The sequence below is a fragment of the Grampus griseus genome, assembly GCF_964374135.1.
Source record: "Grampus griseus genome assembly, chromosome: 9".
Classification (NCBI taxonomy): Eukaryota; Metazoa; Chordata; class Mammalia; order Artiodactyla; family Delphinidae; genus Grampus; species Grampus griseus.
In genome coordinates, this window is record NC_139003.1 from 6,338,107 (window position 1) to 6,407,788 (window position 69,682).

A 69,682-nucleotide genomic window follows, 5' to 3' on the forward strand; every position below is an offset into this window, starting at 1 on the left:
ATTTTATGTTTGGTAGTGTATATATGTCCATGCCACTCTCTCACTTTGTCACAGCTTACCCTTCCCCCTCCCCATATCCTCAAGTCCATTCTCTAGTAGGTCTGTGTCTTTATTCCCGTCTTGCCCCTAGGTTCTTCATGACCTTTTTTTTTCTTAGATTCCATATGTATGTGTTAGCATACGGTATTTGTTTTTCTTTTTCTGACTTACTTCACTCTGTATGACAGACACCTCACTGCAAATAACTCAATTTCGTTTCTTTTTATGGCTGAGTAATATTCCATTGTATATATGTGCCACATCTTCTTTATCCATTCATCTGTTGACGGACACTTAGGTTGTTTCCATCTCCTGGCTATTGTAAATAGAGCTGCAATGAACATTTTGGTACATGACTCTTTTTGAATCATGGTGTTCTCAGGGTATATGCCCAGTAGTGGGATTGCTGGGTTGAATGGTAGTTCTATTTGTAGTTTTTTAAGGAAGCTCCATACTGTTCTCCATAGTGGCTGTACCAATTCACATTCCTACCAGCAGTGCAAGAGTGTTCCCTTTTCTCCACACCCTCTCCAGCATTTATTGTCTCTAGATTTTTTGATGATGGCCATTCTAACCGGTGTGAGGTGATACCTCATTGTAGTTTTGATTTGCATTTCTCTAATGATTAATGATGTTGAGCATTCTTTCATGTGTCTGTTGGCAATCTGTATATCTTCTTTGGAGAAATGTCTATTTAGGTCTTCAGCCCATTTTTGGATTGGGTTGTTTGTTTCTTTGTTATTGAGCTGCATGAGCTGCTTGTAAATTTTGGAGATTAATCCTTTGTCAGTTGCTTCATTTGCAAATATTTTCTCTCATTCTGAGGGCTGTCTTTTGGTCTTGTTTACGGTTTCCTTTGCTGTGCAAAAGCTTTGAAGTTTCATTAGGTCCCATTTGTTTATTTTTATTTCCATTTCTCTAGGAGGTGGGTCAAAAAGGACCTTGCTGTGATTGATGTCATAGAGTGTTCTGCCTATGTTTTCCTCTAAGAGTTTGATAGTGTCTGGCCTTACATTTAGGTCTTCAATCCATTTTGAGTTATTTTTGTGTACGGTGTTAGGGAGTGTTCTAATCTCACACTTGGGGGTGGTTTTTTGAGGCCAGCCTTTGAGGTTTGTTCTAACTTCTGGAGGAGTCTTCGCTGTCTCTCTCTCTTTTTTTTTCTCTGACAAACTAGCTGACCTGCAGTTTAGCTCATTGCTCTTATGGAGCTACCAGTGTTCTCGTCACTGTTTACCACCAAAATCTCCATGGTTTTCAAGAGCACCCTTATGCTAGAACTTCCCCAACATTTTGTTCTAAATAAAGTCAGCTTGCCTTTCTTTCTCTTTCTTTCTTTCTTTCTCTTTCTTTCTCTCTTTTCTTTCTTCTCTCCTTTCTTTTTCTTTCTTTCTCTCTTTCTCTTTCTTTCTTCCTCTCCTTCTTTCTTTCTTTCCCTCCTTCCCTCCCCCTCCCTTTCTTCCTTCCTTCCTTTCTCTCTCTCTCTTTCTTTCCCTCTCTCTCTTTCTTTCCCTCCCTTCCTTCCTCCCTCCCTCCCTCCTCCTTTTCTTACTTCCTTTCTTTCTCTCTCTTTCTTTCTTTTCTTTTCTTTCTTTCTTCTCTCCTTCTCTCTTTCTCTTTCTTTCTTCCTCTCTCTCCTTCTTTCTTTCTTTCCCTCCCTTCCATCCTCCCTCCCCCCTCCCTTTCTCTCTTTCTTTCTTTCACATCAAAGCTCTCTATTCTTATGGCCTTCTCTTTCCATGGCACAATTTGAACCACTGCTTCAGAGCTGGGGGCAGAGACAGTGGCTTCCTTCTCTGAGTGACGCCCCTGCTTTACAAGGTGGGGCTTTGGGTGGAAGCAATAGCTCTGGTCTTCTCAGCTTGCTGCTCCCAGCATGAAATCTCTGACCTACAAGCAAACTGAGGCAAGAGGAACTGAGGTCCCAGAGACTTTAAATGCTTAAAAAATACAATTAAATATATTTTTTACCAGTTATGAGTGTTTTGCTCCGGAGGAGGTTTGCAGAGCTCCTCACACCACCATTTTGAAAGTGGATCTCTTCTTTTTCTTCCTTCCTTCTTTCTTTCTTTCTGTGAGTTTTGTTTTGTTAACTTACGAGTTAATCATAGAATATTCCAGGTGTTAGAGATGATGTTCAGATGTGGGATGCTATTAATAAGTATATCAGCTAATGTTGAAGACACTCCTCTTAACTCAAGGAAACTATGATCAGAAGTTAAAAGAAGTTTTTGTTTGTTTTTTGTTTTTGTTTTGTTTTAAGCACAGTGAACAGCTTCCTCAGGAAGATTGAAGGTTAAAAGTAAAAAGTTTCAAAGCAAATACATTTCCTGGCTCCTCTTTGCAAGAAGTTATTTTCTACTGAACTGTAACCCTTCGTGTTTAAGAAGATTAGATTTTCCCCCAATGCTAAAAGAGTTGTTACCTTCCTTTTCCTTTTACAAACATTCACCATCTTTTGTCTTTTAGTAGTTTCAACGCTTTGAAACAATGTTCAGATAATCTCAAAAATTAAAAAACAATGGCTAGGATAAAAACTGTTGACGTTTTAAATATTGGATCAGTTGTTATAAAAGTGCTTTGTCCAAATCCTATAACAAACTTGCCTTAATGGTGTTAAGATGAAAGGTTTAAAATTTACCTCCTTAAACCTTGAAACATATTTGGCTAATTGGAATAATGGTTTTAAACTATAATTATGAACTTTATTTTTTTCTTCCAGTTTTATTGAGATATAACTGACATAAAGTACTGTGTAAGTTTAAGGTTTGAAGCATGATTCATGATAAGTTTAGTGAACATCTATCGTCTCATATAGATACAAAATTAAAGAAGTTAAAATTTTTTTTCTTGTGATGAGAACTTAGAATTTTCCCTCCTAGCAAATTTCATGTATAATGTAGAGCAGTGTTAATTATATTTTTATCATGTTGTACATTACACCACTAGTACTTATTGCTCTTATAAGTTTGTATCTTGTGACGGCCTTCACACAATCTCCCTTTTTCTCATCCCCTGCCCCTGGTAACCACAAATCTGATCTATTTTTCTATGTCTTTTTTTTTTTTTTTTTTTTTTTGCTGTACGCGGGCCTCTCACTGCTGTGGCCTCTCCCGTTGCGGAGCACAGGCTCCGGACGCGCAGGCTCAGCGGCCATGGCTCACGGGCCCAGCCGCTCCGCGGCATGTGGGATCCTCCCGGACCGGGGCACGAACCCGCGTCCCCTGCATCGGCAGGCGGACTCTCAACCACTGCGCCACCAGGGGAGCCCCGTTTGTCTGTTTGTAATTGACCTACAACATTATGTTAGTTTCTGTTACATAACAGCAATTTGATACTTCTATACATTTCCAACCAATCACCACCATAAGTCTAGTTACGGATATGTCATCCTACAAAGATATCACATAGTTATTAACTATTCCCCATAGGGTGCATTTCTTACCCATGGCTCATTTATTTTGCAAATGGAAGTTTGTATCTCTTAATCTCCCTCACTTCTTTCTTTCTTCTGCCTGCTGCCCTCCCCTCTGGCAAGCACCTGTTTGTTCTCTGTACCTATAACTCTGTTTTGTTATGTTTGTGCATTTGTTTTTTAGATTCCACATATAAATAAAACCATACAGTAAAAAAAAAAAAAAAGATTTACCTCCTTACTGCTGGAAAAATAAAAGGTATTCAGACAGTTTTCTGGAATATTAAGCACAATGTGAAACTTTGTTTGCTTAATTCACATTCCTTCGGCACCAGGGAACCCGGAATGAACCTGCCCTACTGGAGTCCTGGGGTTAGGGGTAGGCAAGCAGGAGCAAAGGCAAGAGAGCTCACACGAATTGTTAACTGGGGGTGGCCCCAATCTCTTTAGGGGAGACTACAGCAGAGAGTGGAGGGCTGTTCCGTGAGTCTCCTCTCACCCCAAACTGTCTCAGATTTTCCCACCAGCTGGATGCAGGTGTGGAAGGGAGGAGAGAAAGATGACAAGTGTGCCGGTCTGCTGTCCACCCCCTCCCGCCCCAGTTTCCATAGATGATCAGGTAGAACAGGAATGGGCAGCGTTGGCCCATCTCCCAGGTGGAAACGGCACTAGCCCTTCATTCCGAGGCATGGGGGGAGGGAAGGGAGAACCAACCACACCCATGGGCTTATTTTTTCCCATGTCTCCTTGAAAACAGAATAGAAAGTTGGGGAAGGTGGCGGCCCAGGAGGAAGCAGGCTTCTCCTCTAGCTTGCACTCTCTACATTTCTTTGTCCCTTGTTAACCTACTCAGCTTGATGGCCAAGTCTGGTCGGCCAGGAGCCTGGCTGCACACCTTGGAAGGCTGCCAAAGAGTGGAGCCTGTCACTTCTTAAAGCCACTGCTGTGATCCCTGCCTGCCCCTGGTTATCCTCCCTGGACCGGGAGGTGGATAATGCGCATGTGGTACCAAGATTCCAGAATTAGTTCATGGCCAGCCCAAATGCCCTCTCTATTATGGCCAGTTACGTAGAGACAGCCCTGCGTGCCGACAGTACGTTCTCCATTCGCGCTTTCGCGAGTTGGAGATGGTTCTGTTACTTCAACTACATACAAGGTGAGACTAATCTACAGAATTAAAGTAACCCACTAATGCAACAACCCGGTGCTTCTTTCCTTGATAATAAGAGGCCTGTTGTAGTTTTTGGCGGTGCTCTTTCTGGCAAACATGTTGCTTGCTCTCCCGACTCAGAATGGAGCCAGTAGGCGGCCTGAGACAACCCAGGAGGTTTGGAAACATAAGCTGAAGGCACATTCTTAGAGGTCCTGGAGGAGAAACGGGCCCCGAGGAGGGGGCAGGAAGGAGTAAGGGAAGTGAATAATATGCAATAAGACGTGAATACTGGGCTTTGGAGAAGACACTCCCTGCAGGAAGGCAGGCGTCTGGCCACTCTGTAGCCTGCCATCACTCCCAGGCCTCCCCAGGTGCACCTGTCTGGACGCTGAATTTGGACCCAGTGGTGCATACAGCAGGACTGCGGAGGAGCCTCGGGTCTGGAGGGGATCTCGGGCTCGGGGCGGCGTCGTGGCGGGAATGGGAGGGAGGGTGTGGGTGGGCGCAGAAGCGCAGCGGCGCCACCTAGCGCCCAACCGGCGGCGGCGCCGCGAAATCTCAGCTCTTTCTCCCCAAAGGAGCAAAGATGCGGAGTCCAGAAGGAACCGGTCTTCAGCGCCTGGGAAGCCTTGGCGAAAGGAGGGCATGAAGATGGTGAGGAGAAGAAGCGTAGGGACAGCCTGAGCCCCCTTTATTTTTAAATTTGACATATACCCTTGATTTCGTATGTATTCTTATAAAATATGGTGATGCGGCGCCGCAGATTTCAAAATAATGCTTTTCTCTCTTTCCTGGGTCGGGTATTCCTTATTTTTAGTAAAATAGTAATTGCTGAATTACACAGATGCAGTGTTTTGTTCTTATGATCCAGCTTTTGCGTGTAGGAAGTTGAGACTTGGTGAAATATCGCCATCACATATTTGCTCATGCCATATCCTTTTATTTTTTTATTTTAAATTTTCACCAGTTTTATTGAGATATAATTGACATATAACATTGTATGAGTTTTAGCTGTACCACATAATGATTTGATACATGTACGTATTGCAAAATGTCACCACAACAAGCCCAGTTAACTTCCATCACCTCACATAGTTACATTTTCTTTTCTCGTGATGAGAGCTTTTAAGAATTACCCTCAGGGCTTCCCTGGTGGTGCAGTGGTTGAGAATCTGCCTGCCAATGCAGGGGACATGGGTTCGAGCCCTGGTCTGGGAAGATCCCACATGCCACGGAACAACTAGGCCCGTGAGCCGCAACTACTGAGCCTGCGCGTCCGGAGCCTGTGCTCCGCAACAGGAGAGGCCGCGACAGTGAGAGGTAAGCGCACTGCGATGAAGAGTGGCCCCTGCTCGCCACAACTAGAGAAAGCCCTTGCACAGAAACGAAGACCCAACACAGCCAAAAATAAATAAATAAATTAATTAATTAAAAAAAAAAAAGAATTACCCTCCTAGCAACTTTCAAGTAGAGTGTAGAGGTTTATATCAATATATAAGTTTGAACTTATTAAATGTATTATTCAGATAATCTATATCTCTGCTTAGTTTTCATCTGCTTGACCTGTCAGTTTCTGAGTTATGTACTAAGTATGTTTTCTTCGTGCACTTGAGATAATCTTGTTAGGTGCACACGTGTTGTACCTCCTTCATCTCTTGTTTCTTTTATCAAGGTGTATCATCCTCTTTCAAGCATACACGGAAGTAGAGAAAAGAATAAAACAAACCCTCCTGAATCCAGGTTCAACAACGCGTGGTTAATCTCATTTCATTTATACCCCACGGACTCTTCCACAGCACTTCTACTTGATTATTTTGAAGTAAGTGACAGACATCATATCATTTTATTAGTAAATACGTTAGCACCTATCTATAAAAGGTAAGGAATTCTTATTAAAACATAACCACAATACCATCATCACTCCTAAACAATTTATAAAAATTTCTTAGTAGCGTTAAATATCCAATGAGTGTTCAAATTTCCCAATTGTCTCATGAATATTTTGATTCTCTTTGCTCAGATTAGGATCCTAATAAGATTCATACATTATGATTAGTTGATATGCATCCAGTGTCCTTTTTTAAAAAAAATGTTTTTTTGGCCGCTCTGCAAGGCTTGTGGAATCTTAGCTCCCCACCAGTGATTGAACCCAGGTCACGGCAGTGCAAGAGCTGAGTCCTAACCACTGGACCACCAGGGGATTCCCTCCAGTATCCTTTTTTATATATAGGTATGACATATCTCTTTGTCCCTTTTGATATTTCCCGGTCTTGAGTTTTATTTTGTCATATATTAGAATTTCTAGTTTTGGATAATTAAAGATTTTTCAAGATTACAAAAATTATATACGAATAAATGCTCCTCTCATTGAGATGTGGGGTCTGTGTTTTCTTCCCTTCAATTTGGGGGAGTTGGTGACTTCACCGACCAGTAGAGTATGGCAGAAGTGAAGTCATGTGACGTCTGAAGCTCGGTCATAAGAAGCATGCAGTTTCCTTCTTGTTTGCTAGAACACCCACTCTTGAAGCCCTGTCTCCACCTAAGAAGTTTGGTTACTCTGAGACCACCATGCTGTGAGGAAGCCCAAGCCACGTGGAGAGGCCATGCATAAGTGCTCCGTCTATAGTCCCTCCTGAGCATAGCCTTCGAGTCATCTCAGCCCAGGTGCCAGACACATAAGGGAAGAAGATTCCAGATGTTCCTCCTCATTTTCTGAGATACTCTCAGCTTTTGAGCCCTCCCTGCTGAGGCCCCAGACATCATGGAGCAGAGACAAGCCGTCCCTGGTGTGTCCTGTCTGAATCCCTGTTCCACAGAGTTTGGGAGCATAATAAAATACTTGTTATTTTATGCCACTAAATTGGGGCAGTTTGTTACGTGGCAGTGGGTAACTGTAACACGGAATCAATTCTCAGGCATTGATGGGGATACTGTGACTTTTGCAAACCAACCCTTGAATGCCCTAGCCTGTGGGTTTGGTAGGTGTCTTTTTTTTTTTTTTTTTTTGGCTGCACTGCACAGCTTGTGGGATCTTAGTTCCCTGAACGGGGGTCAAACCTGTGACCTCAGCGATGAAAGTGCAGAGTCTTAACCACTGGACCACCGGGGAGTTCCCTGGTAGGCGTCCTTTTAACTTTCTAGCCAAATCCTTGGATCCAACATCTACACTTGGTATGTTTTCATTTTTATCAGATTTACCCTGGTTTCATCCATTAGAAATTCCAGATTATGGGATGTGGAGCTCAAAGTGGTCCCAGGACAGGGAATCGTGCAATTCAAAAGAGCAGGCCAGTTATCACACAGGTGGTATTATCACACAAAGCAAGGAGGTTGAAAAGTGGTTGCCTGCAAGGACCACCAGGGGTCTGGAGCCTGCACGAGGGGGAGGTGAAGACTCTGGGGTGCTTGGGCTGCCTTTTTAGGTGTGACACTCAGGTTTTCTTGCCGTCTCATTAGGTGGGGAGGCGGTGCTGTAGCCAGGGAAATGGCCCAAATTATTAGGGCCAGGGAACAAGAACAGGGTGGGGGGAAGAGGACACGAGGAGTAGGTGTATCTGGAGTTTGCATTTCTTAGGCTGTTGGTGACTCAGCCACTCAACAAGCACCACTGGGGGCCACTGAATGCAGAACACCATCAGACCTGCTATGAAGAGACACAGAGGTAAGTGAGGGATGGGTTTTGGTCTTCAAGCTGCCCCCAGTGTGGGTGGGGATGCAACAGTCCCACACACACAACAAAACGCATGTGAAGGAGCCCCTTGTCCTCTGGTTTCTAACCTGCTCTCATCTGGGTCCCCTTAAACCAATTACGGTCTTCTGTCTTGGGGGAAAGGTTGGAATCTGTATAATTAACATCCAGTCAAAAAGCCAGGACTCGGCCCCCTCCCCCTGGGTGCCCTGGTTCCCAGTCGGCAGATCCTGGTCCTGGGCTCGCTTGGGTGACTGAGCTCCAAGCAGAGATGGGGACACATAGGTGGTGGTGAGGGGGCAGCAGAGGATTCGCTTGTTCTGCTTCCTTCCAGCCACAGTCGTCCGGGTGGAAATCCACACCTGTTGTATTGGTTCCTATCGCTGCCATACATAAGCTGCCATAGGCTTAGTGGCTTCAAGCAACACGTTTATTCTCTTACCGTCTAGAGTCTGCAGGGCTGTGTTGCTAATAAAGGCTCTTGGGGACAATCCACGTCCTTGCCTTTTCCGCCGACACCCCTGGCTTGTTGCGCCTTCCCCGACTTCAGAGCCAGCAGTGTGGCAGCTTCTCTCCTCTCTGACCCCCTGTCTCTCTCTTACCGGGAAGGACCCTCAGAAGGAAAAAACCCACCCCAGACCCAAGAACAATATAGAAGATTTACGCTGAGAAATCCTTGTGATGATATCGAGCCACCTGGAGAATTTCCCATCTCAGGATCCTTACCTTAATCACACCTGCAGAACGCCTTCCTTTTGCCGTGTAAGGTGACGTATTCCCAGGTCCCAGGGACGTTAGAATGTGGAAATCTTTGTGGGGGGTTGAGTCTGTCTCTCCGTCCATCCTGGCCAGCTGCTTTATCCCGTTAATCAGCAATAAGAGTTCCTTCCTTCCTCCCTCCTTCTCTTTTTCTTTTAAAACTTAGATTTTATTATTTTGAGTAGGTAATATGTTCCCATGATTAAAAGATAAAAACAACATAGCACTGGGGTGGGGGGTGATGGCACCTGGGGACCCACCGACCTGGGACTGCGCTGTGGCCGGGACACTTGGAGGCTCCCTCGACCTCCAGAGGGAGGGAGGAGACCCCGCCCCTCCCCACCACCCTGCCCGCCCCACTGTGGGTCCCTTCAGGCTCTCTTCACTCAAAAAAAAAAAGCCCACAAAGAAACCCAGCCAAATGGAGCATCTCTTCTCCCTTCCCTGCCTCAGCCATCCCGTTTCTCCCTGTGTCTTCAGTGCTGTGGTTTCAACGCCTGTGTCCCCGCTAATGTCCAATGTGATGGTGTTAGGAGGTGGGGCCTTTGGGAGGTGCTTAAGTCATGAAGGCGGAGCCCTCACGAATCGATTAATCTTCTTATAAAAGAGACCCCGGAAGACCCCTCACCCCTCTGCCATGGGAGGATGTACCGAAAAGTCACAGGTCTTTGACCCAGAAGAAGCCCCTCACGTGACCTTGCTGGTACCCTGATCCTGGACTTGCAGCCTCCAGAACTGTGAGCAATAAACTTTTGCTGTTTAAAAGCCCCCCAGACTACGGTATTTTGTTACAGCAGCTTGAATGGACGAAGACAATGGGTAACCATTTATATTAGAATCATGTGTATTTTTCTTGGGTTTTTATGAATACATATATTGCTCTCTTACACGAAGATTAGCATGCTAGCTATATATTGTTCTATACCTATTTTCTTACTTAGTATATCCTGAAGATCTTTCCCCATCAGTCTAGAGAATGCCCCTGTTCATTCGTTTCTTTTACAATCACCTAAACTGGCACTGTGTGGACACTCCGTAGTTTATTCAGATCTACAGGCTCTCTCCTGTAGAAGGACGTTTGGGTCGTTTCCAGGCTCTGCCAGTACCAACAGTACTGCAGTGGATTACTGTGTACATCTATTCTTCTCTGTTTGTAGGTAGAGCTCCAGGTTAACTCTGAGAAGTTGGATCAGTGTGTCAAAGTGTAAAGGTGTTGGCAATTTTGCTCGATTTTTCCATAGTGTCTTCCTGTGGTTGCACTATTGCATGCCTGTCAGCCACCCAGAAGTGTCCCCCACAGCCCCCCGAGAGGGAGCCGTCAGCCTCAGATTCTCCAAACTGATCTGATAGGTCAACTAGTATTTCAGTGAGTGTCCTCGCCTTAGTGATGGAGGTCTTCTCTGGGGTGGAGGCCAAGGCCTGTGTTTCTCATCGGTGTGTGTGCCGCACGCCCGGCCTGGTGTATGGCCTCATCTGCTACGCCTTCTGCAGGAGGCAGCATAGGAGCTGAGGCCTGAGGGGGTTTACTGTCTGTGCTTGGGGTAGGGGGGGCACTCGGGCTTCAGGTGGGAGTTAGTGGGGGGAGGGGGCCTTCACACAGGCCTGTAGGTTCCATTGTAGCTAAAAGGGGGAGGCATCAAGCAGCCCCCGTCCTCCTCAGGGATCCAGCGCTGGACATAGGTGGAGCCATTTTCCAGAGGCCTCACGACCACGAGGTCTCTGGACGCCAGGGACGGGTCCTCTGGGAAGAAGTTGAAGGGCCGGAGCAGGAAGCCCACGGAGTTCCCGGGCGTGGCCGTGTTGGGGATGTCCTCGGAGTGGGGGATGTGCAGGAAGCCCACTGTGACCCAGGCCACCAGGTCCTACAGGAGAGAGGGGTGGGCGGTGCTGAGGATGTTCAGAGGGGAAGGGGTGGGCAACCCCCCTAAGCCCCATGTTTAAGGAAGGGGCAAATCCAGTGACCACCGAGCTTGCTCCCCAAGCAGCAGGCTGGCCCTCACCATCCTGGGACCGGGCACAGATCTTGGGACTGAGCGGGGATCTGGTCTCAGGGTGGGGCTGGAAAGGGCAGAGCTGGTACCTCATCTTCAATGTTCTCATTGTTGTGAAGAAACTCCTCAAAGACCACAGGCGGGTCCCAGGGGTCGTTCTGGTTGTAGACGCTGCTGCTGCGTAGCTCCGACTCCCGGTATTTGGTCACTGCCAGGGGATACCTGTCCGGGCAGAGAGAGGAAGGTAGCCTCCAGCCGCTCCCAGGGAACATCTTCAGGGCCAATGATGGGGGAAAGTTACCGCCTTCGCTCAGCTGCGGGATCATCCCCTGGGAGTCAGCCGGACGCACTGTCAACAGAGGCTCCGGGGCTCCGCAGGGCTCTGTACTTCCCCTCCCGAAACACAGAGCCACGTGACCAAGATCGTACACACGTGCACACGTACACACACACGCCCGGATACACCACAGCATAGACTCAGAGTCTCCTGGACAGAAACACAGACGCACACGGACACAGGGAAACACAGGGACGCTGAGAAGAACCTCCCGCCCTCCCGGCCTCCTGGGCCTCCCTCACCTGGCCCAGGTGACAGCCCGTTCCTCCTGCCAGCCCGGGGGCAGCACTTGGTCGGCCATGGAGTGGATCTGCAGTCGGTAGCTGCGCTTGTGGCCCCAGGGGTTCTTCTCGGGGCTGGTAAAGAGCAGGTACTTGGGCAGAGTCTGTCTGAAGAGGAAGGCCGCCTGACGCTCCCGGGAGAACTTCGTCTCCTGGAGAGCCGGCTGGACCAGGCGGTGTCTCGGGCTCCAGGGGTTGGTAATGTTTTCTAGCTTCATGTGCAGGGTCTGGAAGCTATTCCTGGTGCCTGCGTGTGTGCAGGGAAGGAGGAGAGTCAAGCGCTCCGCCCTGGGCCCTCCTTCCCGACCACACCCAGCAACAAACCACGGGAGTGGAGAGGGTATCCGGGGCGTGCACTGAGCCAGACGGTGGTGGAGGGAAGGGACCGAGGAGCTAGCAGACAGCTCAGAGTCGGGCACGGCAGCTGCGGTGATTCCGCCGCGACTCTGCACAGTTCCCCTTGAGAGCAGAGCTCTGTGTCTGTTTGCTGAGGCCTTGGCCCCAGCAAAGGGCAGCTGACCTTTCCCCAGGGGAAGAGACTATGCCTTGGTCCCAGCAAAGGGCAGCTGGCCTTTCCCCAGGGGAAGAGACTATGTCAGTGCCCTCTGGGCCCAGGGGCAAGAGGGGCGGAGTGAGAAGAAGCTGCCTACCTGGTCACGGGGGGCTCTTCTAACATGTGATTTGATGTCAGGCCAAATCCTGTCATTACACCCATGACATCTTTTAAGGTGACACCACTAACTCAGGAGACACGAGGAGTATTCCCGACGTCACCTCATCCACTCAAAGCACCACTGGGCATTGTCACCTCCCCCGCCCTGTGCACGCCTTTCTCTCCGGTCCGTCCCCCTAGGGGGTCAATGCAGCACCAGGGGAACAGCTGGCACTATTCACGTTCACCATTTTGCAGGGGCACACGGGTTTCTAGCACTGCAGGTTCCACGCATGCAGGCTGGGTAAACTCTCCTGGTACCGCGCTTCCAGGGGGGGTCTAAGCACTGTCTCCCACGAGTGTAAGTTATTGCTCTGATGTGGACATTTGGCCCGGAGGGTGGTTCCGAGCCCGAGTCCTACCTGCCACGTCCAGGTCAACGCGGTAATGCACTAGGTGGGTGTGCAGGTTGCCAAGCAGGTGTGTGTGCAGGCGGGTCCCGTGGCGCAGCCCCTCGGGGGTGTAGAAGGTGGCGTGGACATAGCCGGTGGCGTGCATCTTGGCCTCCATCACCCCATTGGGGTAGAAGATGAAGTCCCAGATATAGTCATAATTGTAGACCGTCGAAGTGGTCCTCAGCACGAGCACCTGGCCCTTGAGGCCCGCGTAGAAGTTGAAGCCGTCGCTGAAGTTGGAGTTGAAATGCCGCCGGATGGGCACCCCCGTAGGCATCTCGAAGAGACAGAGGGCTCGAGGGTAGAGGACAGGATCGTCGGCGTCGTAGTAGTGGAGGGCATCCAGGAAGGTGGCCGTCTCCGGGCAGTCGATGCCAGGGGCCAGCTCATGAGTGACGCTACCCAAGCCCCAGCCGACGTCTATGTACTTGGTCTGCATGCCCGCGGGCGTGTGTCCTCCGTACAGCGCCACGGCCTCCTGCACGCTCACCTCGTAGGCTATACGCTCACCTCCGAAGTGCACGTCCAGGACCTGCAGCCCCGAGGACGAGCGCAGCCGGAAGGCGAAGCTCCAGCCCCCGTAGAGCACGGTGTTGTCCTCCAGGCTGTAGCGGGGGCCCTCGGGCTGCACCAGGCGGGGGCCGTTCTTGGTGATGGCGAAGTCCCCACGTGGCTGGTAGAAGGAGAAGAGGGCTGCCTCTGGTAGGTTCTCTCCATCCTTGTCCTTGGCGAGCGGGTCTTCCAGGACTACCGCATCCACCTCTCCGTCGTCATACTTCTGAGCCAGCTCTGCGGGGCTGCGGTAGAACTTCCCGTTGTACCAGACCTGCTCCACCGTCCAGTCTTGGGGGTTCGTGCTTGCGTGATCCACCAGGAGCTCCAGCCCCGTGGGGTGCAGGAAGTAGCCTTCCATATGGCGCTGCAGGATGAACCAAGAGCGGCGCTGGCCGGAGGCCAGGCCACGGGGCGCCACGTCTGTGAACGTCAGGCACCGCTCGTGGCAGTTTCCAAAAGTGAAGCCCGTGGTGTGATGGAAAAACTGGTGCAGGGGTTTGCTGGCCTCCTCCAGGGTGTGGCTCAGGAGGCTATACTCTGCCGTGGACATGGGCCTGGAGGCCCAGGAGGCCTGGTGCCCGGGCTTGTGGGGCAGGTGTCGCATGTAATGGGGCCTGGGCAGTGGTCCCACAGCAAACTCGGTGATGTTGGGATGCTCCTGGGCTCCGAAGAAGATGACAGCGCGCGCTTCCCGAACGGGAGCCCGGCGGCCTTTATCCAGAAATTTCAGCACGTGTTGCTTCTTGGGCAGCAGCATCTCAATGAGGAACACGGAGTTCTTGGCCATGGTCAACGTGCTGGCTGGCTGCAGCCTCAGCTCCTTCTGGGACCAAAGGAAGCCGTGCACGGCCTTCAGCTCTTGGGCGCTCAGGTCCGCAAACACCCTGCCCTTGTTGCCCGGGGTCCGTGGGGAGCCCTCTGCCACGGCCAATGTCTGTAGCACCAGGATGACAGCACCCGCCCAGCCGAGGGCCAGGGTCTTCCGCCCCATGGTCTGGAATGCAGTGGAATAGATGAACTTAGTTTTATGGGAGGAAATGGGTTTCCACCAGGTCGGGTCTTGGACTACGATATCCCTTGGCCTCATGTTTTTCCCACAGACTCACTTCCTGGCTCGTCCCCGCCCAGCTCGAGGCAGCCCTCAGTGGCAGCAGGGGACGCACGCAGCTCCCAACACTGCTCTGGTCTCTGCTGTCCATCGACTTTAATTCTGCTGTCTCCTCCCTGGTCCATAAACCTCTTTTAGTCCCGTAGATTTTCTTACTTGTGCAAACTCCTTTTCCCCTTCTCTGTGCGTTATCTGCGGGACAGCTCTTATCTCTCCAGCTTTAGGTCACTCGGAGATTCACAGTGCCCCTCAAATCCCACAAAATGCCTGTTGTGCCATGGGTATTGACGGCAAAACTGCATTTTTGATACAACACGATATTTTTTATGTAGATAAAATCTGAAATTTAGTGTAGAAGTTCAAAGATGTGGCTCTGGAGCCAGGCTGCCAGGTTTCGAGTCTAGTACATCTCACCATTGGGAACAGCTGTGTGGCCTTAGGCTCCTTGCTTAAACTCTCTGGGCCTCCATTCACCCAACGGTGAAATGGAAATAAATGGAAAAATCGGTTGGACAATAAGGATAAAGTGTTTAGAACAAAGCCTGCCTCCTGGGAAGCACTCAAGAAGTGCGAGCTTTTTATTTTATTTATTTATTTATTTTTATTTCGCGGTACGCGGGCCTCTCACTGTTGTGGCCTCTCCCGTTGCGGAGCACAGGCTCCGGATGCGCAGGCTCAGTGACCATGGCTCACGGGCCCAGCCGCTCCGCGGCATGTGGGATCTTCCCGGACTGGGGCACGAACCCGTGTCCCCTGCATCAGCAGGCGACTCTCAACCACTGCGCCACCAGGGAAGCCCAGGTAACAAATATTTATACCGACAGTTGCTATGCTTTTGGAGTGGCATACAACTTTGGAATGCTATGAAAACAGTGAGGTTTTAAACCTCTTCAGGACAACTTAAAAAGAATAGAAAACAGGTTGAAGAGTTATTAATCATTATACAACTGCCCAAACAGTCAGCAATTAGGAAAACAACACGGCATTCCAAATCTGACGCTGCAGAAGCTAAAGGAAACCAGCTTGCGGATGCTGCCGCCAGATGGGCAGCTTTAATATTCGTCCTGTCCAGCCTCCGGAATGTCCACTGCTGTCCGCTAACCCTGCTAACTCAATAAAAGATTTCTTTCTACAGGCTCAAGAAATCACCTCTAAAGGAGAGAAACAGATATGGCAACAAAAAGGGGGAATTTTGACCCCTCCACACAAATATGGTTTAGACCTGATAAAACAAAATGAAACCTATAGTGTCTTTTGAAGCCCAATGGCTATTACTCCAACATGTACATTCTTTAACCCGCTGGGTGTCTGAAAAAAGGTTTTTCTGGGGAAAACAATATTTTGGAAAACTTCACCCATAGTGGTGCAGAGGAAATATATTGTATTATTGACAGGGACTTACTGAGACAATTAAAAAAATCGGTAACTACTTTTACAGCAAGCTCCCAGGAGGTGCAAAGGATCGTGGATTACAACCTAGAGATTTTGTTTGTTGGAAAGGACATCAGATAAAAGATTCTTTGCAGCCATGATGGAAAGAACCTTATCAAGTATCAGTATTATTAACTAATCCATGCACAGCCAAACTGAAAGACACTAATTCATGGACTCACACCTCTCGTCTTAAAAAGACCCCTCCACTTGAATGGACTTGGATCCCTGTTTTTGGTTTCAACTAAGGCGAGCATCACCAAGCTAGGATGAGAAGAAGACGGCAACAGTAGCAAGCGTCGAAACCAGTCCTCTGAGACCCATCCTCCCGGTTCAATTGTACTATTTACCAAAAGTCTGTCTCTCTATCAAAAAGTTATTGTTTTATTTCTAGCTATGTTTTTGCCCCAAAGTTTAGGACAGGAAGAGAACTCTTTAGTGACACTGTCACAGAATATAGTTACTAGGGGCAATTTAGCTGCTGTTGGATTTGTCATCCAATTCCTAAGTCCACACAAGGCCGAGATAACCCCACATAACTTGCTGTCACTGACTTTTCAGATGTTTCTATCATCTATAAAAAGTCTCCCCATCGGCCTATACCTCCATATTGGTTTACTACATTCCATTAGTTTACTCAGTTCTTAAGTTTCTATGATGAGAAAGTGCTGTTGAAAAATCAAACGACGCTCGATTTTTAAAACTGCTTTGCAGGGGAAAACTTACGCTATTACCCAGACAGTGTTGTGCTCTCATACCAGATGAGTCCTCTGATATAACCTTCTAATGACTCGCGTAAGAAATCAGATTTCTGCCCTGGGGAATTCCCTTTCTAGTCTAAATGAAATCTTGAATAAATGGTTCAGTTCTGGGGACTCATAGCTTAGATCTCTGCTTCTGACTTTGCTATTGTTGCTGGCCATGTTGATTGTGTTCTATGTCATTTAGAGAGTAATAATCTCTTGTGCCTCTCGATGTATATTCAAAACTCCACCTAAAATACCGATGTCTAAATGACTTGAAACTACCGATCATATCTATAGCTCTATATAAAACAGTGGGCACGCACAGTTCACATACAGGGTAAAATTGGCATAAGTCTTATCGGACAACCTAGAGCTGCCTATCAGTCCATGCCAAGCATTCTACTAGCCTAATCCCCTTAAAGGAAAGAAAGAACTGGGCTGTTAAGACAGGGCACTGGGGGACATGGTGGATCCAGAGCAGATAAGCAACCATCCTGGCCTTGGGGGACCAAATATTTGCTCATCAAATGCTTTCTACTGAAAGATTAATGATCTTAAAGGGGGGAAATAATGAAATAAAATTTACATTTTAAGGTAGGGCAAGAAAAACTTAAACATAGAATTCTCTCTCTGTGTTTGTTTGGGCCTCCCTCCTTCCCTCCTTAAAATGCAAGGTGCATCTGCGTTACACATTAACCAGAGGTCCTCAAAGATGGGAGTGCCTGCTGGACCGTAAAGATCAATTTTTTCCCCTTCTTCTGATGCTAGCAATGTAACCGCTTATAAGAAGAGTGTATTTTCCCGGCTCTGCAGGGGGTCATGGTGACTTGCTGCTTTGCTCCGTGTGTGTTTACCTGGACTGTGCATCCTTGGTGAACTTTATGTAAAATGTCAATATGGCATTTTGATGTATGATCCTTTTGTCTTGAAAATGTAAGTGACTGTGCCTTCCACTTCTAACTGGCAGAGTAGCTCTCAGAGCTTCCTGAGAATCTGCTCCCTGAGTTCTAATCCTCAGTTTGACTTGCATCAAATTCTCCTTTTTCCTTCTTAACTTGGTAGTTAACTGAATTTTCATCAACACTTCTTATCCCCAGATTGCTTTCTGCTCCGCTAAGGAGGGAGATGAGGAAGAGACCTGCGGTCCTTTAAGCCGAACTTGGCGATTCCTTTAACCTTTCCCTTTCCCAGGACCATCCTCTTGTCCAATGTCCAAATGGGCAGTGGGTGAGGTGGACAATGAAGCCATGGGAGAAGGGAGAACTTAGTGGCCAGTGAGACCTCCATGCTGGGAGATGTGAAACGCACCCTCTCCTCCCCACTGCTCGTCTCCAGCACCCGAAGGACAGAAGCCGCCTCCTCGCGGCACATTTCCCATCTTGCCCCCGGGTGGCTTGTGCCCTGGAGTGACACCTTCTGGGCTGTGTCTGTGTACTTGTTTCTCTTGACCCTTCACTCCATGTCCATCTTCCCTTGCTTCCCTCCTTCCCAGTCAACCCCTGCTTGACTCTCCCCGGATACCCCATCAGTACGTACCTGTGTGCTCTGCTCTGGACTCACCTCTGCTGCCAGACTTTGTCTCTGACTCCTTGAGCTTTATGGCTCTACTGGTCCCGCCCTGGAGGGAGGGACAGGGTGAGGCATGTGCTGACCAAGGTGGTGACCTACAGCTCAGGAGCTCCACAATGGGCAAGGGCAGTGGTACAAGGAAGTGCACGGGGCTCTGGTGGCTGCAGCCCAAAAGGTGCCTGTTACCCCAAGTACCCAAGTTTGGAAACTGCCCAATCCTTCACCACTTTAGCAGCTGGGTTCACTTCTGTTCTCCCCAACAACACCTGTGCCCTAGATCTGCTTCCCTATCATCCTCCTTCTGCAGGGACACCTTTCGCAGGCGTTGTCTGTGTTTCCTCTGTTATGATCTGTGCTGTGCCAAGGTCCGTTAAAGTAGGTGGTGAGTTTCAGAGGCTGGAGATAAGGAAAAGGAGAAATTTACCAGCAAGTAGTCTCACCTGAAGCAGATATACGGACGGAGGCAGAAGCTGGTAGAGACGGACACCAAAGCAAAAACCAGAGAATTTAACCCATGTGTAAATGGAGAATCAGAGACAGAGTAGTTTGGGAGAGAGAAGCCACTGAGCTGAGACTCCAGAAGAAGTCATATTAGCCATCTCTGAGACCCTGACAGGATTCAGGAAGGAGGGAGGAGTTGGCTGGGAAGAAAGTCTATCGGGAGGGCTGAGGCTGCGGCCCAGAGAAGGGAAAAGGGAAAGGGAAGTGCGGGTGGGATGGGGCAGGTACCCGTGCCAGGAGGGGAGATGGTACTAGAGTGGCTTAGTTAGATGGCAAGGGAAAAACTGGGCAGAGAGGATGCTCTTGGTCAAAGGGAAAGAACAGTCAGGAACATTGTGTGGCTTGGGAGAACCAAGCTACACAATTCCCTTGCTCACCGATTCCTGACGGCTTATTCTTTTATTATTACATGCCTTTTGTCTTTCTCATCATTATCTTCCTGCTTCTTGCAAGTCATTTCAGTATTTACTGACAGCTAGATGAAGGAAGGAGAAAACTGTTAATCAACCCGATACTTGTTTGCAATTTCAGAAATCAGAACGTCAGATAACAAGTGCTGGTTAAGGATGTGGAGAAATCAGAACCCTCTACAGAGTCCTCAGGAATGTGAACGGTGCAGCCACTTCGGAAAACAGGCTGGCAGCTCCTCAAATGATTAAACATAGACTTACCGTATGTCCGGAAATTCCACTCTTCAGTGAATGAGAAATGAAAACATATGCTCACACAGAAACTTGTATATGGATGTTCATAGCAGCGTTATTCATAACAGCCAAAAGGTGGGAACAGCCCAATGTCCATCAACTGATGAATGGATAAACAAAATGTGCCGTATCCACACGATGGAATGCTATTCTGCATTCAAAAGAACCGAAGTACTGATACATGCTACAGTATGAATGAATCTTAAAGCATGTGAAATGGGGCTTCCCTGGTGGCGCAGTGGTTGAGAGTCTGCCTGCCGAAGCAGTTGACGCGGGTTCGTGCCCCGGTCCGGGAAGATCCCCCATGCCGCGGAGCGGCTGGGCCCGTGAGCCATGGCCGCTGAGCCTGCGCGTCCGGAGCCTGTGCTCCGCAACGGGAGAGGCCACAACAGTGAGAAGCCCGCGTACCTCAAAAAACAAAAACCCAAAAACAACAAACATGTGAAATGAAAGAAGTCAGTTAAGAAAGACCACCTATTATATGATTCCATTTAAATGAAGAATTCAGAACAGGCAGATCTATAGAGACAGAAAGTAGATTAGTGGTTGCTTCAGGCTGAGGAGGGGAGGTTGTGCAGGTGGTGATACCAAATGGATGTGGGGTTTCTTTTTGAACTGATGAAAATGTTCTCAAATTGACTGTGGTGAGGGTTGTATATATCTGTGAATATACTAAAATCCATCCGATTATTTACTTGATGGGTGAATTGTGTAGTAAGAGGATGCTATCTCAAGAAAGCTGTTTTTAAAAAAATATTGAGAGGGACTAATATCTAGAAACACACACAAAACTCCTAAAAAATCAACCAGAATGAGGAAGTCATCCCAATGGAAACACGAGTGAAGAATCTCAGGGTAACTTACAGAAGGGGAAGCCTAAAGGGCGCAAGCGCACGTGAAAAGGTGCCCAAATGTAGTGGTTTTCGAACAGTGCAAATTCTTCAACAATGAGAGATAATTTTATACCCATTTCTGGCAGAAATGAGAAAGCTGGATGACGCCAAGTGTTGGCAGAGACGTAGGGAAATATGCTTGAGGGAGGGGATGCGATGACACAGTCGTTCTGGAGCGCCATCCCCAGGACGTGGGCACAAGGTAGTTGCATCTCAGGGTAGAAACAGCCTCGGGAGCAGGTACCCCTGCAGGGCTCACTCCTGGAGGTTGAAGGATGGTGAGACCACCGCTTACTTTTGTGCAGGCAGGGAGGGAGGGCGTACAAGTGCGCATTTCAGTGTTTTTTTTGAAGGAGTACAAAAAATGTTCATAGAAAGATAAAAATGTTACAGGGTAGCACAGAATAAGTGCCGCAGGAGTTGTGCCCGACTGGGATCCTGCAGGATTCAGAAGGAGCTGGCCCTCAGGACTGCCGGCTTCTCAAGGCCTGCGGCTCTGTTTAGATTCCCCTGCGTTAGACGCCCAGGGCTGCTGTAACAAGTGCCACACACTGTGTGGTTTTAAACAACAGGAGTTTATTCTTTCCCGGTTCTGGAGGCTGGAAGGCTGACATCAAGGTGCTGGCAGGGCCAGGCTCCCTCTGAAACCTCTAGGGGAGGGCCCTCGCTTGCCTCTTCCAGCTTCAGGTGTTGCCGGAAATCCCCAGTGTCCCAGGGTTCCTTGGCTTGTAGACACCTCTCTCCAGTCCCTGCCCCCGTGGTCACATGACATTCCCCCCTCCCCCGCCCCCCCACCCCGTGACTATGTCTCTCCTCCTCTTACAGGGATACCTAGTCATTGGATTAAGGGCCCACCCTACTCCAGTATAATTTCATTTTATCTAATTAAATCTGCAATGACCTTATTTCTTTGTACTATTTTTTTTTTTTTTTTTTTTTTTGCGGAACACGGGACTCTCACTGCTGTGGCCTCTCCCGTTGCGGAGCACAGGCTCCGGACGCGCAGGCTCAGCGGCCATGGCTCACGGGCCCAGCCGCTCTGCGGCATGTGGGATCTTCCCGGACCGGGGCACGAACCCGCGTCCCCTGCATCGACAGGCAGACTCTCAACCACTGCGCCACCGGGGAAGCCCGCAATGACCTTATTTCTAAATAAAGGCGCATTCTGTGGTTCCAGGAAGGACAAGAATCTGGGGGGACGCTATCCAACCCAGCACACCCTCTTCACATCCCCCCACCCCCTGCCCTAGCAGGTGTGTGGCTCAGGGCAGGTGAGCTGCTCCACCCTGAGGGCTCCACAAAGCCGAGGCGAGTGTTGTCCTGGGGGGCCAGGTAGGAGCAGAGCTGCAGAGCTGAGATGGGTGGTGTGTTCCCAGGAGCCCGGCTGGGGTGTGAGTCCTGGGCAGAATCTGCTACTGTGCCGAGGAGGGCGGAGGTGGGGTGTCTGGGAGGAGGTGGTTAGAGCCATGAGCCCCTTGTGCACGTCTGTGGAAAAGTGGGACGAAGAGGGGGACTTGAGGGAATGCCATGGAGACCGTGGAGAGAAACGTCTTTAAGAACCACCCCAAGGAAAGAGAAAAGAATGGGGCCGGCAGAGGTGTCGGGTGAAGCTATGGCTGTTCACGTGGGGCCAAGGGTGGTGAGGTGTGGAATTCTGGGATTTGGGCTCTGCTACCTGGCTTCCTGCTCTGTTTTCCCAGCTCACCACAGTCTCTGTCTGGCTGCTGGTCCCTCCTGTACGTGACCTTGATTTCTGAGGTGTGGTTCCTCCCCTCTTGGTGTTAATGATTGGTGAGAGTTACAGATAACACTTGGGCAAAGATTGTGTCCTTGAAGTTCTGGGCTGCCTGCCTCCCTTAAAGGGGCAGAAATGATGGCCTTGCGGACGACCGTGTTGTAGGGGACAGATTATCCAGTCTTGGGGAGGGGCAGCGTGACAGGTGAGGATGGATCCAGTGTCTGTGGTTAGTGGGCCAGAGGTCACAGCTCACAGCTTCCCCATTGCTAACTCTTGATATTTTGTTTCTGGAAAAGTCACAACACATCAGAGATAATTTGCGATAGTCTAGAGAGCGTGAGTGTTTCTGTAGAACCGGGAGAAAGAAATAGTTCCGCAGGTGCCGCACCACCGAAGTCGCCTGATGAGCTCTCTAGGCTACTGAAGCCACCGTCATGGGTTGCATCCCTGATTAGGGAAGACTGGTTCACAAGGAGAAAATTCTACCGTTTTCATCAGGGGCCCTGGCACCACTGATATTTCGAGCCTGGTCGCTCTTTGTTATGTGGCTGTCCTGTGCATCGTAGGGTGTTTAGCAGAATCCCTGGCCTTTACTCACTCACTAGATGCCAGTAGCACCCACCCCGCTCCCGTTGTGACAAATAAAAATGTCTTCTGACATTGACAAGTCTTTCCTGAGGGGCAAAATTGCCCTCCTGTTGAGAACCATTGGTCTATATTTAAACCCTCATGATTTGTACCTGGAAATTATTATTATTGCTATTGGATGCTATTATACAATAGCATCCAAACTCCCTGACTCTCCGCTGGGGTCTCTCCCATCTGGCCTTCATGCTTTTGCAAGAATAAATCTGACCACGGGCCTTCCCCGCGTTGGTGGGATACTGTTGCCTATTGGATAACACTCATACTATTGAGTTGGCATTAAACACCCTTTCCAGCCCAGCCCTGACCTTCCTTTTGTTCTTGGAATATCCCTTTCCCTCTAATTTGCCATCACCTGGCCCCGTGCTCCAGCCATTCCCAACCAGGCCAGGCCCACGGGGCCTCCTGGGCTTGGTCCACATCGTTCCCTTGTCTGAAAGCTCTCTCTCACTCTCCTTGTTCACTCACCGAGCTCCTTCCTTCAAGGCTCAATGCCAAGGCCCCTCTTTCAACCCCTTTTCCATTCCCCCATGGCCTTCCTTCACTGCTCGTAACTCTCTGTTCACAGGTCTGTCTCTTCTTATCTGCTTCCTTGAGCTCAGGGACTGTGTCTTAATTTCTTCAAATATACAGAGACCAACACAGGGCCTGGCATACGGCAGGGGCTCGAGGTTTGTTTTCAGAGCGCATGAATGAACAGATCATGCGGACACAAGGGGCACAGAAGAGATGTTAGAACCCAGAGGTTAGAAAAGTCTTGACGGATTGCTGTGTGGCATTCTAAGGAAAAGACATGGTGAAGTTGCGACTAGATTACGCTTCTAGCTTTATTGAGATATAATTGACCTACAACAGCGGGTAAGTTTAAGGCATAGAATGTGTTGATCTGATACACTTACGTATTGCAGTATGACAACTGACCAGCTGTAGTGTCAGCTGATGCCCCCATCATGTCACATAATGACCATTTCTCTTTCCTGGTGAGAACATTTAAGATCTGCTCTCTTACCAACCTTCACGTATACAGCACGGTATCAGTAACCACCATGCTGTGCACTAGATGCCCAGAACTTTTTCATTTTCTAACTGGAGGTTTGTATTCTTTGACCAACATCTCCTCATTTCCCTCATGCCCCAGCCCCTGATAGCCACCATTCTACTCTATATTTCTACACGTTTGGCTTTTTTTTAAAGATTCTACATAAAAGTGGGATCACATAGTATCTGTCTTTCTCTGTCAGACTTATTTCACACAACATAATGCCCTCAAGGTCCACCCCTGTTGTCACGAGTGGCAGGATTTCCTCCTTTCTCATGGCTGAATAATATTCCAGTGTGTAAACATACACCGCATCTTCTGCATCCATTCATCTGTCAGTGGACCCCTAGGTTGTTTCCATTCCTTGGCTATTGTGAATAATGCTGCAGTGAACCTGGGAGTGCACATCCTGTTTTCATTTCCTTTGAAAATATACTCAGAAGTGGGATTGCTGGGTCATATGGGAGTTCTATTTTTAATTTTTTGAGGAAACTCCGTACTGTTCTCCATAGTGGCTGCACCAACTCACATCCCCGCCCACAGTGTAGGAGGGTTCCCTTCTCTCCACACCCTCCCTAACACTTCTTACCACTTGTCTGTTTTTTTGTTTTTGTTTGTTTTTGTTTTTTTTTTGCGGTACGCGGGCCTCTCAGTGTTGTGGCCTCTCCCGTTGCGGAGCAACAGGCTCCGGACGCGCAGGCTCAGCGGCCATGGCTCACGGGCCCAGCCGCTCCGCGGCATGCGGGATCTTCCCGGACCGGGGCACGAGCCCGTGTCCCCTGCGTCGGCAGGCGGACTCTCAACCACTGCGCCACCAGGGAAGCCCCCACTTGTCTTTTTGACGACGCCATTCTAAGAGGTGTGAGGTGATACCTCATTTTGCCTTTGATTTGCATTTCCCTGATGATTAGTGATGCTGAGCGCGTTTTCATGCACCTGTTGGCCACCTCTATGTCTTCTTTGGAAAAAATGCCTATTCAGTTTCTCTGCCCATTTTTCAGTCCGAGTGTTAATTTTGTTGTTGTTATTCAGTTGTATGAGTTCTTTTTTTAAAAGTTTATTTATTTATTTTTGGCTGCGTTGGGTCTTCGTTGCTGCACGTGGGCTTTCTCTAGTTGCGGCGAGCAGGGGCTACTCTTCGTTGTGGTGCACGGGCTTCTCATCGCAGTGGCTTCTCCTGTTGAGGAGCATGGGCTGTAAGCACGCAGGCTTCAGTAGTTGTGGGACGCGGGCTCAGTAGTTGTGGCTCACGGGCTTAGTTGCTCCGCAGCATGTGGGATCTTCCCGGACCAGGGCTCGAACCCATGTCCCTTGCATTGGCAGGTGGATTCTTAACCACTGCGCCACCAGGGAAGCCTGTATGAGTTCTTTATATATTTTGGATATTGACCCCTTCTCAGATATATGATTTGTAGATATTTTCTCCCATTCTGTAAGTTGCCTTTTCATTTGGTTGATTACTTCTTTTGCTGAGCAGAAACATTTTCCTTTGATGTAGTCCCTCAACCAGGTTACTATTAATATGGCCACATGGCCGGGGTCTGGGGTGGGCCCCTTGGGGCAAGGACAGCTGAGGATGGTGTGAGTCAGCTCGGGCTTCGAGGACGTGCAACCTGTGGGGTCTGCCAGGCTCCACACTAGGAAGGGCCCTGCCCGCAGTTTAATGCTCTACTACTGCTGTCTTGAAGTTCTTAACTTTTGCAAAAGGGGTCCCACATTTTCACTTTATGCTGGACTCTGCAATTCATGTTCCTGCTGCTGGCTTCATAAGGACAAGATTTAGACCTGCCTTTAGAAGGCCAAGGAAGGGCAGGTCACGGGGACAGGGCGGAGGGCAATCAGGCTAGCCCACTGAAGGTAGATGACCAGGGTTGATAAGATAAAGGGGCGAGGCTGAATGGCAGAGGGATCCAGGTCAGGGATCAGGAAAAGAAGCTCTGGGAAGACGGGTGACAGCAGCAAATATGTAACATCAATTGGGGCCAAAGTCTCAGGTGCCTGGTTCTGGGCGTAACCCTTGCCGACTCCTATTTCTTACTCTTAAGGATGCTGTCTAACCCCATTGTTCTCATACAACTCCCCGTTTGCTGGAGTGCTGGACAAAGCCTTATTTCCCTCAAAGCAGATGCCCACTTTCAATGTTACAGCCCCTGGGTCTGGAGGCAGGTTGGGGACTGATCGAAGGGAGCAGGATTGAAGAAGCTGCTCTGAGCCGGTTGATGTTTGCTGTAGAAGAAAGGCAGTGGCCACAGGAAGCCGCCGGGGCCAAATCAAAGGCATGACGAGGATGAACCTGGCCCAGGGAGCTGGGTTGTGTCCCCCTCAGAGCCAGGGCTGGCGAAGCCTGTCTCACTCTGTACCCTCAGGGCCCAGCTCCAACCCCACCCTGAGAGCTTGATACTCTGTTAATCTGAGCTGGAATATTACTCAGCCATGAAAAGGAACAAACCCACATTCCAGTCTGCAGCCTGCGGGAGCCCTTGACAGGCTCCTCGGCCACTGAAGTTGCGGCCGGGCATGTCTTCTCCGCTCCCTCTCCGCCTTCCTGCTGGAAGCTGTAGGATTTAGTAAACAGCAAGAAAAGGAAAACATCTATTATCATACATTATCCACATCAGTGGAGGCATGAATGAGGCCCAGGCCTGTAGCTCAGGTTTTTTATTTTTTTATTATTAATTTTTTATTGCAGTATAGTCGCTCTACAATGTTGTGTTAGTTTCTTGCTGTACAACAAATTGAATCAGTAATACGTATACATATATCCGCTCTCTTTTAGATTTCCTTCCCATTTAGGTCACCCCAGAGCACTGAGTAGAGTTCCCTCTACGCAATGTAGAGAACCTTCTGTGCTATACAGTAGGTTCTCGTTAGTTATCTGTTTCATACATAGTAGTGTATATGTGTCAATCCCAATCTCCCAATTCAACCCTCCCCCGCTTCTCCCCTTGGTAACCATAAGTTTGGTCTCTACATCTGTGACTCTTTCTCTAATTTGCAAGTAAGTTCATCTCTACCATTTTTCTAGGTTCCTCATACAAGCAATATTATACGGTATTTGTTTTTCTCTTTCTGACTTACTTCACTCTGTACGACAATGTCTAGGTCCATCCACATCTCTGCAAATGGCACTAGTTTGTTCCTTTTCATGGCTGAGTAATATTCCAGCTCAGATTAACAGAGAGAGTATCAAGCTCTCAGGGTGGGGTTGGAGTTGGGCCCTGAGGGTACAGAGTGAGACAGGCTTCGCCAGCCCTGGCTATGAGGGAGCCACAACCCAGCTCCCCGGGCCAGGCTCATCCTTGTCATCCCTTTGATTTGTTCCCCACTAGGACCCGGTAGAATCTTGTTTTACAGATTTTGAGGGTTAGGCTGGGCGTGCTTGTTAAAGGGAGGTGCAGGCAGGGGACCCAGAGGAGGTGACATTCAGGGGGTAAACTGAGGCCACCAGCCAGCTTGTCTCTTCAGTGAGGAGGGTCCCTTCCACATTAACGTGGGAGGTTCTGGGTTTCACTGAGGAGTGAACACCCCCCACCACGCCCACCACTCACGCAGGCCCAGGTGCCACTGTGCCAGGGGCGCTGTGCATGGCCTCGAGGAACCCTAGAGGTGGCCCTGCAAACAGGCATCATCCCTGAGGCTGCGCTGCTGGTCAGTGGCAGGACTGGGATTTGCACCTGGGTCTCTCTGGCCCCCAAACTTGCAGCCATCCCTGTTCCCTGCGACAGGGTGGTATTCAGTCCTGTAAGGGGCAGGTGAGCACCTCCCTTACAAGAGGCATCTGCTGAGCCCCCTTCATCTGTGTAGGTAGCCCTTCCGTGTCTCTTTCAGGAAAGGAACTTTTGTGTCTATGCCAGGATGGGTGTGTGGGAGAAAAAGGCCTACTGCTAGTAAGCAGATACCTTTGCTCACACCTACCTAAAAAAAATCTTCAGACAAATATTATACCTAGAGGATATCTTTCGCCACCTCAATGGCATTATAACTTAACCTAGAAGGTAGGGCATAAGCTGGAAATTTTTGCTTTTTCTGGTAAAGATTTTTGCACCTAAACAGGTGCTTAATCTCTGATTGTAAGCTATCGGAATCTGTCCAGGATAAACCCAGATTCCACGCACTGGAGGCTTCCTCTGACAGTTCTGGGTCCCGTCTGGAAGAGGAAGGGACCCTCTCCAGCGGGGGCTGCGTGGGGCACCGGAAGGACGGCTTGGTGGTGCCACACGTGACAAGGCTCCTCACGGGGGCAGGAGTGAGCTGGTCCCCGCCCCCCCGCCCCAGGGATGGCGCCGACTTCACGCATGAGCAGAGTGGCCTCTGCCCTGCGTGGGCGGTCAGGCCCGTTAGCAGGCTGCCTTCGCTTTGCACACAATCCAAGGCTTCTCTAGAACTGTAGGAGCCGACGAGCCGGTGTTTTTCGTAGGCTCCGAGACATGGGAGATCTGTGAGCACCCAGGGTAGAAAAGGCTTCTCAGCTGTGGGGCTCTGACACTTGCTCGAAGAAGCAAGGTCTGGGCTCTTCTACCTCAAAGCGGGGAAAAAAGAACTGAAAACAAATATGGAACTCTAGTTAATGATATGTGTGCTGAAGTATTTAAGGGGACGGGTACAGATGTCTGCAACTTCCCTTAAAATGCATAAAAGACAAAATGCAAAAAGGAATGGAGAGGTGGACGGGTATGTGACAAAGCAAACATAGCAAAATATTAATCGTAGAGTCTGAGTCATGGGTACATGTAAATTTTCCCCCCAACTTTTCTGTGTGTTTGAAAATTTTCCTAGTAAGATGCCAGGGGGAAAGGCAGAGGCTCCCTTGGTGGTGTTTAGGAGTGGGCAGCTGCCCAGCGATGTTGTCTGTATTGCTGAGGGAGCAGTTGGTACAGCCAGTAAAAATGCCAGAGAGGTAGGCAAGGGCCGGACGTGCAGGGAATGTGGACTTTATCTCGGAGACCATGAGAAGCCAATAAAATGTTTGAAACGGGGAAAACAGACATGTTTTTGCATTTTCACCTCTCACTGCGCAAGTCACACCCCCAGACTGAATTTTCCGAACGGCTGGTTACTTGATTTGAAATGCAAATCATCTGGAATGGAGTTAGGAGACGATTCTGCATTAGTCAAAGCATTACTTCCCTCGGTTTTCTTTCTCACTCGTGGGTATGGGGGCAAAGTCCCAGGCTCTTTCAGGAACACGTACAGATTGGAAAACTCAGAGTCTGCAGGCATAGAGCAGTTAATTCTAGTGTTATCTTTCAGACCTACCAGTCCTTGGGGGTAAACAACATGAAGAAAAAAATATAAAACTCTAGTATAGATTGAGCAACCGAGGAGCTCATTCAGTGAAATGATTAACAAAAAGCCCAGGATCAGGAGTCAGACTCTCTGGATTCAACTCTCCGTGATGACATTTCCTAGCGGTGTGACCTTCGGCAAGCTACTTGACTTCTCTGAGCCTTAGTTTCCTGTTTGTAAAATGAGGATCACACTAGTCAGTGCCTCACAAGGGTTGCTGTGAGGATTATAATAAATGAGGCAAAGGCATTCAATCACCGTAAAATACTTGGTTTAGTGCCTGGCGTGCAGCCAGTGCTGAAGAAATGTTCAGCAAATAATTATTGCTCACTGGTCTACTTCCCCACATGCAGTTTATCTGTACTCATGGCTTATGCCATTCCACCAATGTCTTTAAAATGGTTATTAAGCGCCTATCTTTAGTTTCTACTATTTGGAGTTTCAGACCTATAGCTCCCTTATCATGGGAATGCCCCTTCCTTGCACCCTCCAGCTGGGCATCTGACAGTCCTGCCAGACCTGGACTTCTTGGCCTCCCAGCCCCTCCAGCATACCAGCCAGTTCTATGCCCAAGCAGCTCCTTCATCTATTGCCTGCTCTCCACTCCTCCTGGTATTGATGCCGAGAACTTGGCCTCTGTGCACCGGGGCTGAATCGAATCTTGGAGACAGAGTTCTGGGTGAAGTAGAAAACGATAGCTTTATTGTTCTGCCAGGCAAAGGGGAACACAGAGGGTTCCTGCCCCTCAAAACTGTGTGTCCCAACCCAGGAGGATTTGGTGAGGAGTTTTATAACAATGGTTCAAGGATGGGGTTGTTGATAGGGTTAGGGTGTGTGCAGTGCCTGCACTCCTTTAATCTGGTCTCAGGTAATCTCTTTTTTATTTATTTTATTTTATTTTTTTGCGGTACATGGGCCTCTCACTGTTGTGGCCTCTCCCGCCGCGGAGCACAGGCTCCGGACGCGCAGGCTCAGCGGCCATGGCTCACGGGGCCAGCCGCTCCGCGGCATGTGGGATCTTCCCGGACCGGGGCACGAACCCGTGTCCCCTGCATCGGCAGGCGGACTCTCAACCACTGCGCCACCAGGGAAGCCCCCTCAGGTAATCTCTTGATGAGCTTCTCTGGTTCCTTTAATCTGGCATGTTCCTAGAACAAGCTGAGACTTGTAGGACAGAGCCACCTGACAAGAGCTGTGGCCCTTGGTAGGACGCTGCCATGCCAAACTGGGGTCTGGCACAGAGGAAGCCAGGGGACCAAATACTTTGATCACCTTCGCCTGCCAGGGCCACCTATAGGCTGAAGCCAACCCGCGCTATGGCACAAGGGAGCCTCCAAATGTGGCCCATGGAGGCCAGGCTGCCAGGCGAGCAGGGTGGAGAGGACACCTGGAGGGGCAAGAAGAACGTCAGCATTCTTAGGAATCCTGGTTTCTTGTCCACTGACCAGGTCTAGGTCTGTGACTCTGAGCACGGAGGAAGGAAAGTGTTCACATCCGTAAGAACATCACCTCCTTTCTTCCGGTTTCATCTTTTTCAACCAGAAAAGTCATACTGGCAACCAAGGCAGTCCAGACCCACTCCTGGGCCGGGCACGGCAAAGTCACTGGGCCACGAGAGACACCCGATATCCACTCTCTCCTGGCTGTTCTCAGCTTATGCCACGGAGGCCTTTCCATGGAGAGCCACGGTTCTCTTCTGAAACCACCGGAAAGCTGGGATAGTTTCTGTCACTCATAGTGGTCAGGAGTGAGGATATCTTGTGCAAACTCAAGAGTAAACTTTAAATATCTCTCACTTATTTTTTATTTTTATTTTTTTTGCGGTATGCGGGCCTCTCACTGCTGTGGCCTCTCCCGTTGCGGAGCAAAGGCTCCGGACGCGCAGGCTCAGCAGCCATGGCTCACGGGCCCAGCCGCCCCGCGGCATGTGGGATCCTCCCAGACCGGGGCACGAACCCGTGTCCCCTGCATTGACAGGCGGACTCTCAACCATTGCGCCACCAGGGAAGCCCAGAAGTCTCTAATTTTAATGCATTTAAATGTATCAGTCTTTTCTTATGGCTGGAGCTTTTGGTGTCTGTTTAAGAAATCCTTCTTGTCTATTGTGCTGAAGGTGACCAGATTGTGCTGGAGGCTTGGAGCTGTGCTTCAGGGCATCTTCTTTGGGCCCTGGGTCACACTGCTTCCGCTGTGGGGCAGGCAGGTTCTTCTGGGACCCCAGGCTTGGCCGGGTAGGGGAGGGAGAGGCCACTTCCGGGGTCCTTCTACCATGGAGCCCAAGTTTCCAAGAAGAGATTTTCCGTGGACCGTGTCCCCACCATTCTTGTGAGGGTGGAAGGTCTTCCCAGTGGATGGGCAGGCCTGTGTCCCAGTGGGCCAGGACCGAGCTACCACCTGTATGGACACTCAGGCAGGGTGGGCTGTAACAGGGGCTGACTCCAGCTCAGAACTGGGATATCTGGTTCCTGAACTGTGGGTCCCTGGAGCAGATGAGGTGGGACAGGGAGAAAACTGGAGGTGGTGGAGCAGTAGGAAACCTCCCATCTGCCCTCTAATTCTGGATTCGAGGGCATGTAATGGCACGATTCTAACCAACTGCCTCAAGCAGAACAGGTGGCAGGTTTATGCCTGTTGGGGGACGGGGAAGATGTCCTGCCTCCTTGGCCCTCACTCCTCAAGGTCACCTGGGTTAGGCAAGGATGTCGCACTGTTCACAGTTCCCTTCCCAGGACCCACAGTGCCTGCCACATGGGAGGCATTAGTAGATATTTGTTCAGTAATACATTGACAATTTTCAAAGAATTGTGTAAAAAAATTAATTTTCTGGTTTCTCCTGAAGAACACTTTTTGTAGCCACTAGGTGGCGGAGTTAATTACATCAAGCTGGCTTGTGCGGGGGTGGGGGGGTGGGGGGAGGGGTGGAATTCAGATAGGGAAGCAGGCATTTGAATTTAAATTCAATCTTGTTTTAATTCTGTTTTGGAGCCTGTTAATTACTAAGTTTAAAAAACATATTGTCCTAAGAAATATTTGCAGGATAAATCTGAGATAAAGACCGTGGTGGATGACTTTCTTTCTCAAGCTAAAGATGGTATGAATTTCTCTTCTACATTGTTTCCAAATTCAGTCATTTTAGGGCTTTGACTAGATGTAAATTCTTTCCATTCTTTATTCAGTTAAATGAATGTCAACTCAGTTTGCCCTTTTGCTCAGAAGTGATCTTTTACTGTCAGAATGTGGCAACCTCCTTTGTTTATTGCATCTGGCAGATTTGAGTCTCTGGGACTGACCCCTTCCCAAGTCCCCCCCCCCCCCCAGAGCTCTTCCTCAGCTTCCATCCCCGTTGATTACCCTCCCTCATTCCGAACAGCTTCAGAGAGTCCTGGATCTTCGGTTTTCTCTTCTGTAGGAAATCAGGTATCTTGCCAGCCCTGCCTTTTGTTTAAAAAAATTTTTTCAAAAGCAATTTGTTTATTTGAAAATACAGGGCTTCCCTGGTGGTGCAGTGGTTAAGAATCTGCCTGCCAATGCAGGGGACATGGGTTCGAGCCCTGGTCTGGGAGGATCCCACATGCCACGGAGCAACTAAGCCCGTGCGCCACAACTACTGAGCCTGTGACACAACTACTGAAGCCCACACTCCTAGAGCCTGTGCTCTGCAACAAGAGAAGCCACTGCAATGAGAAGCCCTCGCACCACAACAAAGAGTAGCCCCTGCTCACCGCAACTAGAGAAAATCCATGCACAGCAACAAAGACCCAACGCAACCAAAACAAAACAAAACAGAACAAAACAACAACAACAGCAACAACAACAAAAAATATATATATAAAGTACAGCTACAATCACAGGCTTGCATCAAAGAGGCTCTTATTTTGAGGGGGAAAATGAATGTACACATCTGGAAATGACTTGGAGGTGTTGAGATAGGGATGGACAAATAATCCTAAATTTATCTCCGTATCATTATGAGTTATTATGATAGTAAAACTGTCCTTTGTTTTTCTGTGTACAGGTCTGTGAGTTTTAATACATGTATAGATTCTTGTAACCAGTACCATGATCAGGATAAAGAACAGACCATCACCCCCCAGACTCCCTTGTGCCAGCTCTGTTTTTAGTCACACTAAAATGTTGCTGTACAATATTGTGCTTATATTTAATGATTTAAAAAAGCGTGGTGCCACTTTCTCTGGCCATCACAGTTTCTGATGAGAAACCACAGTCATTGGATTACCCTTCTCTATAGGTAATGGGTCATTTTTGTTTGGCTATTTTCAAGGCTTTGTCTTTAGTTTTTAGCAGTTTGATTATGATATATCTAGGCTTGTACTTCTTTGAGCTGGTTCTGTTAAGGGTTCATTGAGCTTCTTGAGTCTGTCTGTTTGTGTCTTTCAGCAAATTTGGGAAGTCTTCAACCATATTTTTTCACACACAAACAAAAGTAATTGTTTCAGATACCATTTGTTTGCCTCTCCAGATGTCCTTTCCATATTTCTCTGTGCCCCAGAGGGGTGTCGTATACGGATCATATCATTGCCCAATGTCCCATGACTTCCTGTTAGGTTTGGCGAATAGGGAAAACTAGCAAGAGGTAGAAATGGGTAGTTTGGGTATTTATTCCTCAGGATGCCTCGCTGCAGAATCATCTCAGGCTGGCTGTGTTTCTCTGGGAAGGTGAGAGCTCAAATCAAGCACCATCTCCATCAGGTTTCTCTGTCTCTGGCTGAAACACAGTAATTGCTCCCCTTCCTCGTTTTTTGGGTTTAGATGATGATACGCTGCCCTCCACCTTGGTTAGCAATCCTGGTATGACAAAATTCATACCAGGGAGTGGGGATCAGAGTCTCTCTTCCTTTCATCCTTCATTCCCAGGCATTTGGGCCTACAGTCCCAGGACCAGCCTCAAAGAGAGTCTGTTTTCAAGGCCGGCAACTCTAGACCCAGACTGGCTGTTGGGAGTGGAACGAGCTTTGTAGGTTTGCTGTTGCCTCATTCTCCTCTGCCTCCCTCCAGCCAAGAGAAATACCCTAAGCAAGAAACTGGGAGCAACAGCACGAGAGTTTATTATCATCATTGCTCAAGAAGGGACATGAAGCAGGCAGGATGGTGAAGGTGAGCAGGAAATGGACCAGAGCAGCTCTGATGGTTGGTGGTGCAGGGCAGTGGCTGTGGCCATGGGGGAAGGATAACTGGGGTCAGAGGAGAGCCTCTCTTCCCGGCCTGGTTCTTCTTCCACAAGGCAGATGCTGGGACACCCAGTCCAGGTGGAGCTCGAGACATGAGTCCTCTGGAGAAGCAGGGCTAATTTCACTCACTCCCAGCAGTTTCTTCCAAGGGAGGGTCTCTTTTCTAAGGGAAAAGGAGGGGGTGGGACAGCCCATGGGGGAGAGAAAGTGTAAATCCTCTGTACCAGGGCAGCTTAGTTCTGGAGCCAATCAGATCCACCGTCAGCCTCATGGTACCTGATGCAAAGAGCCCCAAGGTCCCACCATGTACATGGACTTCCCTAGCTTCCTAGGGTCTCTTTTTCAGATTTTATTTTTTTGATGTGGACCAATTTTTTTAAAGTCTTTATTGAATTTGTTACAATATTGCTTCTGTTTTATGTTTTAGTGTTTTGGCCGCGAGCCATGTGGGATCTTAGCTCCCTGACCAGGGATTGAACCAGCAGCACCCCCTGCATTGGAAGGTGAAGTCTTAACCGCTGGATTGCCAGGGAAGTCCCTCACTAGGGTCTTTGGACTGGGTGTTACTTGGTCAGGGACAGGGGGTCTCTGGGCTGGGCCACTACTGGGGTGGAAAGACAGGAATGATGCCCCTTGACACTCACTGTAATGACACTTTTCTCCTCCCCAAACCATCCGCTCTCCATTCCTGTCTCCCCTGGACAGCACTGCTGCCCCAAACACACAGACACAAGCTTTAGGCACTCACCTCCTTAGATCGGTATTTTCTCCAGCAGCACAGACACAGGGGGACCAGAGACGCTAGAAGCAGCAGAGCCCAGACCCCCAACAGCATGGCATTGATGCTTATGAACAGGGCCTGGGGACAGAGGACCGAAGCTATAGGCACCCAGAGAGACTGTTGCCATTTGTGGTCTGTCTTCACGCTGATCATGGCACAGGGTCACTCTCCACCCCATTCATCCCATCCCCAAGTCAGTAGCTTCCGGGGTGGGGGGGAGGCTGAAGAAGGAGCCCGGGGTGGGGGTCAGTGGGTGTAGCATGCAGAGAGCGGCCAGTAACCCCTGTCACCGGGTCTCAGCGTCCTCATCTGAGCAGCGATGGGCTTGGGCTGTGGTCTGGTTCCCTGACAAGCCCAAGACTTGAACATGCATTTAACACCTTCGCAGCTCTTCACGTATTTGCAGTATTAGCTCCTTTATTATGAGTTCAGTGTTTGTATTTCCCACAGATCTGTACCTCCCACAACCATAGGAACCGCTTCTGTTTCGTTCGCTGCCACGCTGTGGTGACGGGAGACATGCTCAGGGCAGAACAGGTCACGCCCTTCTTGGTGGACGGCCTCACTCTCCTCCACTGTCTGACCCTCCCTGCCCACCGCCTGCTGCCTTCCCCGGCCCGGCTACCTTCAGCGTGTTCACATAGGAGGTGCACAGCTGCAGCCTTCCCTCGTCTGCACTCGGAGAGCTGGGGGCCCCGGTGGGCCTCCAGGAAGGGGAGACATCACAGATACCATTAAAGAGAAAATGGTGGTACTCATGGAAACTTCTAGCCCCAATGATGATGGCGGCTGTGGCCGTGGAGAAAGCTGCCAGGGCGAGCAGGGTCCTCAGCAGGGCCTGGTGAGGGCAGTGTGCAGAGACAGACCTTGGAGACTCAGTCTCTCTGGAGCCCAGCCCGGGACGAAGAGCGGGAAGTCTAGTGGAGGGGGCGTGGGATGGGTGGCAGGCTGGGGGTGGCCTCCAGCTTCCGGGGCTGGTGTCAACCCCTCCCCGAACTCACCCAGTAGGTGCCACCTCGTTTCTCATAAATGAAGGCGACAGCTCCAGCCAGCACAGCCTGGGGAGGGATTGAAGCAGCAGGGGTAGCCCGGGGCAGCCGAGCCCCACCCCCAGCAGCCTGCTTCTTTTTCCTTCCTCAAGTCCCACAGGCAAAACCAACCGTCCTGCTGGCCTTTCCCCACAGCACCTCACGTGGACCCGAGGTTTTGAGCTGAGCTCTGTTGTCTTCAGTGGTGAGGGTATTGAAGGCCGAATCAAACGCCCGAGGCTGCAGGACCCTCTATTTTAGGGACATCAAAACTGCTCATAGTCAAGCCGGGTGTAAGCCCCCCTTCCCTTCTCCAAAACCCTCTCTTTTTAAGCAACACCAGGTGCTTTATGAAAGCTCCAGGGCGGTGGGGTGGAAGGTCCGGGGTGTTGGAGGAGCTCTCAGTACAGGATTAGCGTCCGCTGCCTCGGGGTGAGGGCAGGCGCTCGTTCCAACAGCGCTCAGCCTCCCACCCAGCGGGTCTTCCAGGACAGGAAGTCTGGCTGATGCCAAGGGAAAGATGGATCTGAATCCTGTCTGGCAGTTCTGTAGCTAATCTCAGTGTTTTCGGCCGTGGGGTGGATGACGATCATTACTTTGGGCTCCTCTCTTAATCGATATGTGTGTTTTGCTCTTGTTCTGTGAGGGTGGGCAGGACAGAGGGCGCCTCCTTCCTGCTATGATCCACCCACCCATCTCCTGCCGCAGATGGCACACGTCCATCTGCTGACATAGCTGCCGTTGTCCGGTGAGCCCCCCTGGACTTCCCCTGTGTGCAGGGCCTGCAGAGGGCAATGGGAAACCACCGGGGGGGGGGGTACATCTCCCTTGTACACACGCTCCAGCACGTTCCGCCTCCCTCCATCTCAGTGCAAGTGCCTGGAGATGAGTCCTGTCCTAGATCCTTAGCTGATCTGCTGCTGAAGGTGGGAGAAGAGGTGGGAGAAGCCCGGTGCAGGGACCCGGGAGAGCTGACCAGTGACCGTGGCTCTCCCAGCCCTTAGCTCAGCTGGTTTCCCGTCTGTAGAAGCCTGGTGTCAGCCTAGAGATCTGGGAGTCTTTTCAGCTGCAAACAGTCTACATTCTGATGGGGTCGATGGTGGTGGTCTCTCACCTCTGATAGGGGGTCCCTCTGCCCACGGTCCTCCCGCCCCACTCACCACAGCCCCTGTCCAGATGGGGGCTCCCGATCCAAGCAGCGTGGTGTAGTAGGAGATGAAGAGGAATCCCCCCAGGACCCCACTGAACACCCCCAGCACGATCTGCACCGCCTGAAAGATGAAAAACCCAAGAACCCGGAGCCCGGGTCCCAGGCCCAGTCTGCGTCTAAGCCTCAGGGGAGTTTTGAGGACTTTCCACTCCATGGACTAAAGGTTAGAACCCTATGAAAGGGGAAGAGAGAGAGAAGAGAGGAAGAGAGGGGGCACGAGAAGGGAGAGGACAGGAGGGGAGAGAAGGCGAGGGGAGGGGAGAGCTAGCCCACGCTGGGCCGTGAGAGGATGAACTCCGGGTTCCACCAGCTGGGACTTTAAATGGTCAGGGGCTCCTCTGCACCCTTCAGCCCACAGCCCACCCTACCTACAGCTTTCACTGAGAGGCCAGTAAGTGAAGGAAAGGCCGGAACTTGATCTCTAGGAAGAGCATAAGCATCCCACTCAGAGAGAGGCTGGCTGGGAGAGCGTGCAGCCAGAGGAGGGGGCTTACCCTTCCCAGTCTGGGGAGCCTGGGCGCCCGTCCTCGCCCTACTCACCCAGGAGGCCACCAGCAGCCGGCGGTGGCCCAGGGCCCGGGAGGCGGCGTGCGGCGAGGGCACGTGGGGCTGCAGCAGGGGACACCTACTCAGCAGCAGCTTGGCCAGAGCCGACTCCTGGTGGATGTCCACCTTGATGCAGGTGGGCTGGGGAGCCCCAGAGGCCACGTCCCCACCATCTGCCATCTTCAAGCTGGTGGACACCCGCCTGGGAGGGAGGAAGGGGGCGTCAGGGGGAAGAGTTGGCAGGAGGTTTGCACAGATTCCATGGGAGCTGGCGAGGCCCCCGGTCACAGTGCAGCATCTGGGACCTGCCTTGAGGGGTGTCATGTGAGGGATCCCTGCGTCTGCTGAGGCTGTGGCCACCGCCCAGCCCACTGGAGCTGCCCTCTTCACCCTAGACCTGCTGTGTCTCCCCATCCTCCACCCACGGCCTCAGGGTCTGGACCAAGCAGTGCCCTGGAGCCCTCACCTCTCTCCTTTCTGCTCCCAGCCCGCTTGTGTGATCACGGCCCTCACCCTGGCTTTCCCCCCTGCCTCTCCCCCTCCAGAGCCCTCAGGCTGCCGGACAGAAGAGAGTCCTGGCTGCCTGTTGAACTACTGTTGAGGTATCTGCTTCCCAGCTGAGCCCGGGGACCCACCCCCCGCCCCTACATATCTCCCTTTCCATCAATGGCTACTCAGCCCCACGCTGCCTGTTCAAACTGCGCCCCCCAACCCTCTGCATGAAGCTGTGGGTGCAGATGGAGGCCCAAGGCCAGAATGACTTGACTTCAAACGGGGACGAGGCTGTACCTGGCCTCCACTCCTGCCGCCTTCCTGGATGCATGTCCTCTACACGGTGGTCGGTCCTTCCCTCCCCAGCAAGTTCTGGGGGGTCTTTGAGGGGGCAGGATGTGGACTCCTCTGGGGAGGGGCCCTGTGAGAAGGGTCTCTGGGAAAAGGCCGCCTGGGCTGAGGGTCTGCCTCACCTGCTCTCCTCAGGGACCGGCAGTCACGGTCGAGGGTGATAGGAGGGCTGGGGACGGCTGAGTGGGGGCTGAGAACCAGGCAGAAAGGAGAGGGGTTTGGTGGAGCTCCAGAAAGGGAAGGATGAGGCAACTTCTCAGCACACAGCTGGAGCAAAGGGCCCCTCCAGGGTTTTCTAGCTGCCAGGGGAGATCACTTGGCTCCGACGCTCTGGAGAGCACAGAGGAGACTGCAGAGCTGACCAGCCCTGGAAAATCCCCCATCCCCACCAGGGCAGGGGTTTTCTGAACAAGGACTTGCCTGTGCTGTGTGCACCGCAGCGTGTGTACTGCGTAGGGATGAACACGCCAGCGTGTGCGTGTCTGTGCGCTCTGCCTTCTCCCGCCAGCCTGATTATCTACTCAAGACCAACCCCCCGCCCCCAGAGGGGCCCCTTTGGGCCAGCTCTTTTCTGGGAAGTCAAGACGCTGAAGGTCAAACCCTCATCACTCCACCCCTTCCTTCTGCTCTCTCCCACCCACTGCCGGGTGCCTCAGCTCTGGGCAGCTCTGCTCCACTCGGCCGCTGGTTCCCAGAGGACAGCAGGTGAGCAGGGCCCTCAGGTGAGCAGTCCAGGTGACCCGTCCCAGGAGACTCTCAGTGCAGGACCCTCTCTCTTTCTCTCGAGGAGTCTCCAAGACCAGTCCCCAAAACCCCCATCCTGTCTCACAGGATGCCATTCTCCCCCTATTCCTGGTCCCTGTAGGACCTCCTTGGGAGGGAGGGATACACTAGATAGAGGACGTGACACTAGGAAAATGGCTAGGGAGGTCGGGGGGCCCGTGCCTGGCCGCGTCGGCTGGACTCTCCCTCCCCAGTGCCTCGTATCTTTATTCTGAGGGTGGGGTGACTGAGGCTCGGGTGGTTTCCTGGTGAGAGGTCCTTCAATAGCCAAGGCAGAAGGCGGAGGGCCCAGGGTGTAGCTGGGATCCTGGCCCTCTCTCCCCAGCTTCAGGGGCACAGGGAGGAGCTGGGCAGAGAAGAGTGTCCAAGGCAGCAGGGAAGAGCCCCACACCCTGGGGTTAGGGTGGCGTGAAAGGGGATCTGCATGGGGCTGGCCTGGCTCAGAGGAAGAGCAGGATCTAGGTTGAGCTGGGGATTGGAGCTGGGGGTGAGGCGAGAGGGGGAAGCAGTGGTATCCGGAGGGCTCAGAGGGAGCCGGAGCCCAAGGCACATTCTGGACTCTGAAATACGGTGCTGATTGCTGGGTCCCAAGGAAGATCTGGCCAGAATCCCGGCTGGGCTTCCTTGTGTGTCTGCGAACAGGTCTGAACCTCCTTGCACGTCTGCAGAATCGTCAAACACCCGTCCTTTATACTGCACGGAGGCCAGGTAGGTGAGGAGTGAAACTGCTCTGTAAAGTTCATACGATACAAACGGGAAGGCCTTAAACTTATTGCTCTTGCTGGTGTCTTTAGAATTGTTATTAATAATGTTATGATTTAAACAGTGATAAGTAGGATGTCCATGAGAATTACCTGGAGAGGATTTCCTTTGGAGCTAGGCAAGTTGATTCTAAAGTGCCTAAGGAGAAGTAATCTAGCAAAAGTGGCCATGAGGGGCTTCCCTGGTGGCGCAGTGGTTGAGAGTCCGCCTGCCGATGCAGGGGACACGGGTTCGCGCCCCGGTCCAGGAAGATCCCACATGCCGTGGAGCGGCTGGGCCCGTGAGCCATGGCCGCTGAGCCTGCGCGTCCGGAGCCTGTGCTCCGCAACGGGAGAGGCCACAACAGTGAGAGGCCCGCGTACTGCAAAAACCAAAACAAACGAACAAACCAAAACAAAACAAAAACAACAACAACAAAAAAAGTGGCCATGAAAGAAAAAAGTAACGTGGGGGGGCAGGTCATGAAAGAGCTCAACTAAATATTAAACTCTGTACTCATTATTAAAATTACAGTAATGTTGCATGACTCATCAGATCCACCAATGGGCAGAATATAAAGACTAAAATAGGCTTGGATTCCTACGGGAATTTTATTTTTGCTCAGGGGAGCATTTTAAATCAGTGGAAGAAAGATGATATATTCCGTAAACAGAATATACTCTTTAGAAGTTAACCATCTGAAGAGGACAAACCAAAACCAACTTGGACCCATTTTTTCCAACTTACAAGGTAAATTCCAGACGGCTCAACATTTAAATGTGAAAACTGAAAACATAAAAGCACTTAGAAGAAAACATGGATGAATTATTATTTTATAATCTTGACATGGGAAAGTCCCTTTTAAGTACAATATAAAACCCAGAAATCATAAAAAATGACTGAAACCTTTGATTATATAAAAATACAAATGAAGTCAAAACTAAATCACAAATTGAAAGCACTATCTGTAACTCGCGTCGCCGATGGTAATTTTTCAAATACACGAAGAACTCCTATAAAGACCAAAACAAAACAGTAACGCGAGGAGTTCATAGGATATGAAAGGAAAGCTCGCAAAAGAAGAGGAAAAAGGCTCTTAAACGTATGAAAGATGACCAGCCTCACTCATAATAAGAGAACTGATACTGGAGTAGTCACAGAAAGCAGACTGGTGGTTGCTTGGGGCCAAGGGTTGGAGGGGTTCCCGGGGAAGGGACCTTAGGGGACTTTTTGCAACATAGAAATGTTCTGTGTCTTCACGGTAGTTACGGTTGCACATATGTACACATTTGTTAAAAGTCACTGAGATACACAATTAAAAGGGGGCATTTTATTGACTAAAAAGGATTAAAATCTACAACGGAATGTCATTTTTCCAAGAGACGTTTGAAAAGATTAGCAAGTTTGCTGACACCTGCTGCTGGTCTCGGGGAGGAGCAGTGCACACTCTTGGAATTGCCCTTGCACGAGAATTGCATGGAATTAGCTCCATGGAGGGAAATACCTTTTAAAATTACAAATACACATTCCCATTGACCTGCTGATTCCACATTGCTTGTAAGAAAAAAAATAAAGGTCTATAAATAGGGGACTGCTTAAAACAATTATGATGCATTCGTACAATGGAATACTATGCAGCCATAAAAACGAGTGAGGACGCATTTTATGGACTGATGTAGGATTATTATTACTATTATTTTTTTGCGGTACACGGGCCTCTCACCGCTGCGGCCTCTCCCGTTGCGGAGCACAGGCTCTGGACGTGCAGGCTCAGCGGCCATGGCTCACGGGCCCAGCCGCTCCACGGCATGTGGGATCTTCCCGGACCGGGGCACGAACCCGTGTCCCCTGCATCGGCAGGCGGACTCTCAACCACTGTGCCACCAGGGAAGCCCGATGTAGGATTATTTTTAAAAGATGGTTCTGTGAAGAAATCATTGTGCAGAAACTGTGTGTGCTATCCTGCCATTTGTGGGAAAAGAGGGAGAGAAAGAATATTTTTACATGTTTTTATATGTAAAAAAGTCATTGTAGGATATATTAGAAAATGATACTATTTTTCCACCTGGAAGACAACTAGCTGGCTAGGAGAGAAAGAGAGGAGAGTGGGTTTTAGCAGTATACCCTTTTTTATCTTTTGTTTTTTTTTTAACCATATGAAAGTGTTACGTATACATATGTACACTATGTTGCTGAAATAATTCAGATTCCTTTCTTTGTCAGTCCCAAGACCCAGACAAACTGTATCTGACCATTTTGGGAAGAGGTCCAAGAGTCTATATGGTGAAAACTCTAGAGCTGATTCAGATTTGCATCCCAGATTAAGGTCACTGTGACAGCGACTTCCCTGGTGGTCCAGTGGTTAAGACTCTGTGCTTCCAAGGCAGGGGCCGTGGGTTTGATTCCTGGTTGGGGAACTAAGATCCCACATGCCGTGACTTGGCTTGACTCAAAGACTGTTTTCTCTCCCTGCACTCATGCAGTGTATTCCTTTTTCCCTTACTTAGATCTCAAACCTCACTTCTGTGCATCTCCCCAGCAGGCAGGATGACCCAAAACATGCTGGCTGTGAATGGAGTCGATGTGGTCTCTCCGCTGTCCCAGCCCACTCACATCGACATCCACATCCATCAGGAATCTGCTTTGGCACAACTGCTAAAAGCTGGGAGCTCCCTGATGGAGCGCCTGTCCCACCATCCTGCCAAGGCCAGCATAAGCTACGGACAGCTGGCAGTAGGGGTAAGGGCGGGATGGAGAGGTGGATTAGCAAGGTGACACAGAGGAGGGTAACGCTCCTTCTTCAGTACGATGCGGAAAAGGAAAGTGGGTCGAATCCCCATGAAAACTCACTATTCGTATCCCATCTTGTTTGGGAAAAGAACGTTTGGGAAGTTTCGCCACAGAGATTTAGATGGAAAGGAATAGTGGATCCCTTCTTTGGTGCAACGTGAGCAGTCCCAGCCGGAGCTGGGGGGGGTGGGTGGGCGGAAGGGTCCCTGGAGGCTGTTCATTCAGGTTGATTGAACCCACGTGGACAGAGGGCCTGTGATGCAAAGCAATATGATGGGCACTTTGGGGGAAAAACTTCAGAGAGAATATCTAGGTAATAACCTGAAGGTGCCCAGCGTCCATCAGAAGGGATCAGGCAACTACACTAATGCCTAAAATTAAAGGTAGCTCAGGTGACATCCTTGGGAGGCAGGATGGCGTCCTGCAGGGGTAAGCATCTGAGCCAGACCTTGAATGGAGAAGCAGCGTGTTTAGACAGGTAGAGGTGGAAGATGGAAGAAAAGGAATTTCGAGTTAAAAGAATGGCAAGAACGAGGGCAAAGAGGCCAGAAAGCATAGGACAAGTTCTGTCAGGGTACAGAGAATGGGACTCATGGCTGATTAGACTGGAAATACAGACCAGGGCCATATTGCTGAGAGCCTTGAGTGACAAGGTGAGGAGTCTGCTGTCCTGAATCAGCTTCGATAGTGGGAAGACTGTGGAGGGATTCTGAGCAGGTGCCTGAACTTCAGGCAGCCTCACAGCCAGGAGGTGTCCAGGTAAGAAGCATGGCGAGTCTGCACCTGCAACGTCGCAGCAGAAATGAGGAGGAAAGAGAGGAGTCCAAATCCTTTGAGGATGGGGTTGCCATGACTTGGGAGTGAGTGGATGTGGAGTACAAGGGAGGAGAGGAGTCCGGGAAGATGCTGAGGTTTGGAGTGAAGGAGACCGGAAAATTGGAGCCCTGGAAGTCAGCGAGGCAGACACTGAGCGTGTGCGTAGGGTCTGGAATTTGGACGCAATGAATCTGAGAAGCTGGCAGGACGTGTAGGTGGTGACGTCCAAGAGGCTGTGATAGTTGGATCCTCCAGGAAGCAGACGCTGAGTGGGAGTTGGGTGTGCGAAAGGTTTATTGGGGTGTAACATCCATGCAATGAAAAGGGCAGGAGCAGGGCTGGGCAGGGGGAGACATCAGATCATGAGGCAGGGCTGACGAGGTCTGGGCCCGCCCAGTGGGGAGCTCGGGAGCAAAGACTGCCCATCACAGGAGTTCCGTGTTAGCTGAAAATGGCCCTTGAACCACTGCCTTGCTTAATCATTGGCTGGTTAGCCACCCCGAAAGACTGTACCCTCAGTTTGAAAGATGAAGGGACCTTGAAGGCGCTGACCACTGTAGGCTGTCAGCTGACCACTCTCCTTTCCTGAAGGAGGCCATCATGGCCCATCATGGATGACGGGCTTCCCAAGGGAAAATGAGGAGGAAAAAAAGGAGGAATCATCAGGTGGGATGACAAATTGTGGTATTCAGGGAAAATGGGATTTAGAAAAGAATGAAGGATAAAAGGCTGGCAAGTCAGAGAGATGAGGGAGAACCAGGACGGGCTGCTTCACGGACATTAAGGGAACAGAATTTCCAGAATCGGAGCTGCGGAGAAGTCAGGGCAGAGGAAGAGGAGAGGAAAGCCACCTAGGTGGGAGCTGGGGGGCTGCTCCTGGAGCAGGTGACTCACGGGAAGGGGTGTGGCTTTCCGCATCTCTTGCAGGTGACCCAGATATTGCTGGGGGCTATGAGCTGTGCTCTTGGAGGGCTTCTCTGCTTGGGGCCCTGGATTCAGCTGCGTGCCTCAGGCTGTGCCTTTTGGGCAGGGTTTGTGGTGAGTAAGAAAGGGGTTGTGAGCTCTGAGGGAGGCAAGTGTTTATGGACAAGGAGAAAGAAAGTTCCTTTTGGACCTGGGTCAGGGATTTGGGGAAGAGGCCACAGACCCAGAGTCCAGATGCTCTCTGTTATGAGGAGGCTGCCTTAGGGGGTGGGCAAAAACCTTCCACCCTCTGTTTTTCTCTTTAAGGCAAGGCTGGGAATAGCGGGGCAGTTGTAGGTGGAGTCCTGTCCATCTGCTAGGTTTCTTTGCCTGTTCCTTGGATCCTGCTTCAAATTGGCTGTTCTGGGGCCTGTTGGGAGAAGTTTGATGGGAGATCATTTCAGGACAGCCAACTGGAGGACTTTTCTGGTGTCTTCTCTTCCTAGGCCATTGCAGCAGGAGTTGGGGCCATTGTCCATGAGAAACACTGCGGCAAACTTTCAGTGAGTCTGGGCATCCTCTGTGCCGCACCTTGTCCTCTTCCCCCTCCTATGTCTCTGTTTTCCTGCCCTATTTTTCTGTCTTCTCCCCTTTGGTTTCAAATATCCTAAGGTCTTTCCTGGAGGGGTAGGGAGGGTTTCCTCAGCCAGGAAGCTGGGGAAGAGGAGACCGGTTTCAGGCCGGGACCCCACGGCTCTGCTACCCATAGCGGGAGTCTGCAGCCTGAACCTCTCTCTCCTAGGGCTTCATATCAAGTCTGCTCACCCTGGCTGTCATTGCCACGGCCGTGGCCGCCATTGTCTTCTGTGTGAATAGTTTAACCTGGGAACTTGTCTTCTATGACATCAGCTCCGTGTGTGATTCCTTAATCCCTGACACCTCCACCTTTGGGTACGAAGAGACTAGACGAAGCGATTCCTATTCATCGTGGAGGGAGGAGCGCTGCAGAAGCTACATGCAAATGCTGACGGTGAGAAAGGAGAGTCAGTCTTCCAGGACGCGTCACAGCTGTGCATTGGGGAATTGGGGCACCTGAGGGCAGAGATGTAGGCTCTCTGAGCTTCGACCTCATCCGAGGTCTTTGGTTCAGGAGGTTTTAACTTAATCTGAAGCCATTGTTCAGATCCTCATGGCATGAAAATTCCCTGAATCAAAGGGGATGAGGACAAAGAGGAGACATTGAAGCGAGCATTTCATGAACCACCCTTCCGTCTTTCCTGGTGTGTGGCTGTTATCAGTTGTCTATTGCTGCATAACATACCACCCCAAAATGTACTGGCTTAACACTGCAATTTACTATTACTTCTGCCATTCTGTGGGTTGACTACGCTCACATGGGCAGTCCTCACTTGCATTTTCTCATGCAGCTGCAGTCAGGTGTCAGTTGAGGGTGAAGTCATCTAAGAGCTTGACTGGGCTGGACCACTAAGATGACACACTCACACAGCAGGGAGCTCAGCTGGGGCTATCAGCCAGGGAGCCTACAACGGCTTCTCCATGTGGCTTGGGCTTCTCGTAGCCCAGCAACCAGGTTCCAACAGGGAGCATCCCACTGTGAGCATTTCAAGAGGTAGGAAATGGGAGCTGCCAGGCCAAATAAGGGCCACCCCATACTTGACCTAGTGTCACTTCTACTGTATTTTGTTGATCAAAGCACTACCAGGCCCTTCCAGATTCTAGGGGGTGGAACAGTGGATCCCACCTCTTCACAGGGGGGAGGTAAGGTCACATTGCAGGCAAGCAGATGGGGTGGAGTCAGTGGCTGCCCCCATAGTTGGAAGATGCAATCTGCTTTGGTGGGAAGTAGTTAGTTGGCCAGGGTCTGATCCCTCCTGGGGTAGCAAGAGGATAGTAACAGCAGAAGCAGAGGAGCAGACCCCTGACTGTAACTGTTTTCTTCTTTTATCTTCAGGATTTGTTCCTAGGAATCCGTGGTCTGCTCCTGGCCGTCTGTGTCCTGCAGGTCATTGTATCCTTGGCTTCCCTGGGCATGGGTCTCCGACGCTTCTGTGGCCAGAGCTCCCGGGCCCTGGTGAGCTGTTAGGGAGGCACTAGGGAAGGAGCAGATCTGGTTGGTGGAGCTCTAGGGATGGGAAGGACAACGGGGCAGGAACACTGCTGAGCAGGGGTCACGCCCCCCCTCACTCAGCCCTCTTCCCGTGCTTTGCTCTGCCCTTCACTGTCTGGGGAGCATGACCCCATCACTGTGTCCTGGGTTGAATTCCGCCTTCTGCCTCTGCACCCTTCTTTGCTCTCATTTCCCCACGTTCCCCTCTTTCCCACGTCCTAGGTCTTGTCTAGCTCCCCTTCCTCCATCACCTTTTTCTTTCCTCCTTCTTTCATTTGTCTGATTTCCAGTTCTATGGAGCTAACTCTACTCCAAACTTTTCCTCACAAGAATTGATTTTCCTCCTGTTTTTTTTTTTTTTCAGGATGAAGAAGAGTCAGAGAAGAAGCTGTGGGGGGAGAATTCAGTGCCTCCCTCTCCCCACAAGAAGAAGAGCACAGCTGTTGTCCTGTGAGCAGCCAAAGACCCTGCCTGGACCCTGCATGTCCCCCCAGAGTAGCCCAGGGCCCCTCACTGCCCCGTCCCTCACACTCGCTTCCTTAGGCTGCCCCTCCTCTCGCCAACACCCTCACCCGCTATTCCCACTCCAGGGTCCTCAGTTCAGTGAACAGATATTGTCACATTTTTCCCAATGCTGATTAAACAGAAACAACCACAAAAAATTATTTTGTGCAGAAAGGATGTAGTCTCCCTTTGTTGATACGCACGGTGCGTTGGTACACGTGGAATTAAATGAGAGTTATGGAACATATGGAAACAAGGTCCCAATAAGACTTAATTTACATTCTGCTCTATATCCCAAGTGCAAAAACTCCTTTTCATGGTTTCCTTCTGTTCAGTGTAAAGTGCAAATAACTCTTACATACTTAGAATCTTTTTACCTGCTAAGGTTTTCTTGAAGCATCTATAACTGATCAGTGGGCTTTACAGAACCATGTGAGACATGAAGCAAGATCATTTCCTCCCTCCCTCCCTTTCTTCCTTCCCTTCATCTTCCTCCCCCTCTGTCTCTTTCCTTCCTTCTTCCTTCCTCCCTCCCTCCTTTCCTTTCTTTTTTCTCTTTCTCCCCCATCTCTCTCTTTCTCTCTTGTTTTTTGCAGTAATTACTGTTGGTTCTCTCGCTATACACACACACACACACACACACCCCTGTTATTCTTCAATTTCATTGTAAATGATACGATTGATTAGTTTTTCACTTTTAAAATTTTCTATGTACAATGTAAGTATATAGACGTAAGCACTTCTGCTACGGACCCAGGTTCATTTGTCCGATGTGCAGAAAGCCAAATGCTGAGATGCTGAGGTTTGCAGCAGAGAAAGTGTTTGTTCACGAGGCAGCCAAGCGAGGAGACAGGAGAACACATCCCATATCTGCCTCCCTGAAGGTGAGAGGCTTGAGATATTTATGGGATAGAGAAGCAGGGTGGTCTTAGGCATGGAGAAAGGTGATTGGAAGTAGGGAAAACGTGAGGTAGCTGGTATTCCATGCCAGCATATCTGAGCTACATGCTTCTTCAGGGGATACATGTCCAAAAATGGAGGTACTTAGCATGATCTGAGGGTGGAGTTTTCACCCCTCTGATGTCAAAAGGTCACTCACTGGACCCCTGGGCAGGCCCAGTTTTAGGGTCGTTGGTCCCAACCAGTCTTAGCCAGCTTAAACTGGACAGGAGCCGACTCCAAGCCTTGGAAAACAACTTAAGCCCCCGTTACTATAGTGACCCATTCCTCAGAGGTGTTCTCTATAGGGGGCCACTAAGGAGTCAAAAAATGATTAAGACAAGCTTAGTCAGTGAGCGCAGGTTACAAGGGAGGGGTTTTTAACAAGCGGCTCCCTTCCCTGCAGTTCTGTAGGATGAGCTCAAGAATTTCTGTTAGTCACCAGTTTCTGTTAGCCTTATGGTGCATGATTTCATCTCCGAAGGGTAAAAAAGCGGCCATGGTCTGTAGAATTAAGACGTCATGGGGATTCTGGCATTTTCAGTTCCAACATAGTGAGCAGACTTGCATTTCCATTGCGGTTTTATGAAATCTCCGACAGGTAGGTGTTATTACTAGTTAGAAGACCCACAGCAGAACTGGCTGGGAGCCCCGCCTTTACCCCCTGCACAATCCTGCCCGACGATGTGGTGTCGGCAGAGGCAGAGCTGCTGGTACGGGTGAGGCATAGCCCCACCATTGGAGGTAAGGGTGGTGGGCTTATAGATAGAGATTTGTAAGCAAGCTTGTGTAATAAAGGTCAAAGGGATGAGGTGGTATTATGTTCAGACTATTGGACAGTGCTTGGCAAATTACACCCTGAGGGGCAAGTCTGGTCTGCCACCTACTTCTGTAAATGAAGTTTTGTTGAAACACAGCCACACTTCTTGGTTTACACATTGTCTATGCAACAAGGGCAGAGTTGAGTGGTCTCAGTAGAGACTAAATGGCCCACAAAACTTAAAATAGAGTTTGCCGTCCCCTGGTGCGGGAGACCCCAGTGGAGGAAGTAGCTAGTCCTACTGGGTGATTGACAGGAGCCGGGGAGCCTGTGCTCTTGCTTCCCCAAATGTGAATCTGGCATGGGCAACAGGGAGAAGGCTTTGCCCCACCCTAGACTGGCTGAGTCAGGATTTGCATTTTCTCAAGATTGGCAGGTGCTTCGTGCCCCCATCACCTTTAGAGAAGCACGGAGATAATCACATCTAGGTGTCTTGTTCAGATATAGAACAAGCCCCTTTGAATTTGATGTCTTTCATTCTTTTGATGCATTTGTTAACCTTAGCATTTTAAAAAGGAATTTTCGTGAGAAGAAACAACAGCAGGGCAGACGCAAAGAGGAAGCACCTTTCCTCTCTTCCTTAGCTTAAGATGCTGTGGGTTTTTTGTGGTTCGGTATTTCTAAACCGTCCCTTTAGAGCTGGATTCGATAGAAATTCTTTTCGTTTTTCATTCTGGTAAATAAACGACAACTTGGTAGTTTGCTCATTTGTTGATTTTGCTGCTGTTTTTCTAGCATGAAGCGATCTCTTACTGTCAGAGTCTGGTAGCTTCTTTCTTTTCCCCCTGACGTCTCTGTATGTCTCTGAGGGAAGGGGTCGCCCCTGCATCTGACTTCTCCCTCTCCCCCATTTCTTCTTTTCTGGGCTCCACTGCCCTCCCTCTCCTTACCCTGTGAATAACCTTGGAAGTTTCATAATCTTTGTTTTTCTTTTCTGTAGGAAATCAGATATCATCCCCTTCTCCCCTTGCTTTTGTTTACTTGGAAAAACCAACAGTTATTTGTCTATTTGCACAACTCAGTTTCGGTGACCAGATTGTATTTATGCAACTGACTTCATGACCCTGGGATCCAGCAATTAATCACAAGCCTATTTATATTTACTGAAGTGTTTAAAACCATTCAGAGTGTAAACGGGAAATGGTTCTATTTTTCTTTTCCAATCACTGCTTTTTGTGTGTGTGTGTGTGTGATACGCGGGCCTCTCACTGCTGTGGCCTCTCCCGTTGCAGAGCACAGGCTCCGGACGCGCAGGCTCAGCGGCCATGGCTCACGGGCCCAGCCGCTCCGCGGCATGTGGGATCTTCCCGGACCGGGGCACGACCCCGCGTCCCCTGCATCGGCAGGCGGACTCTCAACCACTGCGCCACCAGGGAAGGCTCCAATCACTGCTTTTAACTGTGTTTTGTCAGCTCCCCATTTCCCCATTGGATATTGGTCCTTTTAACATCAGGACCAGATTCCAGATTCCACAACCTGGTCATTAAAATGGTCTCATGTTTGGTGTACAAGACCAAGTTCTGGTCATGTTTAAAACTGCAGTCATCAGAGCTTGGGTCCCCCTGTCAGCAGAGGCCGCTGCTTGGACTGGGAGGGTTAGGGATGTGCTGTGCTAGTGTGTGGCCCCTCCCTCTCCTTCCGGTTTCCTAAAGAGTCCTGAGGGAGGCAGGGGAGGGGATGGGGGTCCGGGCTTTCTTGGCTCAGCTGGGGGCCAGTGACCATTTGCTGATGTGATGTGGGTAGTGTCTGTTCTTGCACCGTCTCGGAGGCATCTAGGAATTTCCCTGCCGGCTGCTCCGTTAGCTGCGTGGCTCAATCAGGAAAACTTCCTGGAAAAGTACATCCTAAGGAGACAGCTATGAAATGCCGGGGGTGGGGAGGGCTTTCCTGCGGTACGAGTATTCACTTACTATTTCTTGCCCCTGCAAGGCCCAGAGTCTCTTCAGAGATATTTCAGTGGATGGGATAAAGCCCCATCGCCTCAGGCTCCACAAAGAAGGCCCTGGAGCCTCAGATGCAAAGAATTGCTCACAAAAAAGTTTGCAATTAATTTTTATGGGAAACTAACAGATGTGTGGACACGGGGTGGGGGGACGGGGAGGGTGGGATGAACTGGGAGATTAGGTTTGACATAAATACACTACCAGCTGTGAAATAGATAGCTAGTGGGAACTTGCATATAGCACAGGGAGATCAGCTTGGTGCTCTGTGATGACTTAGATGGGCAGGCTGGGTGGGGGGATGGGAGGGAGGTCCAAGAGGGAGCGGATACATGTATACGTACAGCTGATCCATTTCGTTGTACAGCAGAAACTAACACAACACTGTAAAGCAATTATACTCCAATTAAAAAAAAAATCCTTTCTGAAGTAGGAAGCAGACATTATGAAAGTGTTCATTTCCACGGTAGGTACTGCTTTGAACTTCTTCAGCGTTTATTGGTTTAGTTTATTTCTCCCTCTCCCATCTTCAGTGCCCCACTCACTCCTCATTCAGGAGGATTTCTGCTTTCTTAGTGGTTGCCTTTGAAATCTTTTTTTTTTTTTTAAAGCATGTGCACTTAACTAAACAAACTCTGAAGGTAACCAGTAACCTTATCCTCTACCTGAAAAGTACCGTGCCTTTAAAATGTTCCTTGTTACATGATATTCTTGAGTTTTAGTTCTATATTGACTTATTTCAACCCCATAAATTAAATATTTTATTTTTTTCGTATACTCAGTGTTTGTTTAACTTTACCTATAGTTTTATTAACGGGTAAAAAGCTCTCCTTTTCCTCCTGTAATTCAGGCCTTCTTTCTGATATCCTTTTTCTTCTTTTTTGAGGTACATCCTTTAAACGTTTCTTTAATAGTAAAGATCTCTTGGTGGTAAACCTTCTTAGTTTTTATTTATCAGAATATTCCTTATTATACCTGGCTCAAGATAACTAGTTTCACTGGATATACCATTCCAGCTTTAGTTAATTATATCTAATTCTGGTTGCTTTTGAGATCTTTACTTGTCTTTGATGTTTAGAAAATTTACTTCAAAGTGTGTAGGTGTGCATGAATTTATTTTCCCTTGAAAATTCCTCCTGAGAAAGTATTTTTAAACATTCCAAGTCTCAGAGTTCACACAATTTTTTTTTTAACCTGGGAAACTCTGAATTATGCCTTTGAATAATTCCTTTCCCACATTCTCTCTAATATTTCCTTCTGAAATTTTGATTTGCCGCATGTTAAACCCTCTCACTCTAGCTTCCTTATCTCCTAACCCGGTTTGTGCTTTTTAGTTTTCATCTCTTTATTTCTACCTGCTGTGCTCTGGTTAAATTCTTCATAATTATTTACCAAGTTACCCAATTTCTGCCTCAGTTATGTATAATCTGCTTTTTCCGTTCCATTAAATTTTAAGTTCCATTTTCTAGATATGATATTTGCTTCTTTTTCAGATCTTCCTGCTCCTTTTTGATATTTTCTTGTTCCTAAGTCATGCCACCAATGACCTATTTTATTTCTCTAAACTTACTACATTATTTTTTTATTTTCTGTAACAGAAGTACCAAGTTTGAAGTCTTTGCTGTTTTTTCTCCCAACCCTCCCAACTCTCACCAATACTGTCTTATTTATTTTATTAACATCTATTTATTTTTATTAATTTTTTTTTACCATTTTGACCATTTTTAAGTGTATAGTTCAGTGACATTAAGTACATTCGCATTGTTGTGTAACCGTCACTACCATCCTCTCCAGAAATTTTTGTTATCCTAAATGGAAACTCTGTACCCATTAAATACTAACTCCCCATTTCCCCCGCTCTCCAGCCCCTGCTAACCCCCATTCTGCTTTCTGTCTCTATGAATTTGACTATTCTATGTACCTCATATAAGTGGAATTATATAATATTTATTATTTCGTGTCTAGCATATTTCTTTCGTGTCTAGCATAATGTCTTCAAGGTTCACCTATGTTGTAGCTCATATCAGAATTTCCTTCCTTTTTAAGGATGAACAGTATTTCATTGTACGTGGCACATTTTGTTCACCCATTCTTCTGTTGATAGGCGATTTGGTCTTGAATTGTAATGGTAAATAAACCCTCCTGTCTTGTCTATACAAGAGTGATATCAGAGAGAGTTGGGAGGACAGCTTCTAAATATTTGCTGGATGAATCGATAAACGGCATGAATTATTTTTTGCAGTGTGAGTAGAGTTTTGTTTGAGCTAATTATACTGTCTGCAGTGGGATCAATGGGATGTATTTGCGGGGTAATTGAGTAGGGCAACGATTCTCAGTGTGGGATTAGAATAACATTCCCACTAGGAATGAGAACCCCCTGGAGGCTTTCACAAGCTATCCTACCGTGCTTGGTTGAAATATCTTAGTTCCACCTTTGGAGCCAATGGACTAGTGTTAGTATGCAGTTTCATAAGTAGATGGCCCCAGCATTCATCATTCCCCAATTTTCTAGGCACAGCCCTAGATTTCCATTTGGGGATCCAGTTTTTCCTCATTGTCTGGCTGTGTGTTCATGGTGGGGCTTTATCCTCAGTTCCAGGCATAAGGCATGTGACCCAAACTTAGATTAAGCGCACATCATTTCCCGCAGACCACGGTGATTGTTTCAGGAGTGGGCCCATTGCCCAAGTCTGTCACATTACAGTAAATCTTAGGGCTACCAGGAAAAGCTCTTGCACTTGAAGAGTGCAAGGTTCACTTGAAGAGTGAACTTGAACCTGCAAGGATGTAAAGTTGGAGCTGTAGCAGCCACCTCGCCCCCACGAGAGGTTCTCCTGGAGCTGCCAAAGACCACACCCCCTCCACGGGCTCGAGAATGAGGACAACCTGTGGAACGCAGAGCTGAGAGGTGGGAAAGAACCACTCCTGAAGGTGTTGCTCGAGCTCTGAATCCAGCAGTGCCTGAAGCTGGACTGAGCCTTGACTTTAGTACGTGCCCAGTAAGTAGTCTTTTGCTTAAGCTTCTTGCAGTTTGAAAGAGTTCTAATTAATAGGCTGAGAGACTGGGTTAAGGTAACTGGCATTTAAATGGGTGCCCAGGAGTCCCCAAGTCCCACATCCTAGGGTGCTGCACTCCAAACCGCCTGGGTGGGCTGCTGTTTTGTGGGGGTGAACCCAGGTGTACTTACTCCATTGTTGTTACTTGGGGGGATAAAACATTGTGATTTGGGGGTTGGAGGGAAATCACATGTGCCCCAATATGGTTTTTACATTCTACTGCCTCCCTTCCCCCCATTTTCCATGCCCTTAGGAGAGAATTTGGTTACGAAAATATATGTGCGGCATAACAAGTTGTATATATTCTTTGCAACAAATGCAAATATACACATGCATATATATGTATAATTTATATACTCATAGGATCGGTTTTTGGAAGGAAACACCAAAACTGGCTCCCCTGATTGCCGGGAGGGATGGAAATTGGACATCAGGAGATGAAGCAGGGGGACTTTTCATGGTAGACTCATTCCTACATTTTGAGTATTCCCTAATCAGAAAAGTAGTTTAAATTAAATTATTAAAAAACTAAAATATTTGAAGACTTCCACTCGATCCCTTCTATCCTCGCTAACCCAGTGCCTGCTCGGCGTTATCACCAAGCCCATCTGCTTTGTCACTTTACTACTTTAGATGGAGACGACAGCATGACATGATCCAGGGATGGTCTGCATGCGCAGAGAACCCAAAGCACAGTCAGGTTTTAGGCAAAAGAGCACAAAAAACACGTCAACTGCCAAGAGCCTTTCTCCAAAATGATTGCGCAATCTCTCTGGGGAGAACTGAGGTTTCAAGTAGGGCTATGATACTCCATAGGAAAGCCCCTGTTTCTGACATTTGGGGGGTTGGGAGTCCCTGCCTGATGGACCAGAGTCGCTAATCAGGCTGCCTGGGCAGGGAGGGCCCCCGGGAAAGTTCCCGCGTGGAGGCCACAAGTTCAGGCTGCCGCCACCTTCATTTGTAGGAACGAAGACCAGGTACCTGAGGAAAGCAGAAGCCCAGCGAACTGATAGAGAAGCCCTGAGAGAGGCAGAAGGGAAATTAAGACCATTCAAATAACATCTTTAGCAAGATGAGGAACTGCATTAAATATTGCCTCTATCAGCATAAGAAGGTGCTATCGATAAGGACAATTAGCAGACAAGAGTTACTTAGAGATTAAAAATATGGTTGCTAGGGCTTCCCTGGTGGCGCAGCGGATGGGGGTCCGCCTGCCGATGCAGGGGATGTGGGTTCGTGCCCCGGTCCGGGAAGATCCCACATGCCGCGGAGCGGCTGGGCCCGTGGGCCGTGGCCGCTGGGCCTGAGCATCCGGAGCCTGTGCTCCGCAGCGGGAGAGGCCACAGCAGTGAGAGGCCCGCGTACCGCAAAAAAAAAAAGAAAAAAAAATATGGCTGCTAAAGTTAAAAAAAATCCAAAGAAAATCTAGAAAAGAATGAAAAAGAGGTATGAAATATGAGAGAAGAGAATAAGAGCAGAAGAAGGCCATCCCTGTGGCCATGGCTCTGTTAGAGAAACATCCACCAATAGCGGTGTCTGCAAGAGAGAACAGAGAAAAATCAACATAAAGAAAACTGCAGAGTTAAGAAAGACTTTAATTTGCAGAGTGAGAAGGCCCATGTAGTGGCCAGCACAAGAAACAGGAAAAAAAATAGACTCTTTCCCACGTAGACCCATCTTCATGAAAGGATAAGAAGATTCCAAAAGTTAAATAACAGCAATAATGATTTGGTTGCTTGCAAAGGTATAGGAGTTAGATTGGCATCAGACCCAATCAGTCTAAGCTGGAGGACAAACGGAGAAATGTCCTCAGCATTTTGAGGGAAAATGATTTTGAATCGGCGTTTTGATAGTGCAAGTCAATCCAGTTCTTGAATGAAGGGGCAGAAAAATACTTTTATTTTCACAACATCTGGAATTCAGAAAGTTTGCCTCCTACTCACTTTTTAGTGATAGCTATTTGAAGGTTTGCGCTGGCAAAACTAGGGAGAGACCCACCCAAAGGAGAGATGGGATCTCCCAGGGCATGTGATCCAGAAGAAGAAGGACAAGAGGTGCGGTTGGCGGCAGGAGGGAGGTGGAAGTTGGGGGGGTGGGTGAGGGAGGAAGGGCAGGGTGAGGATATTTCATCTTCCCTGTGAGAACCTAGAAAGTCACCCCTGTTGACGGAACAAGACCGGTACTCACGGATAATGAAGGCATCATTGGCCGAGAAAAAAGTAAAAATGCCAAAGAAAACTCGAAAATAACTTAGAAAGGGCATATATGAACTTAAGTTATGCATAAATAAGTCCTCAAACCACATCATCTTGGTACGCACCAACATTATCAATACATGAATGAAACATTCAATTTTGATTAATCTTTATTGTCTACATACTTCATTTTATTTTGAATATTTATAATTTCAAATAGCATTTCTTAGGGATTGAGCCCTAAAAGTACAAACGTTAAAGGACATTTTCAAGCACAAAAAACTATAGCCAATTGCAACACACGCACCCACGCGCCCTCAGAGCACATTTTCTACTTTCAGCGATCAGATCTAGTTTCATCTCTATCCCCCTCATATTTCCTCTCTTTGGAGAATTTGTTTTATTGTGAAGGGTGTTTGCTGGTTTCTGTAGTGAAGAGCTGTGTTTAATACCAGATGAGACTCACATTATCTCCGCTGCCCAAATTGATCTTCAGAGGACCTGGTTTCAGAAAATCATACAGGAAGGATCTGCAAATGTTTAGTGATTATTTCTGGTATTGCATTTTTCATCATTCGTGGACTGATGACCATTTATGGAAGATGCTGGGAGTCAGAGGAAATCACAGCTACCCAACTGGAAGAATTAGCGGCATGTGTAATTAACCAGGATCCAGTTGAGGCTTTAGCAGCAGAGAAACGGAGAGACGCCAGCTCAGTATGATCTTATATCAAACCTGAACATCTTTGGGTATTTGGGCCTTTTAAAAGTTTCTTGAACACTTAAAAAATAGAAATAAATACTGGCCTTAAAAAAAAATCTGATTAGTCTTTTATGGGGGACATCACTAAGCGCTGGTTTTTCAGCAGCTCAGCATGCATTCCTGCTCTTTCTGGGAACAGGCCCCTGGTCTCCTTTGGAAACAGTCCTCCTCGGCTGTAAGCCCTTGAACCTTAACTAAGTGACTCTGACTTCACCAGTTCTCAACCCAGGACTGGCAGGATGCAGGGCATCATGTGAGGCAGGGTAATCGGTGTATCCCAGCCCCAATGCTTAGGTATGGGCTTGGGCTCCAAGGCTGTCCCACAAGACTCAGTCCTGGGATTTTTTTGTTGGAGGGTTGAGGAGAGAGAGAATATAGCAATGACTGAAGCTAGATACATTTTCTTTTCTGTTGAAGCTGTGTGAGTTGTACTTCTGTTTCCTGCAGCAGGAGGGGCCTGAGGGATTGGTTAGCTTACTTAGAACTAGAAACAAAATTGTAAAAGTGATGAGAATGTTGCCAAGCACACAGAACAGGCCAGGCTGACTGTCATTGCTGAGAGTGGACCAAAAAGTAGGAAAGCACACCAAAATTGGCAAAGGCATCTCAGGTTTCAGAAAGTTATCCACAGATATCCGTCCCTGATTCTGGGACCGGACATAATTGCTTACAAGTAGGTGAGTTTGGGGCTTCCCTGGTGGCGCGGTGATTGAGAGTCCGCCTGCCGATGTAGGGGACACGGGTTCGTGCCCCGGTCCGGGAAGATCCCACATGCCGCGGAGCGGCTGGGCCCGTGAGCCATGGCCGCTGAGCCTGCGTGTCCGGAGCCTGTGCTCCACAACGGGAGAGGCCACAACAGTGAGAGGCCCGCGTACCGCCAAAAAAAAAAGTAGGTGAGTTTGAAAGACAGCAGCCATCGTGCACAAATTGTAAAAACGTGTAAAACCAATCACTAGAATCAGTAATTTAAAGTATTTTTTCAATTGTGACCCTTTCATACTAGTTTTGATTTTCAGTGCAGTATTTTTCTTCTTTTCCTTTCTGAAATCCTCGGTCACTCCTTTGGCCAGCCCCGCCCATTCCCAAGTGATTTGTCTTAACAACTGATGCTTGTTTGTACTTTTCTTGGTACTTGTTTATCTTTATTGAGGTATAATTGATACACAGTGAACTGCACATATTTACAGGATGCAATTTGGTAAGTTTTGACATATATACACCACGATTAAGGTAGTGAAAATATCCATCACCTCCCGGGAGTGTCCTTGTGCTCCTAGGCAATCTCTCCCCCCTGGCCCTCCTCTCCCCCCATCCCCAGGCAACCCCTGATTTGCTTTTCGTCCATGTAGATGAGCGTACATTTTCTAGAGTTTTCTATAAGTGGAATCATACGATGTGTATTCATTTTGTCTGTTTGTTTACTTCTTTCCCTCAGCCTAATGATTTTTTTTTTCAGTAAACCTGATTTTGTTTTTTTAATTTAATTTTTATTTTATATTGGAGTATAGTTGATTTACTAAGCCTAAGATTCTGAGAGCCATCCATGTTGTTGTGTATCAGTCGTTCATTTCTTTTTATTTAGAATACTATTCCATTGTGTGGCTATCCCGAAGTTTCTTTATCCGCTCACCTGTTGTTGGATTTTTGAGTCGTTCCCAGTTTGGGGCTGTTACAGGTAAACAATCTTCTGTAAGCAATCAGGTACAAGTCTTTGCAGACATATGCTTTCTTTTCTCTTGGGAAACACCTAGGATTAGAATGGCTGAAACATCACGGGTGTATGTTTACTCTTTAAGAAAGCTACCAAGTGTTTTCCAGAGCCATGACGCCATTTTATACCCCAACCATTTCCCCCACATGCTCACCAACACTTGGTGTGGTCAGTGTATTTAGTTTCAAGCATTCTAGTCGTCCTTTTTAACGGTTGCACAATAATTCCATGATATCCTGACCGACGAACTTTTACCTCACTACCTGTATTTTTGCCTCTAGAAAAAAAGCTGTGCTCCTGGGCTGCGGTAACTGGAGCTTCTACTGCTGTGAGATGGAGTCTTTGGAATAGGATCGCTCATTAAAGGGTATAGCTATTTAAAATTGCAATAAATATTATCAGAGAGCTTTCCAAAAAGGCTAGAATCATTTTCATTTTACCAGCAGTGCATTAAAGTGGTCTTTGTCCCTCTCCCTAACCTCATGACTGACTTTTGCCAGTAGGAGATATTGGAGCTCATTTTAATTTTTGCAAATTATTTTAATTTTCACCTCCTTGACTATGAAGTTGAGTATCTTTTCATATATGTATTGGCTGTTTAGTGTTCATCTTTGAACAATCTACACATATATTGCCCAGTTTCCTTGATTTTTGTGAGCTTTTTTTATGACATGCATTTCAAGATTTCATTGTGTTTTTCAAATCTTTTTTTTTTTTTTGTCTTTAACTTTGAGGCCATAATAAAATATTAAAGAATCTTTTCTTTGATAACTTCTGGCTTCATGTCTTGGTTAAGAAAGTATATCCAACTCTTGTCCATACAGTTTCCTATATTTTATTATTATTATTATTTTTGCGGTACGTGGGCCTCTCACTGTTGTGGCCTCTCCCGTTGCGGAGCACAGGCTCCGGACACACAGGCCCAGCGGCCATGGCTCACGGGCCCAGCCGCTCCGCAGCATGTGGGATCCTCCCGGACCGGGGCACGAACCCACGTCCCCTGCATCGGCAGGCGGACTCTCAACCACTGCGCCACCAGGGAAGCCCTTTTGGTTTGTTTTTGAAGTATAATTGACCTACTACACTATGTTAGTTCTTGTTGTACAACATAGTGATTCAATTATTTTGATACATTTCAAAATGATCACCATTATAAGTCTAGTTATTACTCACATCTTCTTGATCCATTCATCTATTGATAGGCACTTAGATTGCTTCCGTATCTTGGCTATTGTAAATAACGCTGCAATGAACATAGGGGTGCATATATCTTTTCTAATTAGTGCTTTTGTTTTCTTCGGATAAATACTTAGGAGTAGAATTGCTGGGTCATATGGTAGTTCTATTTTTAATGTTTGGAGGCATCTCCGTACTGTCTTCCAGAGCAGCTGCACCAATTTACATTCTCACCAACGGTCATGAGGGTTTCCTCTTCACATCCTGGCCAACACTTGTTATTTATTGTCTTTTTGATAATAGCCATTCTGATAGGTGAGAGGTGATATCTCACTGTGGTTTTGATATGCATTTCCCTGATGATTAGTGACACCGAGCATCTTTTCATGTGCCTATCGGCCATTCGTATGTCTTCTTTGGAAAAATGTCTATTCAGATCATCTGCCCAGTTTTTAATCAAATTATTTTTTTGACGTTAGTTGTTTGAGTTCCTTGTATATCTTGGATATTAACCCCCTTTTGGATATATTATTTGCAAATATCTTCTCCCATTCAGTAGGCAGCCTTTTCATTTTACTTTTTATTTTCCTTTGCTGTGCAAAGCTTTTTAGTTAGATGTAGTCCCATTTGTTTATTGTTGCTTTTGTTTCCCTTGCCTGAGGAGACAGATGCAAAAACATGTTACTAAGACGGATGTCAAAGAGCTCACTGCTTATGTTTGTTCTAGAAGTTTTATGATTTCAGGTCTTAGATTTAAGTCTTTAATCCATTTTGAATTTATTTTTGTATGTGGTGTGAGAAACTAGTCCAGTTTAATTCTTCTGCATGGAGTTGTCCAGTTTTCCCAAAACCATTTATTGAAGAAGCTGTCTTTTCCCTATTGGATATTCTTGTCTCCTTTGTGTAGATTAATCGCCCATGTAAGTGTGGGTTCATTTTGGGGCTCTCTATTCTGTTTAGGCTAACTTTTTCTTCTTGAGCGAGTTTTGGTGGTTTTTGTGTCTTTCCAGGAATTGAAAGACTATTTCACCTAAAGTGTCAAATGGATGGGCATAGAGTTGTTCACAGGATCTACAGCCATCTACATATTAAATAACCATCTAATAATGGCTATTAATATCTGTAGGATCAGTAGTAATGTCTTCTCTTTTACTGGTGATATTAGTAGTTTGTGTCTTCTCCCTTTTTCCCTTGGAAAATATATTTTTAAAATTTTTTACATAATATATTTTTTTTTTGTCTGCACTGCATGGCATGTGGGATCTTAGTTCCCTGAACCAGGGATGGACCTGTGCCCCCTGCATTGGAAGCATGGAGTCTTAACCACTGGACCACCAGGGAAGTCCAGGAAAATATTTTTTAGATGTTTATTAATTGGTCTTTTCAAAGAATCAGGTTTGGGGTTCATGTTGTTTTTCTGTTTTTAATTCCATGATTTCTACTCTCATTTTTATCATTTTTCAATCTTCTTGCTAGCTTTTGGGTTTATTTTTGCTCTTCTTTTTCTAGTTTCTTAAGGTTGATGCAAAAATAGATTTTCTGAGAACTTTCTTCTTTTCTGATCTAAGCATTTAATTCTTGCTGTGGTCTGAATGCTGTGTTCCCCCCAATTCATATGTTGCTTTAGTGTGGTAATTTGTTGCAGCTGATGAGCCAATACTGATACATTATTATTTAATTAAAGACCACAGTTTACATGAGGGTTCCCTCTCAGTGTTGTCTAGCCTATGGGTATTGACAAATGTATAGTGAAATGTATCCACCATTATAACATCAGCCAAAATAGTTTCACTGCCCTAAAAATACTCTGTGCTCCACTTATTCATCCATCTCCCCAAACCCTGGAACCATTGATCTTTTACTGTCCCCATGGTTTTGCCTTTATTAGAATGTCGGAGTTGGAATCATACAGTACGTAGCCTTTTCAGATGGCATCTTTTACTTAGCAATATGCATTTAAGGTTCCTCCATGTCTTTTCATGGCTTCATAGCTCATTTCTTTTCCGTTTATTTATTTATTTTTAATTTTTATTATTGTCTGCGTTGGGTCTTTGGTGCTGCGCGCAGGCTTTCTCTGGTTGCAGCGAGCGGGGACTACTCTTTGTTGCGGTGCGCGGGCTTCTCATTGTGGTGGCTTCTCTTGTTGCAGAGCACGGGCTCTAGACGTGCGGGCTTCAGTAGTTGTGGCACACAGGCTCAGTAGTTGTGGCACGCAGGCTCAGTAGTTGTGGATCACGGGTTTAGTTGCTCCACGGCATGTGGGATCTTCCTGGGCCAGGGCTTGAACCCGTGTCCCCTGTATTGGCAGGCGGATTCTTAACCACTGTGCTACCAGGGAAACCCCTCATTTCTTTTCAATGTTGAATAATATTCCATTGACTGGATGTACCACAGTTTATTTATCCATTTGCCTACTGAAGGACATCTTGGTTGCTTGCAAATTTTGGAGATCATGAATAAAGCTATTATAAATATTCATGTGCAGATTTTTGTATGGAGCTAAATAATATATTTTTAAATAAAGGGATGAGAAAGGAGGGCCTTCTAAGAATGAAAGAAGCCATAAAGAAAATGTTTGTTAAAATTTCCAGACTGAGCAAAAAACTTATTGTAGCTAACTTAGATGAACAGCAGGGGGCAGTATCTGCAAGACATTTGACACCAATTGACAGTTCTCTCTTACTGAGCATATTGTCAATTTAAATTAGAGACACAAGTCTCAAACTTTCTTGACTCTTTTATTTTGTTTTATTTTATTACCTCCGTGCCTATGGCAGAAGAAAGAAGTATCAGTGATCTCCTTTGGATCTGTCCAAGAAACCTTATGAGTATTTAGACTTGTTAGGAATTACTAGATTTCAATTTACATCTCACAATGAAGAAAAACATTATTATTATTTAGTTATTTTGTGGTATGCGGGCCTCTCACTGCCGCGGCATCTCCCATTGCAGAGCACAGGCTCCGGATGTGAAGGCCCAGAGGCCATGGCTCACGGGCCCAGCCACTCCGCGGCACGTGGGATCCTCTTGGACCGGGGCATGAACCCTGCATTGGCAGGCGGACTCTCAACCACTGTGCCACCAGGGAAGCCCTATTTTTTTAAATAAATTTATTATTTATTTATTTTTTGGCTGTGTTGGGTCTTCATTGCTGTGTGTGGACTTTCTCTAGTTGCGGTGAGAGGGGGCTACTCTTCGTTGCAGTGCGTGGGCTTCTCATTGTGGTGGCTTCTCTTGTTGCAGAGCACAGGCTCTAGGGTGTATGACCTTCAGTAGTTGTGGCACCTGGGCTCAGCAGTTGTGGCTTGCGGACTGTAGAGCGCAGGCTCAGTAGTTGTGGCGCACGGGCTTTGTTGCTCCACAGTATGTGGGATCTTCCTGGACCGGGGCTTGAACTGTCCCCTGCACTGGCACGCAGATTCTTAACCACTGGGAAGTCACCAGGGAAGTCCCAGGAAACACATTATTAAATAAGACAACCATAATTCTACAAGCTTTGAGAGACCAATGGTTATTTTCACAGGGCAGAGCTACAGTGTTCGAGGACTGGATATCTCACAGACTCTGTTGCAGGAATAATATTTGCTGTTTTCCTCTGTAGCTGTAGGGGCAAAGGAACAATTTCCCTCCCTTTTTTTGCTGGTATTTCTTTCACCAACCATGAGAAGCACTTATGGTTTGAAGAGCCATCACTAGAATTCCAAGAGCTAACACTGAAGAAAAAGAGGAGTCCTGGATAGTCACAAAACTCTACACAAAGAAAGGAAAGGGGCAGAAAAGGAGTGTTAACCAGTGTTATATAGAGTAGGTAGTATTTTGCTTTCTTGAGTAATAAATAAAGGCCTTTCTTGAATCAACAAGAAAAATACATATAATTTAGCAGAAGAAATCAGCTAAGTATATGAAGAGGCTGTTTAGAGGAAAAAGCGTACAACTGTCCCCAGTAGAAGGCGGCTCATCTCACCCTATGTAGTAGCTGAGGAAATTCCTGAAGACAGAACTAAGATGATTTTTTTCAGTGATTAATTTGCATTTTTTCTAATGCACAGAAAGTAGCCGGTCAGGATCCACAGTCTATGGTGTGGGGTCGTATTAGCCTCAGTAGCTCAAGACAAGTAAAAGGACAGGTTTACCTCAACCGTGCAGAACTCGCGTGGCAGGTGTGGCTCTGATATCGTCGAGCAATGTCTTGTGTATCACGTATTTACAAGCTATGTGCTGAGATGACTGAACAGGCTGACTTCGTGCATAGAAGTACTCACGATAAACCAGTTGAGAGCTGGTAAATGTTTAGCACAAAGAGTTATTTTTGTTTTAGAGGAGTTGATCTTTTAACCTTCTTTCCCCTACCCACCCCCCCCCCACCCAACTAAAATGAGACAGCAGAGGGATTTCTAGCTAGCAAAGACAAAAAATGTCTTCTGTACGTTAAAAGCATGCCTTTCTGTCCTCTACAGCAGGAGGGCGTGTGTCCACCTCATTCAGTGTAATAGCTATTATTGTTTGAAAAGTTAAAATGACAGTATCAATATGGGAGAATATTTTGTAAGTCAGGCATGGCTTTCATTGCACATGTGAAATGCGGGTGTTATCTGCATTATAAACGCCCTCCCCTCTAGGCAAAGAACCAAGAGTTACTTGCAGCTCAATGTCCGGATTATAGCTGTTTCTCAACTTATAGTTCTGAACCCAAATGCGCAAGTAATGGTTCAAACTCTGCCCCCTTCACTCTAAGGATGTCTCCAGAGAGGTGCTTCAGCCCCTGCAACCCAGGGGCCCCCAGCAGGGCCTCTGCACAGAAGCAGAGGAAGAACATTAACCAGGGCAGTGGGAGACGCCATGGCGCCCCTATCCTCTTAAGTGCCTGTCACTTTGCCTAAATCGCACTGTGGGTGGGGTCGGATGTGTCCCTGGCTTCTGTGGAAATGCAAGTCCACCTAGGTGGAGAAACCTACCAAACTTTGTTTCCTCCTCAGGTCAAAGCATGGGTGAGTTGAGAGCAGGGCATTTGACAGAGAAACAAGAAGGGGGGCCAGAGCCATAGAAGGTCTCAAGCAAGATGCCTGCCTTGAATTCAGCCTTCACTGCCATCTGGAATTACATATAAGAAGCTATCTTTATGCAGGAGACAGAAATGGTGGGCGTGGGGAGATGCGAGTTGGGCCAGTGAAGGGCGGCGGATGCTTGGTTTGGGATGCAGCTGTGCCCCAGATGTTCATTGGCTTCCCCGGGTCTCCAGACTAACTCAGGCAGAGACCTTGTTCTGCACAAAAGTCTTACAGAGATGCGGTGGGGAGAAGGAAATGGAACTGTTATTAAAAAGAAAACAAAACCAAGACAAACCAAAAAAGAAAACCCTCTTCCTCTGGCGTCTCCGAGGGCTTTTGAGTCACTCTCTGAGGATAGCTTGGTGAGGAAACTCACACATTGTCCTTTTCCTGCCCTGGGGGACGCAGTCTTTCTCTCTCTCTCTCTCTGGCAGGTAGAATTGGTGGCCAGGTTTTTTCATCTGCCACTCCTCTTATGTTTTTGTGAAGAGACTAGAAGCCAATGAGAGAGGCTGCCTGGGAGAGGAGGGAAGATTGCAGCAAGATCGTCTGAGAACTTGCAGAACTTTCCAGGACCTACCAGGTAACAGGGCTTGTTCGTCTCTCTACCTCTCTCTTTCCCCTTCCCTCCCTCTCCTTCTCCCTCTCTGTGCAGTTCTCCCAGTAACAATCTGTGTCAATCTGCACACGTGATCTTTCTAAGCCTGAGTTTCATTATTCCTAAATTATCAGGGCTAGGAATTACATACCTTAAAGCCCCAAATAACTGCAAACAGAAAATATTACTAGTACTATATTTTTCAGAACCTAAAATTTTGAACAGAATGAGCTCAGAGAGTAGCCCTTTGGTGATACTAGCTTGCTTATTTCTCGCGTTTGTGCAAAAGTGTATTCACATAGGCACCCACATCTGGGTGCACCTATAGAGTTCTCTGAACGTTGCTGGGTGAGGGAGGACGGTCTGACCCTCCTCCCTGCAACCTGCTCCCAGAAGTCATAGGATGCCCTTTGAAGAACAGGCTGAAAACTGGCCTTGCAATTTTAATCTGACTTGATGTCTGTTGCTTGTCTCTGTTGCATACACCGCTCAACTCGAAGGCAAGTTTCTGTTTTCAAGAGGGAAAAAGATTTCAGGAACAGGACGTGCTTTATTTCTGAGAAACACGTGCTTTATTTCTGAGAAATAAAACACGTGCTTTGGTAAACACGTGCTTTACCGCTTGGGTAAAACACGTGCTTTATTTCTGAGAAAGACATACAATTTATTGTTTTGAAAAATGATTTAACCTGCTCACTGACCAGGATGGAGTTACGAGGGCGTTATCCCTGGAGGATTACCCTGCTTGGCACCCTTTGACAGCGACGGTGTCTCACCATGGCATCTTGTTTATGATTCCTAATCGGCGTGTCACCTTCTCCAACCCTCTCCCGTGGGGCCAGTAGGGAGGAGATCCTGAATACTTTTGGCAAATGAGAGTGAGATAATCCGCCTGGGTTTTGGCCCATTTCAGGCCAGTTTCAGCCCATTTCACAATTTTGCCAAGGGTGCCTCTACCTTTCCTGTCCCCACGTGCTCCTTTCAGCCCTGCCCAGTGGAGACGTCGCAGGAAGTGGGGCTTCCCAAGGGTGGTACAAGGAATCACCTTCTTTCCCTGTCTTTGGAAGGAGCTGTTCTCTAAACTGGTCCAACCGTCCTCCAAGTGTAGGGAGAGAAGTGTCTAGCAAAGCTAGGTATTTAGTAACATTTTCAATGAGTGGATGGAAGGATGATGGCTCTGCAGTGAGGTTGATGGCCAGGAGGAAGCACGATGATAGTGATGTCGGGAGGGGACTAATGTGGTGACAAGGGCACAGGGATCTGCAGGGGACAGAGCAGGGGAGGGTGTGCAGCTGGGACCCGGTGGCAACCTTCTGGCCAGAGGTGTGGCCGTTTGGACTAGAGAGGGAAAAAAAATCCTCACAAAATAATTGAGAAAGATGGTTCTTGAGAAGGGGCTCCTTTTTTCACTTCTCCTTCTGCTCAGGCTAGACTCAGAGAGAGCAGGAATTTAAGCCTCTCATTCTTGTTCCAAGATGGCTGGCTACCAGTCGCTTGGCCATACACATCACGTGAGTAGCGCTGCTTGACCCGTTCCCGAGGGTCTGAGGGGCAGCCAGAGGGGAACATCCCTCCCAGCACACAGGGCAGGCGGCACACTCTGGTCCTGCCTGCACTCCCAATTGGCCGGGAGACACCGTGAAGGGGTTGCCATCTCTCTCGGATATCCCTTCAACCCCCAGTCCTGGCTGCAGGTGGCTTCACGTCGCTGCTGTATTCCTCATATATAAAAGACGTGGACAGTGTTACCTGATTTCTCTGAGTCCAGGCATATCAGCTCCAGCCCCCCTCCAGCTCCCGTTTCTGCAGCTCTTTCAGCATCACCTTCTCTGCCCCTTAACATTCATCCAATCACTTACCTGGTACCAGCCTGGTGTCCTCAGATGCTTGGGAGCCCCTCCTTGCTGGTCCTCTCTGGAGACCACCATTCAAGATGATCCAAGGGCAGTACATGAGAAAACAGAGGACCTTGGCTTCAAGGTCATCAGCACAGAAAATAAGCTGATATCTAAAAAACACCTGTGTCCCCATGTGCCCCCCCCATGCAATCACATCTTTTAAAAACTCCTCCCTGTAGACTTCGTGCTTGAAAAGATCCAGCCAAAGATGAGAATTATTTTCAGGTTTGCTCCTTCTCCAAATTTCAACAGAGAGAATTAGCTGGATCGATGTATCAGTTTTCTCCAGAAAAAACAGAACCAATAGGATGTACGTATGAAGAAATCTATTTGAAGGATTGGCTCACGCATTTATGGGGGCTGGTAGGTCCCAAACTGGCAGGCTGGAAACTCAGGCAGGAGCTGATGTTGAAGTCTTGAGGCAGAATTCTCTTTTGGCTTGAAAATACCATTAGAACGAATTACAAGATATTACCGGGAAACTGTCTGATAGAAGCTGAATTTTGACATTCAAATTAAAATAATTCCCAAGTTATTTATTTATTAAATTATTTTCCCTTCAAAGGTAATCACTGTGGCCAGTTTCAGAGGTGGAGGGGCTAGATAACATCCTATATGGTGTGATTCCAAGGAGCGTGGAGGAAATCTACTTACTCCAAAAAGTAGTTTTTTTCGGTTCACCTGTCCCAGATGCTGAAATTCCACAATTAGAGATTCATTCTTCAGCATTAACTGCTTGAGCCTTAGAAAATACTCTAAAACTTGGCACACAGTGAGGTCCTGATGCAGTTTTGGGAAGGGTCGTGAAGTTCTTTCCCAATCGTGAAGCTTGAGTAGTCATCCTTGGGTGGGGCCTGAGTGGCCCCACTCGCTGAGCACAGGAAGTAGGAAGTAGGAAGTAGGAAGAAAGACAAAGATCAAGAAAAAGGCATATGGGGAACAATGAAAGAAGGGGAGTGGACTGGAGAGAGATGCCCCTGAGGTAGCTACTGGTCAGAGACTGAGTTGAGAATATGGAAGCATAGATCTTTGGTAACATAAGAGCTGGTCTGAGCCTAACAGATCAGGTCTTCCCTCTGTTTACCGGACGTATGCTCCACCTCACTGCCCACCTGGGGTCACGACAATCTCCTACTCCTGGCGTGACCAACTCGTCCTGGTTTGCCTGGGGCTCTCCCAGTTTCAACACTGAAGTTCCTTTGATCAGGGGATCCTCTCAGTCCTGGGCAAACTGGGATGATTCGTGACCCTCTCTACCACCATCACCATGGAAACTTAGGGAAGAACGTCTTTTGTGAGTTTACCCAAGGCGAAACTTTGCGAGGCAATCTTGAGTTTGGGTGCCAGGACTGAGACCCTGAAGACAGAGAGCCAGGAAGCCAGGATATGACCAACTTCCTTAGTTGGTCTTCTGGGTGGACAGCACGTTTTCAGTGCATCCTGTTAGCAGCTAAATCCAGGTGGTGGGAAACCACGTGCGGTGCTCTTGCGTTGGGACTGTCTATATACTCTTCGTGAGGAAGTTCAGTCTAGTGCCAAGAAAGGCTGAGGGTCAGCAGCCCTGGGTTTTAGTCTCGGCTCATCCATTAAAGTATGTGTGACCTTCAGTAGTTGTTTTCTTCTCCCTTCAATCTCCTCATCTATAAAATGTGGTGTTTTGTGTCGGATGCCACATCCGACTCGAGTATGAACAATCTCTGCCTGTTTTCCATCTAGAACAAAATGGAGGGGCTTCAGAAGGGTGGAGAAGACACGTGCATCAAAGGTAAGATCTGGTGGAGCCCTGCCCAACACCTGGGGACCATGAACTCAGCATTGGGTCAGCAAACTTCCCACCTGTAGGGAAAGGTACAAGACTAGAGTCACCTCAAAACAAAGAAAATGCATATCCCCCAAGAAATAGAACTTATTAGGCTATCTGCTGTCATGCTCTCCTTAGTGAGGGTAAGTTCTTTCAGATAAAACCCTGCCATCTTGTAAAACAGAGACCAGGCAGGGATGGGAGGAGATGAAAGTATGCGACTAACAATTAATTCAGTGGTTGCAGGAAGCTCTGAGCATCAGAAGGCCTTCAGGGTGGGAACTGAATAGGGAGAATGTTCTGGAAAGGGTGGAAAAGTTCAGCATCCCAAAAGGAGCGCTCCTAAGGACTTTGGCCAGCTGGGATGATTTATTCCACCAACCCTGCATGACTTCCCTTTATTCTCTACCTAAGAATATTTACTCTGAGCCCAGCCCTGTCGTGGGAAAAGAGAGTGTGATAGCCTGATTGATCCAGGGACGCTATTTC

At 48.3% G+C, this 69,682-nt stretch overlaps 4 protein-coding genes across 8 annotated transcripts in view; 2 read left to right on the plus strand and 2 right to left on the minus strand.

The window, feature by feature from the left end:
• Positions 1-9,874: 9,874 nt before the first annotated feature.
• AOC1 (amine oxidase copper containing 1) lies at positions 9,875-14,316 on the minus strand (the record flags this gene model as incomplete). Its single annotated transcript, XM_082662071.1, has 4 exons — positions 9,875-10,916; positions 11,135-11,267; positions 11,625-11,910; positions 12,738-14,316. 4 exons carry the CDS (start codon positions 14,314-14,316, stop codon positions 10,647-10,649), a joined length of 2,268 nt encoding a protein of 755 aa, XP_082518197.1. The 3' UTR covers positions 9,875-10,646.
• Positions 14,317-34,088: 19,772 nt separating this feature from the next.
• On the minus strand, positions 34,089-38,656 carry TMEM176A (transmembrane protein 176A). The gene is made up of 7 exons (XM_082662402.1): positions 38,529-38,656; positions 37,734-37,941; positions 37,144-37,254; positions 35,957-36,013; positions 35,581-35,793; positions 34,923-35,033; positions 34,089-34,337 (listed from the first exon to the last, which is right to left on the minus strand). The coding sequence occupies exons 2-7, from the start codon at positions 37,917-37,919 to the stop codon at positions 34,296-34,298; spliced, it is 720 nt and encodes a 239-aa protein (XP_082518528.1). The 5' UTR covers positions 37,920-37,941; positions 38,529-38,656; the 3' UTR covers positions 34,089-34,295.
• Positions 38,657-39,234: 578 nt separating this feature from the next.
• Positions 39,235-47,391, plus strand: TMEM176B (transmembrane protein 176B). 5 transcript variants are annotated; one of them, XM_082662452.1, is made up of 8 exons: positions 39,235-39,287; positions 40,034-40,073; positions 42,646-42,845; positions 44,640-44,750; positions 45,122-45,178; positions 45,418-45,645; positions 46,588-46,707; positions 47,108-47,391. In XM_082662452.1, the coding sequence occupies exons 3-8, from the start codon at positions 42,654-42,656 to the stop codon at positions 47,195-47,197; spliced, it is 798 nt and encodes a 265-aa protein (XP_082518578.1). In that variant the 5' UTR covers positions 39,235-39,287; positions 40,034-40,073; positions 42,646-42,653; the 3' UTR covers positions 47,198-47,391. The 5 variants fall into 5 exon arrangements, with proteins under 5 accessions (XP_082518578.1, XP_082518580.1, XP_082518577.1 ...); XM_082662454.1 differs by having other exon boundaries at positions 39,243-39,287; positions 39,958-40,073; XM_082662451.1 differs by having other exon boundaries at positions 39,255-39,287; positions 40,008-40,073.
• Positions 47,392-65,457: 18,066 nt separating this feature from the next.
• The window catches only part of LOC309827343 (GTPase IMAP family member 5-like), a 6,001-nt gene continuing 1,776 nt past the window's right edge, over positions 65,458-69,682 (plus strand). The window contains exons 1-2 of the mRNA XM_082661951.1: positions 65,458-65,479; positions 69,109-69,157. Of these exons, the coding sequence (XP_082518077.1) occupies positions 69,115-69,157 (43 nt within the window). The 5' untranslated portion in view covers positions 65,458-65,479; positions 69,109-69,114. The remainder of the gene's footprint in view (positions 65,480-69,108; positions 69,158-69,682) is intronic.

Bases quoted from the DNA above. Each gene is read 5' to 3' on its own strand.
- TMEM176A (XM_082662402.1), bottom strand. From the start codon at position 37,919: ATGGCAGATGGTGGGGACGTGGCCTCTGGGGCTCCCCAGCCCACCTGC. The intron at 36,014-37,143 runs GTGAGTGGGGCG...ATCCCTCCCCAG, and splicing joins CCATCTGGACAGGGGCTGTG to GCTGTGCTGGCTGGAGCTGT. The intron at 35,034-35,580 runs GTAGCCGGGCCG...CTCTGTCCCCAG, and splicing joins CCTATGTGAACACGCTGAAG to GCCCTGTTCATAAGCATCAA.
- TMEM176B (XM_082662452.1), top strand. From the start codon at position 42,654: ATGACCCAAAACATGCTGGCTGTGAATGGAGTCGATGTGGTCTCTCCG. The intron at 44,751-45,121 runs GTGAGTAAGAAA...TTCTCTTCCTAG, and splicing joins CCTTTTGGGCAGGGTTTGTG to GCCATTGCAGCAGGAGTTGG. The intron at 45,646-46,587 runs GTGAGAAAGGAG...TTTTATCTTCAG, and splicing joins GCTACATGCAAATGCTGACG to GATTTGTTCCTAGGAATCCG.